At 44.9% G+C, this 72,089-nt stretch overlaps 3 non-coding genes across 3 annotated transcripts; 2 read left to right on the top strand and 1 right to left on the bottom strand.

Moving 5' to 3' along the window:
* Window positions 1-16,741: 16,741 nt before the first annotated feature.
* trnap-ugg (transfer RNA proline (anticodon UGG)) lies at window positions 16,742-16,824 on the top strand. The gene has a single exon. It is a non-coding gene; the product is annotated as a tRNA-Pro (tRNA).
* An 8,887-nt stretch (window positions 16,825-25,711) lies between these two features.
* trnas-uga (transfer RNA serine (anticodon UGA)) lies at window positions 25,712-25,793 on the bottom strand. The gene has a single exon. It is a non-coding gene; the product is annotated as a tRNA-Ser (tRNA).
* A 2,316-nt stretch (window positions 25,794-28,109) lies between these two features.
* Window positions 28,110-28,204, top strand: trnar-ucu (transfer RNA arginine (anticodon UCU)). The gene is made up of 2 exons: window positions 28,110-28,146; window positions 28,169-28,204. It is a non-coding gene; the product is annotated as a tRNA-Arg (tRNA).
* Window positions 28,205-72,089: the final 43,885 nt, after the last annotated feature.

Below are 72,089 nucleotides of genomic sequence, written 5' to 3' on the forward strand. Positions count from 1 at the left end.
TTTTATTTTCTAACGGGGCTGAAAATAAACTTACCTTGCTTTAAAGTATTTAAAAATAATAAACCTGTGGAAAAAATGTTTTAATTTTAATTAAATCACCACTTATCTTGTAAAAAGCAGGCCGTACGACTGCTTTATACATGTCTGACTTCTGGAGACTTACCCTCCCGGGAAAACCTGTAAAAAAAAACGAAGTTCGATGCACACACGCAGCCTCTGTGCACGTGTTCGACCTCTGAACCCCGTCGTTCAGGGGATCAGAAGAGCTGGTTTCCCGCGCATGCACAGCGCATGCAGAAGCCGGCACTTCCATTGGGCTTACGGGTGCGTATACACCCATGGAGACCCGAATTTCTGGGCCATTGTTTATGTTGCTGGTCCAGTTAAGTTTCTGGTCAATGGTAACCCCCAGGATGTTGATTGTGGGGGATTTAGCGATTGTAATACCGTTGAATGTCAAGGGGTGGTGGTTAGAGTCAGGTTTGTTGGATATAGTCATTGCCTGGTACTTCTGTGGCGTGAATATTATCTGTCACTTATCAGCCCAAGCCTGAATGATGTCCAGGTCTTGTTACTTGCGGTAATGGACTGCTTCATTATCTGAGTTGTTGTGAATGGCGCTGAACACTGTGCAGTCATCAGCAAACTTCCCTATTTCTGACCTTATGTTGGAGGGAACTTCATTGATGAAGCAGCTGAAGATGGTTGGGCCTCCATCCTGGTGTTCCACTGGGCTCAGTACTAGGTCACTTGCTTTTTGTGATATTTATGAATGATCTAGACATGAATATAACGGGTATGATTAGGAAGTTTGCTGACGATCCTAAAATCGGCTGTGTGGTTGATACTGATAAAGGAAGCTGTAGACTGCAGGAAGATATCAATAAATTGGTCAGGTGGGCAGAAGAGAGGCAAATGGAATTCAATCCGGATAAATGTGAGGCAATGCATTTGCGGGGGGCTAACAAGGAAAGTGAATACACAGTAACTAATAGGGCACTAAATAGTGCAGAGAAACAAAGTGACCTGGGAGTGCGTGTCCACAGATCCCTGAAGTTAGCAGGCCAGGTAGATAAGCTATTTAAGAAGGCAAACGGAATGCTTGACTTTATTAGTCGTGCCATAGAAAACAAGAGCAAGGGGGTTATGTTTCAATGGTATAAAACACTGGTTGGGCCTCAGCTAGTGTACTGCTTGCAGTTCTGGTCACCACATTACAGGAAAGATGTGATTGCACTAGAGAGGTTACAGAGGAGATTTACAAGGGTGTTGCTGATAGTAGAGAATCTTAGCTATGAGGAAAGATTGGGTTTGCTGTCCTTGGAGCAGAGGAGGCTGAGGGGAGATCATATTGACGTGTATAAAATTAAGGGCAGCCTACATAAATTGGATAGAACGGACCTATTTCCTTTAGCTGAGGGGTCAGCAACCAAAGGACACAGATTTAAAGTAATCAGTGGAAGCATTAGGGAGGATTAGAGGGGAAAGTTCTTCTCCCAGAGGGTTGTGTGGGTCTGGAACTCACCGCCTGAAGCGGTGATAGAGGAAGAAACCCTAGCCACATTTAAAAAGTTCTTGGATGTGCACTTGGGATGCTGTAACCTGCAGGATTACAGAGCAAGAGCTGGGACGTGGGATTAGACTGGATGGTCCTTTGTTGGCCGGCACTGACATGATGGGCCAAAATGGCCTCCTTCCGTGCTGTAACTTTCTATGATTCTATGACATTGCCCTGAGGTACTCCTGCAGCGATGTCTTGGGGCTGTGAGGAGTGCCCTTCAACCACCACAACCATCTTCCATTATGCTAGGTTACGACTCCAGCCAGTGATGCGTTTTCACCCCGATTCCCATTGATTTCAGTTTAACTAGTGCTCCTTGATGCCACACTCGGTCAAATGTTGCCTTGATTTCAAGGGCAGTAACTCTCACGTCATCTCTGGAATTTCCCTCCTTTGCCCATGTTTGGACCAAGACTGTTATGAGGTCAGGAGCTGAGTGGTCTTTGCGGAACCCAAACTGTGCATCAGTGAGCAGGTTATTGGTAAGTAAGTACCGCTTGATAGCACTGTCGATGACACCTTGAATCACTTTGCTGATGATTGAGAGTAGACTGATGTTGTGGAAATTGAATGGGTTGGATTGGTCCTGTAAATCGAATTGGCTGAAGACTGGCTTCTGTTTTGTTGGGGACCTCAGGAGCAGGCCTATACGGATCAACCACTGAGCACTTCTGGCTGAAAATGCTTGCAAATGCTTCAGCCTTGCCTTTTGCACTCACGCGCTGGGCTCACCATCATTGAGGATGGGGATATTCATGGAGCCTCCTCCTCTCATTAGTTGTTTAAAGGTCCACCACCATTCACGACTAGATGTGGCAGGACTGCAGAGCTTTGAGCTGATCCGTTGATTGTGCGATTGATTCGCCGTCTATAGAATGCTGATTCCGCTTTTTAGCATGCATGTAATCCTGTGTTGCAGCTTCCCCAGGTTGGCACCTCATTTTTAGTTTTGCCTGATGCTGCTCTCCGCATGCTCTTCCACACTCTCCACTTGCCTGGATGTGTGCTGCTCCAACAACACTCCATAAGCTAGACTCCATGCAAGACAAAGCATTTGATTGGCACCCCATCCACCACATTAAACATTAAGTTCCTCCACCACCAGCGTACCGTTGCTGCAGAGTGTACCATCTACAAGAATCACTGCAGCAACTCGCCAAGGCTTCTTCGGCAGCATCTCCCAAACCAGTGACCTCTTCCACCTAGAAGTGCAAGGGCAGCAGGCGCCTGGGAACCCTACCACCTCCAAGTTCCCCTCCAAGTAACACTCCATCCTGACTTGGAAGTATATCACCGATCCTTCATCGTTGCTGGGTCAAAATCCTGGAACTCCCTTCTTAACAGCACTGTGGGGGTACCTTCACCACTAGGACTGGTGTGGTTCCATAAGGTGGCTCACCACCACCTTCTCAAGGGCAATTAGGGATAAGCAATAATAATATTCGAATCCCATATACGAATAAAAAATCTCTCCTAATTGAAAAAGCATTGGTCCCCTTGCTTGATGGTAATGGTAGAGTGAGGGATATGCCGTGCCATGAGGTTACAGATTGTGGTGGAATACAATTCTTCTGCTGCTGATGGCCCACAGCGCCTCATGAATACCCAGTATTGAGTTGTTAGATCTGTTCTGAATCTATCTCATTTAGTTATAGTCCAACAGCTTTATTTGAAATCACAAGCTTTCGGAGCGCTGCTCCTTCTTCAGGTGAAGTGGAGAAATGCATAAAGACACAGCTTATATAGTCAGAGAATCATGTCAGATGTTTACAGGTAACCTATCCAACTGCCATTTATCACACCTCGGCAGAGAGATAATCACAGCAGTCAAAGGTGTGAATGGTGTCCAAACAGGTCAGTCAAGGAAACATTACATCAAAGAACAATGAGGTGGGGTCACAAGGGGTCAAATATTGCAGATGCTGGGGTCTGTATGAAAAACAAAAAAACAGAAAAAAAACATTTTTTTTGGCTGGAAATCACAGCAGGTCCGGCCGCATCTGTGCAGAAACCACCCACCAGATACATGGTACATAGTCATGTGACTCGGCCAACGTTGTGTACCTCATACGTTGCAGGAAAGGATGCCTCGGAGCATGGTACATCGGCGAGACCATGCAGACACTGCGACAACGGATGAACGGACACCGCGCAACAATCACCAGGCAGGAGTGTTCCCTCCCAGTCGGGGAACACTTCAGCAGTCAAGGACTTTCAGCCTCCGATCTTCGGGTAAGCATTCTCCAAGGTGGCCTTCGAGACACACGACAACGCAAAATCGTCGAGCAGAAACTGATAGCCAAGTTCCGCACCCATGAGGACAGCCTCAACCGAGATCTTGGGTTCATGTCACGCTACATGTAACCCCACCTGATGCAGGGTCATCCAGGCTCGAGTCGACATTGGCTTGTTCTCTCTACACAGATGCGGCCGGACCTGCTGTGATTTCCAGCCAAAAAAAATGTTTTTTGTCTCTTTTTATGTTTTTTTGTTTTTCATACAGACCCCAGCATCTGCAATATTTGACCCCTTGTGACCCCACCTCATTGTTCTTTGATGTAATGTTTCCCTAACTGCCCTGTTTGGACACCATTCACACCTTTGACTGCTGTGATTATCTCTCTGCCGAGGTGTGATAAATGGCAGTTGGAAAGGTTACCTGTAAACATCTGACATGATTCTCTGACTATAAAAGCTGTGCCTTTATGCATTTCTCCACTTCACCTGAAGAAGGAGCAGCGCTCCGAAAGCTTGTGATTTCAAATAAAGCTGTTGGACTATAACCTGGTGTTGTGTGACTTCTTACATTTGTCCACCCCAGTCCAACTCCGGCATCTCCACACCATATCTCATTTAGCACAGTGTTAGTGCCACACAACACGATGGATAGTGTCGTCAGTGTGAGGACGGGGCTTCGCCTCCACAATACCTGTGCGGTGGTCACTGCTACCAAAACTGTCATGGAGAGATCCATCTGGAACAGCTAGATTGCTGAGGACAAGGAGCAGTGCGTTTTTCGCTCCTGTTGGTTCTCGCGCCACCTGTTTCAGGCCCAGACTGGCAGCTATGTCCTTAAGGATTCGACCAGCTCGGTCAGTAGTGGTGCTACCGAACCACTCTTGGTGATGGACATTGAAGTCCCCCACCCAGAGTTTATTCTGTGCACTTGCCACTCACAGTGCTTCTTCCAATTGTGTTCAACATGGAGGAGTATTGATTCATCAGCTGAGGAAGGGCGGTAGGTAGTAATCAGCAGGAGGTTTCCTTGCCCATGCTTGATCTGAAGCCCTGAGACCTCATGGGGTCCGAAGTCAATGTTGCAGACACCTAGGGCCTCTCCTAACCTAGAGTACACCATTCTGCCACCAACCCCGGTGGGTCTGCCCTGCTAGTGGGATAGGACATACCCAGCGATGGTGATGGAGGAGTTTGGGACACTGGCTGAAAGCTGAAAAGTATGATTCTATGAGTATGACTATGTCAGGCTGATGCTTGACTATTCTGTGGGACAGCTCTATCAATTTTGGCAAAAATCCCCAGATTCTTGTGAAGATGAATTTGCAGAGTCGACTGGGCTGTGTGTGACGAGGTTGATGCCGGATGGTCTGTCCGGTTTTATCCTTATTGTTTTCATAGCAGTTTCTTACAACTTGTTAGGCCATTTCATAGGGCAATTAAGAGTGAACCACATTGCTGTGGAGACCATCGTTTGGTCCCCCAATGTAGAGGAGACACATTCTGAGCGGCGAATACAGGATATTAAATTTAAAAAGGTACATGTTATTCACTAAGGAACTGCTGACATGCACGGTGCATATTATAATACCAGGGGCCGCATACAAGCCATCAATCATACTGCTGAGCCTCTAACCGGCAACGTGTACATTAAAACACCAGGGGGCATTCATTCACACTTACTTATACTGCAAAACTGCTAACCTCCTTGTTGGGACAGTAAGCTGTGAGGAGAAGACAAAGAGCCTGCAAAGTGATATAGATAGACTAAGTGAGTGGGCAGGTAAGGTGGCAGATGGAGTAATGTAGGGAAATGAGAGTTTATTCACTTTGGTAAGAAGAATAGAGAAAGAGAATACTTTTAAATGGTGAGGAACTTTCAAATGTTGTTGTTCAGAGAGATTTGGGACTCCTCCTGAAAGGAGCACTGAAAGCTAGCATGCAGGTACAGCAAGCAAAAAGGAAGGCAAATGGCATGCTGGCTTTTATTGCAAGGGGGTTGGAGTATAAGTGTATGGACGTCTTGTTACAATTGTGCAGGGCCTTGGCGAGACCACACCTGGAGTATTGTGCACAGTTTCGGTCTACATATCTAGGGAAGGATATACTTGCCTTGGAGGCTTTGCAACGAAGGTTCACTAGATTGATTCCTGGGATGAGAGAGCTGTCCTATGATGAGAGAATGTGTAGAACGGGCCTATACTCTCTGGGGTTTAGAAGAATGAATGTTGTTCTCATTGAAACATACAAGGTTCTGAAGGGGAATGACAGCTTAGAGGCTGAGATTTCGTTTCCCCTGGGCTGGAGTGTCCATAACTAGTTGACATGGTCTCAGGATAAGGGGTCGTCCATTAAGACTGAGATTAGGAGGAATTTCATCAATCTGAGGGTTTTGAATCTTTGGAATTCTCTGCCCCTGAGGCCTGTGGATGCTGAGTCATTGAATATAATCAAGGCTGAGATTGATAGATTTCTGGACTCTAGGGGAATCAAGGAGTATGGAAATCGGGTGGGAAAGTGGCATTGAGATCGATGATCAGCCATGATCTTATGGACTGGGGCGAAGGGTCGTATATCCAGTCCTGCTCTTATTTCTTATGTTCTTATAATCTGTTACATCTCTAACTTTATCCCATTTTGATGAAAGCACATCGACCTGAAACGTTAACGTTTTTTCTCTCGCCACAGATGTTGCCTGACCTGCTGTGTATTTCCAGCATTTCTGTTCTTATTTCAGATTTCCAGCATCCACAATATTTTGCTTTCGTATTAGAACAAATTATCAGCAATTGCTAGTGTGCATGTTGCATGTGCATGGTGCATGTTCGCAGGTCAGCAATACAAGTAACAGCAGGTGTGTGCAGCCGCTGCAGGTCAAAGGTGCGCGGTGCAGGTTAACAGTACTGCATCATTAGTAATGGCAAGAGTGCACCCCCAGCTGGTCTATTGCGCACAGTGTACATTAGCTGGTCTGCAGTATAAGTATCGGCAGCGTGTGCCTACTGCTGGTAGAACGTGCATGGTGCATGTTAGCAGGACTGCAGTAAAAGTAACGGCGAGTGTGCGCCCGCTGCTGTTCTAAGGTGCATGGTGCATGTTAGCAGGTCTGCAGTATAGGTAACGGCAAGAGTGCGCCTCCTGCTGATCTAAGGAACACAGTGAATGTTAGCAGGTCTGCAGTATAGGTAATGGAGAGTGCGCGCCCCCTGCTGGTCTAATGCACACGGTGCACGTCAGCAGGTCTGCAGTGTAAGTAACGGCGAGTGTTCGCCCCCTGCTGATCTAAGGTACATGGTGCACGTTAGCTGTTCTTCAGTAAAAGTAACGGCAAGTGTGCGCCTCTGCTGGTCTAAGGTGCACAGTGCATGTTAGCCGGTCTGCAGTATAAGTGCGAATGCAAGAGCGTCCTCTGGTGATTTAATATAGACAGTGCGATGCCTTCAACAGTTAACGTGCTTGTTTTTGATAGTTATTTATATATTTTTAAACAATTGTTTATGAAGACATTAAGTTCCTGACACTGAAATAATTCAACACAGAGGGAAAAAATGAGCAATTCTTACAGCAGATAATTTATTCTATGGGTGGAAGGAATGTCTAAGGGGGTTACCGAGTGATGGTGAAAACATTATTAACTTTTCTGCCATTCAGCAGAATTGTGATGAACTTTGAGGTTTTTCTCAATTTGTAGACTGTATTTTAAAGTGTTTGGTAAAAATGCTCAGTGTTTATGACACTGGAGTTCAGTGTGAGGAGCTGGTGAGTTTAACAGGGTCAGCACCGAATGCTGGAAGTTCTCTGACAGTCTCTGTCTCTCTGAATGCTGCAGGTGGTGTGGGCGGGTCAGGGTTGATTGACGGCTGAAGGCTGTTTCTGGTTCAGTAAATGTAGAATGTTCCTTCCAAATGTGTTCTGATTGACAGCTGCAAACGACTTATTTGTCTCAGGTCACATTAAGTTAATCATTCTTTGATCATTCCGTGTCTGCTTTAAAGGGGTTTGCTGTTAGTCAGGGAACATTCTGAATCTGTTTGACACGGGTTTACTGTCATTCTCGCATTCTCTGTCTTCTTAAAATGGGTTAGCTCTCAGTCCCGGATCACCCCATGCCTGTTGACTATTGGTGTGCTGTGAGTCACGGAACACAACCATATAATAAATAGGAGCAGGAGTAGACGATACTCTCCTTGCAGCCTGCACCGCCATTCAATAAGTTTATGGCTGAACTTATACATCAATGCCACTTTCCCGCCCTATCCCCTGTCCCATGTTTCCCTTAGTGCCCTAAGATCTATCGATGTCAGTCTTGAATATACTCATTGACTGAACATCTTCTGCCCTCTGGGTTAGAGAATTCTAACGATTCAAATCCCTCTGGGTCAAAAAATTTCTCTCTATCTCAGTGCCAAATGGCCGACCCCTTATCCTGAGACTCTGCCCCCTAGTTCTTGACTCTCCAATCAGGGCAAGCAGCCGCTCAGCATCTACGCTGTCAAGCCCTTTAAGAATTATACACATTTCAATGCGATCATCTCTCATTCTTCTAAACTCCAGTAAAAATTGGCCCATTCTACTCAATTTCTCCTCATCTGGCAGCCCTCCCTTCCCAGAAATCAATCTAGTGAATATTCATTCCACCCCCTCCAAGGCAACTATATCCTTCCTTCGGTAAGGTTAACAAAAAGTGTACATAGTGCTCCAGATGTGTTCTCAGCAAAGCCCTAAATAATTGCAGCAAGGCATCCTTACTCTCGTACTGCAAAGCCCTTGTTCTAAAGGCCAAAATCCCCTTTACGTTCCTAATTGCTTGCTGTAGCTGAATGTTACCGTCCTATGATTCGTGTAGAAGGACATCCAAATGCCTCTGAATCTGAAAACTCACTACTTTCTCACCATTAAAAAAAATCTTCTGTAATTCCATACTTCCTAGCAAAGTGGATAATATCACATTTCCCCACATTATACTTCACCTGACAACTTCTTGCCCATTCACTGAACCAGTCTATATTCATTTGCAGCCTATTTCCTTTCTCCTCATAGCATCCTTGCCCACTTAACTTGGTACCATCAGCAAACTTGAATATATTACACTCGGCCCCTCATCGATGTCATTGATATAGATTGTAAATGGCTGAGGGTCAAGCACAGATCTTTCAGCACTCCACCAGTTACAACCTGCCATTGCGAAAGTCACCCATTTACTCCTGCTCTCCGCTTTCTGTCCATTAACCAATCATCAATCCACGCTACTATAATACCCCCCCAATCCAATGAGCACAAGTAACAACCTGTTGAGTGGCACACTATTGAACGCCTTTTGAAAATCCAAATACATTACATCCACTGGTTCCCCCTTGTCTACCCTAAAAGTTACACCCTCAAAAAATTCTGATTGCTGTGTGAAACACGATTTCTCTTTTATAAAACAGTGTTGGCTCCGCCTAATTTTTTCCGATTTTCCAAGTGTCCTCCTACCACGCCCTTAATAATGGATTCCAGCATTTTCCCTGCAAATGATGTCAGACTAACTGGCCTAATGTTCTCTTTTTTATCTCTCCCTCCTTTCTTGAACAGCGGGGTAACATTTGATACCTTCCAGTCCACGAGGACCCTTCTAGATTCTAGGGGATTCTGGAAGATCAAAGCCAATGCACGCACTCTCTCTGCAGCCACCTGTTTTAAAAACGAAGGATGTAGGCCATCAAGTCCTGGGCATTTGTTGGCTTCTTGTCCCTTTCATTTCTCCAGGTCTTTTACTTTACTAATATTAAATACTTTCAGTTCCTCGATCTAATTAGACTCTTGGTTCCACATAACTTCAGCTATGTTCTTTGTGTCTTCTACTGCAATGACAGATACAATATGTTTGATCCACGTCATGCAATTTCCTTATTCCACGTTATAATTTCTCTTGTCTCTGCCTCTAAGGGACCCGCCTTTAATTTCACTAATCTCTTCCTTTTTACACAATTAAAGCTCTTACAATCTGTTTTTAAATGTCTTGCTAATTTACTCTAATTCTATTTTCTCCCTCTTTATCAATCACTTGGTCAGCTTTTGCTGATTTTCAAAACATTCCGAATCCTCAGGCTTCCGACTATTTTTGTAACATTGTAAACCTCTTTTTTTAATCTAATACAATCACGAACTTCTCCAGTTAGCCATGCTTGTACCACTTTTCCAGTGTCGTTTTTATTCCTCAAGGGAATGTATATTCGTTGAGAATTCTGAATTATTTCTTTAAATGATTGCCATTGCTTATATACAGTTATATATTTTATCTAATTCCACAATCTACCTTAGCCAACTCGCCCCATATAACTCCGTAACTCACTTTGTTTAAATTTAAGCCCCTAGTTTCTGACTTAATGGCATCATTCTCAAATGTAATATGAAATTCTATCATATTATGAGCAATCTTCTCCAGAGGATCCTTTATGATAAGGTTACTAATGAACTCTGTCTTATTGCACAATACAAGATCTAAATTAACCTGTTCCCTAGTTCGTTCCTCGAAATATTGTTGTAGAAAACTGTCTCGAATGAAATGAATTTGTCCGCTATACTACTTCTGTCAATTTTCTTTGTCCAGTCTACATGAACAGTAATGCCTCCTATGATTATTGCCTTACCCTTGTTACATGCTCCTCTAATTTCCTGATGTAAAATCTGTCCAACATCATGATTACTGTTACGGTGGCTTTAAACTGATCCCACAACTGCTTTCTACCATTTGTTATTCCTGAGTACCACACATACTGATTCTACATACTGATTATCTGGGGTTTTCTCACTACTGGCTTTATCTCACCCTTTATTAGCTGGCTACCCGCCTCCTTTTCCATTTTGCCTATCGTTTCAAAAAGTCAAGTACCCTGGAATATTTTGCTCCCAACCTTGGTTACCCTAAAACCACGTCTCAGTAATGGCTACTGGATAAAAGCCAATTATTTCTATTTGAGCCATTAATTCCTCTGTTGTGGAATGACAATTTTGTGCGACATTAGTGATAACTTTTTATTATTTTACCCTAATGTGGTCTTCGGCAGTACTGCCCTACTACAGCATTTAAACTTTCTCTCCCTTCCTGACAGCATCTGCTTGATTTTACCCCAATCGCTAATCTGTTCTACAGCCTGGACTTTTCCCTTTGGATTATAAACTTGCCCTTACCTGAGCCCACCTTCCCCTTATTAGGGATTGTTCTTCTTAGAGCAGAGAAGATTAAGAGGTGTTCAAAATCATGATGGATTTGATAGAGTAAATGAGGAGAAACTGTTTGCAGTGGTAGAAGTGTTGGTAACCAGAGGACACAGATTTAAGGTGATTGGCCAAAGAACCAGAGGCGCCATGCGGGAATAAATTTTTAAGAAGCGAGTCGTTATGATCTGGAATGGGTGGTGAAAGCAGATTCAATAGTTACTTTCAAAAGGGAATTGGATAAATACTTGACGGGAAAATGTACATGGCTATGGGGATAGAGCAGGGGAGTATTACTAATTGGATAACTCCACCAACAAGCCGTCACATGCAAGATGAGCCGAATGGCCTTCCTCTGCACTGTCCCACACTGTGATAGTAGGATTGAACTTGACATGTAAATTAATCCCATCAATCCCAAATCATGTGGATTTGTGGCACCATTTCTCCAGCGAACCGTGACCAAAATGACGACCCTCTCTCACTCTCTCTCACTCTCTCTCTCTCTGTCTGACTCTCTCTGTCTTTCTCTTTCTGTCTCTCTCTGTCTCTCTCTTACTCTCTATCTGTCTCTCTCTGCCTCGCTCTCTCTCTGTCTCTCTCTCTCTCTCTCTCGCTCTCTCTCTCTCACTGTCTCTCTCGCTCTCTGTCTGTCTCTCTCTCTCTGTCTCTCTCTCTCTTGCTCTCTCCCTCTTTCACTCTCTCTCTCTCTGTCTCTCGCTCTCTCCCTCTTTCACTCTCTCTCTCTCTCTCTCTCCCTCTTTTTATCTCTCCCTCTGTCTCTCTCACTCTCTGTCTCTCTCTCTGTCTGTCTGTCTCTCTCTCTCTCTCTCTCTCTCTCTCTGTCTCTCTCTCTGTCTGTCTGTCTCTCTCTCTCTGTCTCTCTCTCTCTTGCTCTCTCCCTCTTTCACTCTCTCTCTCTCTGTCTCTCGCTCTCTCCCTCTTTCACTCTCTCTCTCTCCCTCTTTTTAACTCTCCCTCTGTCTCTCTCACTCTCTGTCTCTCTCTCTCTGTCTGTCTGTCTGACTGTCTCTCTCTCTCTCTCTGTCTCTCTCTCTCTCTCTCGCTCGTTCCCTCTTTCACTCTCTATCTCACTCGCTCTCTCTCTCTCTCTCGCTCTCTCTCACTCTCTCCGTCTTTCTCTCTCTCTCGCTCTCTCTGTCTCTCTGTCCTAAATTCCGGCAGCAAACAGCACACAGCACGGGTAAACTTGTCCATTCATAAGCAGAGAGGTTATGTTACATTTATATAGAACCATGGTTAGATGGCACTTAGAATACTGTGCACAATTCTGGTCTCCATTTTACAAAAAAATAGAGAACTGGCGAAGGTGCAAAGAAGATTGAGAGGGATGATACCAGAACTGAGAGGGAATAAATAACTGGAAAGTCTGAACAGGCTGGCGTTCTTTTTTATGGAAACAGAAGGCTGAGAGGTGACCTTTTAAATTCTTTAAATTATGAAGGGGTTTAATATTTCAAATTAATGAACAGATCTGCTTTGTTCAGGGTTCAAACCATCACGCCTAAATCACATTGAACATTGAGAACAATGCCGCAATCAATCAGATATCGCAGCTGAAAATACATCTCTTTGAAACAGACACAGATAAAGAATGATCATAGAATCATAGAATGGTTACAGCACAGAAGGAGGCCATTCGGTCCATCAAGCCCGTGCTGGCTCTCTGCACGAGCACTTCAGCTAGTCCCACCCGCACACCTGCCCGTTCCCCATAGCTCTGCATTTTCTGCTCATTCAGGTCCTTATCCAAGTCCGTTTTGAAGGCCACGACTGAATCTGCCTCAGTCACCCTTTCCAGTTACAAACCGCTCGTTGCCTAAAAATGTGTTTCCACATGTCGCGTTTGGACCTTTCGCATGTCACATTAAATCTGTGCTCTCCGGCTCTCGACCCTTCTGGCAATCAGAACAGATTCTATCTATCTGCTCAACATAACATAAGAATATAAGAAATACGAGCAGGACTAGGTCATTTGGACCTTCGAGCCTTTATCTGCTCTGACTAGACCGCTCATGATTTTGAAATGGCCCGGGGCTGACATGATCTGTACGAAGAGTACATCCCATTTAAACAGACACAGAATGACCCGGGACTGACAGCACATCCCTTTTAAACAGACACAGAATGACCCAGGACTGACAGCACATCCCTTTTTAACAGACACAGAATGATCCGGGACTGACAGCATGTCCCTCTTAAACAGACACAGAATGACCCGGGACTGACAGCACATCCCTTTTAAACAGACACAGAATGATCTGGGACTGACAGCACATCCCTTTTAAACAGAAAAAGAATGATCCGGGACTGACAGCACATCCCTTTTAAGCAGACACAGAATGATCCGGGACTGGCAGCATGTCCCTTTCAAACAGACACAGAATGACCCGGGACTGACAGCACATCCCTTTTAAAAAGACACAGAATGACCCGGGACTGACAGCACAACCCTCTTAAACAGACACAGAATGATCCGGGACTGACAGCACATCCCTTTTAAACAGACACAGAACGATCCGGGACTGACAGCACATCACTTTTAAACAGACACAGAATGATCCGTGACTGACAGCATGTCTCTTTTAAACAGACACAGAATGACCCGGGACTGACAGCAGATCTCTTTTAAACAGACACAGAATGATCCGGGACTGACAGCACATCCCTTTTAAACAGACACAGAATGATCCGGGACTGACAGCACATCCCTCTTAAACAGACACAGAATGACCCGGGACTGACAGCACATCCCTTTTAAACAGACACAGAGTGATCTGGGACTGACAGTACATCCCTTTTAAACAGACACAGAATGACCCGGGACTGACAGCACATCCCTTTTAAACAGACACAGAATGATCCGGGACTGACGGTACATCCCTTTTAAACACACACAGAATTAATCACTTTCGTACTGGGACAAGCAAGTCGTTTGCATCATTCAGTCCAAAAAAGCTGTTGGTTAGGAAATTCCTGAATTGATGAACCACAGGCAGCCTTCAGTTTTTTGTAAAGAAACAAACTTTCTAACATGCACCATGCAAATTCACCCACCAGGGCGCACACTCGCCTTTACTTACACTGCAGACATGCTTACATGCATCGTGCCTGTTAACCCACCAGGTGGGGCACATTCGCCATCATTTTTAAAGTATACTTATATTAATAGCAATTTTTGTTAAACATGTCTATTATTTTCCCCTAATACCCTGGTCTAGCAAAAGTCTATCGATCTCAGTTGTACAATCATTAAATGATCCAGCAACAACTACCTTTTGTGGGAGGGAGTTCCACACTTCGACCTTTCTTTGTATGAAGAAATGTTTCCTAATTTCTCTCTTGAACGGCCTGGTTCCTATTTTAAGGTAAGGTCCCCTTGACCTAGACTCTACCACCCCCCACCGCACCCCATCCCTCACCCCAGTGGAAAACGTTTCCTTCTGTCTACTCTATCAATTACCTTCAATATCCTAAATATCAGAATCTGCCCACATGGCAGACTGATAAGACAGGTAAACGCCCAAAGGATCCAAGCAAAGTGGCAAGTTGGAAGCAAAGGGTAGTGGTCGATGGGAGTTGTGTTACTGGAAGGCTGTTAAGTGGGATTCGGGAGGGTTCATTACGAGGTCCCTTGCTTTTTGTGTTACATATCACTGATTTAGACTTCAATGTAGGATTAAGAATTTTGCAGATGTTATATAAACATTGTCCATGTGGTTGTTAGTGAGGAGGAAAGCTCCAGACTGCAGGACGTTATCAATGAATTGGTCAGCTGGGCAGAAAAGTGTCAAATGGAATTCAATTCATAGAAGTGAGAGGTAATGCATTAGGAGAGGGCTAACAGGACAAAGGAATACACAATAAATGGTAGGATATTGAGGAGCGTAGAAGAACAGAGGGACATTGGAGTGCATGTCCACAGGTCCATGAAGGTCGCAGTGCTGGTAGATAAGGTGTTTAAGGAGGCAATAGCAAAAGACAGCGGATGCTAGAATCTGAAATAAAAAAAAAAATATTGGAAATATTCAGCAGGTCATTATTTCAGATTGCCTGCTGAATATTTCCAGCATTTTCTGTTTTTATTTCAGATGAGATGCTGAATATTTCCAGCAGTTTCTGTTTTTATTATTGGTTAAAAAGCCCTAGGGAATATTTTCCTTTATTAGGCGGCAGGCGGTTAAGAAGGCAAACGGTATGTTGGCCTTCATAGCAAGAGGGTTTGAGTACAGGAACAAGGATGTATTGCTGCAGTTGTACAGGGCATTGGTGAGACCACATCTTGAGCATTATGTGCAGTTTTGGTCGCCTTATCTGAGGAAGGATGTTCTTGCCATGGAAGGAGTTCTGCAAAGATTCACCAGGCAGATAGCAGGGATGGCAGGAATGATGTATGACGAGAGATTGGGTGGATTGGGCTTATACTCACTGGAGTTTAGAAGAATGAGAGGGGATCTCATTGAAACGTATAAAATTCGGACAGAACTGGACAGACTAGATGCTGGAACGATGTTCCCGATGGTCGGTGAATCCAGAGCCAGGGGTCACAGACTAAGGATAAGGGGTAAGCCATTTAGGACAGAGATGAGGAGGAATTTCTTCATCCAGCGAGTGGTGAACCTGTGGAATTCTATACCACGGAAGGCAGTAGAGGCCAATTCATTAAACATATTCAAGAAGGAGTTGGATATATTTCTTAAGGCTAAAGGGATCAAGGTTATGGGGAGAAAGCAGGGACGGGGTACTGATTTTGAATGATCAGCCATGATCGCATTTAATGGCAGAGCAGGCTCGAGGGGCCGAACGGCCTACTCCTGCTACTATCTTCAATGTTTCTATGTTTCTATTCGCCAAGGCATAGAATTCAAGAACAGGATTGTTATGCTTGAACAGTATAAAACACTAGTTAGGCCGCAGCTAGAGTACTGCAGACAGTTTTGGTCACCACAGTACAGGAAAGATGTTATTGCACTAGAGAGGGTACCGAGGAGATTTACTAGGATGTTGCCAGGACTGGAAAATTTTTGCTATAATAAAGATTGGATAGGGTTGGGTTGTTATCTTTGGAGCAGAGTAGGTGGGGGGAAGACATAATTGAGGTGCATAAAATTCTGAGGGGCCAAGATACAGTGGATAGGAAGGACCTATTTCCCTTAGCAGAAATGTCAATGATCAGGGGCGTAGATTTAAAGTAACTGGTAAAATGATTAAAGAGGAGTTGACAAGAACCATTTTCACACAGAGAGTGGAGCGGATCTGGAAGTCACTACCGATCACATTAATAGAAAGCACTATGGATATGTACTTGAAGTGCTGTAACCTACAGGGCTACGCACCCAGAGCTGGAATGTGGGATTAGGCAAAATATCTTTTTCGTCCGGCAAAGACACGATGGGCCGAATGGCCTCCTTCTCTGGCGTAAATTTCTGTATTTCTATGATCTCTGCCCTTAATCTTCAATATTCCAGGGAACACAAGCCTAGTTTATGTGATCTCTGCTCATAGCCTAACCCTTGGAGCCCTGGTAACACACTCGTGAATCTGCACCGCACTCCCTCCAAGGTCAATATATCCTTTCTAAGGTGCAGTGCGCAGAACTGTACACAGTGGCCTAACCAGGCCTCTGTGCAGCTGTCAGACAACTTCCTTCCATTTATATTGTGCAGGGCAGTTGTCTAATAGTTTGCACAGGTCATTTCACTGTTGAAAGGTTGAGTTTGTACAGCTGTGATGGCCGAGTGGTTAAGGCGTTGGACTTGGAATCTAATGGGGGTTTCCCCACGCAGGTTCAAATCCTGCTCGCAGCGATTCTATAGCAAATTCTTTATTTTATTTAATTGGTTCACTGTGGAGATCACTGGCCCCGAAACTGATCAGAATTCCCTCCACTGCACGTTATTACACTGTATAACCCAAAGCTGTTGTTCCAATTGGAAACACTAATTTATCATCAATTAGAAATTGTGGATTTGTTTGAAGCTATTTGCAAAGATCAGTGAGAAATTTGCACATAAGACAACACGTAAAAATTCCATTTAATAAAGAACCCTGCAATGTTTGGAAGGAAAAGAGTGGAAAAGCGGTTTGGTTTTCTAAAGTTGAACATGAATTAAAAAGTGTGTAAAATGACCGCAGTAGGACTCGAACCTGCAATCTTCTGATGACATCAGAATTTACACCAAAGTCAGACACCTTTTCAATTAAGCCACGCAGCCACACAAATATGCCCTAAACAAATCCTAATAATGAGTGATTAAACTCCGTCATTGTGTTCATTTCAATAACAACAGAGAATGCTGGAAACACTCAGCAGGTCAGGCAGCATCGAGTGAGGGCGAAACAGAGTTAAACTTTCAGGTCGAACCCTTCGTCAGAACTGGAAAAGGTTAGGGAAGAGGGATTTTTAAGCAGGGGTGGGTGGAGGCGAGGTAAGAACAAAGGAAATGTCTGTGATAGAATGGAAGGCAGGAGAGATTGACTTACAAAAGGGATGATGGTGTTTGGCAATAGGAGAGGTAATAGGACAAGTTAACGAATAACAGATGGCTCAAGATGAGGTGTGAATGATTATGGCAGAAACATTAACAACTGTCATGTGAGGAAACATGAGAATCAATTAAGAAAATAAAAGAAATACAGGGGCCAATTTATAGTCTGAAATTGTTGAACTCGGTGTTAAGTCCAGAAGGCTGTAAAGTGCCTAACAGAAAGATGAGGTACTGTTCCTCGAGCTTACATAGAGCTTCATTGGAACAGTGTAACAGGCCAAGGAAGGAGAGATCAGAGAGGGAGTGGAGCAGATAATTATAGTGACAGTTGACCAGAAGCTCTGGGTCACACTTGCCGACTGTTCTGCAAAGCGGTCACCCAATCTCCATTTGGTGTCACAATGTAGATTCAGCGAATACAGTATACTAAATTGTAAGAAGTACATGTAATCGCTGATTCACCTGGAAGGAGTGTTTGGTGCCCTGGGCGATGGGAAGGAAGGAGGTAAAAAGGGCAGGTGTTGAATCTGCTGCACTTGCATGGGATGGTGCGGGGCAAAGGAGAAGGGGTGTTGGGGTGATAGAGGAGTGGACCAGGCTGTCATGGAGGGAGCGGTCCCTTCGAAATGCTGAAAGGGAGGAGGGGAAGATGTGTTTGGTGGTGGGATCATGCTGGAGGTGGTGGAAATGGCGCAGGATGATTCGTTGAATGTGGAGGCGGGTGGGGTGAAAGGTGAGGACAAGGGGGGAGCCCTATTATGTTTCTGGGAGTGAGCGGAAGGGGTGAGAGCTGCCGTGCGGGAAATGGAACAGACGCGGTCGAGTGTCATGTCAACCATGTTAGAGGGGGTCCCTCAGTTGAGGAAAATGTAAGACATACCGGAAGGACTGGTATGGAAGGTGGCCTCATCAGAACAGATGCAACAGAAACAGAGAAACTGGGAGAATGGAATAGAATGGAATGGATAAATCCCCAGGGACTGATAATCTACATCCTAGTGTACTTAAGGAAGTGGCCTAGAAATAGTAGATGCATTGCTGGTCATCTTCCAAAATTCGATAGACTCTGGAACAGTTCCCATGGATTGGAGGGTAGCTAATGTTACCCCACTATTCAAAAAAGGTGGAAGAGAGAAAACGGGGAATTATAGACCGGTACGACTGACATCGGTAGTGGGGGAAATGCTATGTGGATGTGGTGTATTTGGACATTCAGAAGGCTTTTGAGAAGGTCCCACACAAGAGATTAGCGTGTAAAGTTAAGGCACATGGGATTGGGGGCAAGGTACTGACTTGGATAGATAACTGGTTGGCAGACAGGAAGCAAAGAGTTGGAAAAAACGGGTCTTTTTCCGAGTGGCAGGCAGTGACTAGTGGGGTACCACAGGGATCGGTGGTAGGACCCCAGTTATTCACAATATATATTAATGATCTAGACGAGGGAACTAGATGTAATATCTCCAAGTTTGCAGATGACACAAAGCTGGGTGGGCATGTGTGCTGTGAGGAGGATGCCGAGAAACTCCAGTATGATTTGGACAGGTTGGGTGATTGGGAAGAAGCATGTCCGATGCAGTATAATGTGGATAAATGCGAGGTTGTCCACTTTGGTGGCATAAACAGGAAGGCAGATTATTATCTGAACGTCAATAGATTGGGAGAAGGGGAAGTGCAACTAGACCTGGGTGTCCTTGTGCACCAGTCGCTGAAGGTAAGCATGCAGGTGCAGCAGGCGGTTAAGAAGGCAAATGGTATGTTGGCCGTCGTAGCGAGAGGGGTCGAGTACAGGAACAAGGATGTCTTGCTGCATTTGTACAGGGCCTTGGTGAGACCACATCTTGAGCATTGTGTGCAGTTTTGGTCACCTTATCTGAGGAAGGATGTTCTTGCCATGGAGTGAGAGCAGTGAAGATTCACCAGACTGATACCTGGGATGGCAGGAATGACATATGAGGAGAGATTGGGTCGATTGGTCTTATACTCGCTGGAGTTTAGAAGAATGAGAGGTGATCTCATTGATACTTATAAAATACTAACAGGACTAGACAGACTAGATGCAGTAAGGATGTTCCCAATGGCCGGGGATTCCAGAACCAGGGGTCACAGCCTAAGGATAAGGGGTAAGCCATTTAGGACAGAGATGAGGAGGAATTACTTCATCCAGAGAGTGGTGAACCTGTGGAATTCTCTACCACAGGAGTCAGTGGAGGCCAATTCATTAAATATATTCAAGAAGGAGTTAGATATATTTCTTAAGGCTAAAGGGATCAAGGGATATGGGGAGAAGGCAGGGACAGGGTACTGAATTTGGATGATCTGCCATGATCTCATTGAATGGTGGAGCAGGCTCGAGGGGCTGAATGGCCTACTCCTGCTCCTATCTTCTCTGTCTCTATGTTTCTATGAGCCCTTACAGCAAGCGTGGTGGGAGGAAGTGTGGTCCAGGTAGCTGTGGGAGTCAGTGGGCTTATAGTGGATGTTGGTCGATAGCCTATCCCCAGAAATGGAGACAGAGAAGTCGAGGAAGGGAAGGGAAGAGTCGGAGTGGGACCATGTGAAGGTGAGGGAAGGGTGGAAATTGGAGGCAAAGTGAAAGAAATTATCTAGTTCAGGGCGAGAGCAGGAAATGGCACCAATACAATCAACGATGTACCGGAAAAAGAGGTGAGGAAGGGGACCTGAGTGGGACTTGAACAAAGAAATTTCCACATATCCCACAAAAAGGCAGGCATAGCTAGGGCCCATGCAGGTACCTATAGCAACACCATTAATTTGGAGGAAGTGAGTGGAATCAAAGGAGAAGGTGTACAATGAGAGAACAAGTGCAGCCAGGCGGACAAAGGCGGTGGTGGATGGGGACTGGTGGGGTGTCTGTTCAAGGAAGAAGTGGAGCCGCTTAAGGCCGTCCTGGTGGTGGATGGAGGTGCAGAGGGAATGGACATCCAGAGTGGAAAGGAGACGTTTGGGGCCAGGAAACTGGAAACTGTTAAAATACGGAGGGTATTGGAAGAGTCGCGCATGTAGGTGGGAAGGGACTGGACAAGTCGAGAAAAAATAGAGTGAAGATAGGAAGAAATCAGTTCTGTGGAGCAAGAACAGGCTGCAACAATTGGTCAACCAGGGCAGTCCTGTTTGTGGATCTTGGGAAGGATGTAGAAGTGGGCAATGCAGTGTTGAGGATCTGAGAGATTGGCGGCCATGGGGGGAAGATCTCCAGAGGAGATGAGGTCAGTGACAGTCTTGGAAACAATTGCTTGATGTTCAGTAGTGGGGTCATGGTCCAGGGGGATGTAGGAGGAGCTGGCAGAGAGTTGCCGTTCAGCCTCCGGATGGTAGAGGTCGGTTCTCCAAACAACAACAGCACCATCTTTGTCAGCAGGTTTAATAACAATGTTAGGGTTGGATCGGAGAGAACGGAGCGCTGCAAGTTCAGAGGGAGATAGGTTGGAGTGGGTGAGGGGAGCAGGGAACTGGAGATGGCCGATGTCATTTCAGTCTCATTCTTTGCACTCCAAACCAACAGAAAGAGTAGACAATGGTAATGCAGTAGGTGTAATTTATCTGGATTTTCAGAAGGCCTTCGATAATGTACGCCATAATAGACTGATGAACAAGGTCATAGAATCCGGAGTCAGGCGAGAAGTAGTGGAATGGATTGCTGGCTGGCTTAAGGAGAGAAGGCAGATAGTCCGACTGCCGGGTAGTTTATTCACAGTGGCAGAAGGTGGGTAGTGGTGTTCCACAAGTATCTGAGCTGGAGCCACTGCTGTTCCCAATTTATATTAACGATTTAGACTTAGTGATCAGAAACACAATTTATAAATTTGCAGATGACACCAAATTGGAGGGGAGAGTCAATACTGAGGAGGACTGCAGCAAGTTACAGGAGGACATTAATGAACTTGCAGAATGGGCATAGAATTGGCAAATGAATTTGAACACAGATAAGTGTGACGTTTTTCATTATGTTAGGAGAATAGGGAGGTCACTTATTTCTTGGCGGGTGCAAGTCTAGGTGGGGTAGAGGAACAAAGGGATCTCGGAGTACAAATGCACAAATCACTGAAAGTTGTTACACAGGTTAACAAGGCCATATATAAAGCAAACCAAGCACTACGGTTTATTTCTGGATGGATAGAATTGAAAAGTAGGGGAATTATGCTAAACCAGTACCAAACCTTGGTTAGACCAAGGGTACAGTGAAGATTTACAAGGAAGATACCAGAAATGTGAGGGTTTACATTTCAGGAAAGGATTAACAGGCTGGGTCCCTTTTCATTTGAAAAAAGAAGGCTGAGAAGTGAGCTAATAGAGATCTTTAAAATTATGAAAGGTTTTTACAGAGTGAATATAGAGAGAATGTTTCCACTTGTGGAGAAGAGCATAACTAGAGGCCATCAATATAAGATAGTCAGCAAGAAATCCAATCGGGAATTCAGCAGAAACGTCTTTACCCAGAGAGTGGTGAGAATGTGGAGCTCGCTACCACAGGGAGTGGTTGAAGCGAATAGTTTAGATGCATTTAAGGGGAGGCTAGGTTAGAACATGAGGGAAAAGTGAACAGAGGGTGATGCTGATAGATTTAGATGAGGAAAGACGGGAGGAGGATCGAGTGGAACATAAACGGTGGCATGGACTGGTTGGACCGAACGGTCTGTTTCTGGCGGTATGATAAAAATGAGTGATTAAACCCCGGGATTGTATTTATTTCATATCTATTCTTTGCATTCCAAACCAATCAGCGGCTGTGAACCGTTCACTGATTGAAATACGAGAAGTCCTGATGGATCTGGAATTGTTCATTTAATGTTGGAAACCTCCGCAGGTCATAACTCAGGATTTCCAGCTTTCCTTCAAAGTATTGCAGGTCCCGTGTGAATTTCCATCCAAACTTTTCAACAAATAACAAAATCAAGAAACTACCCTCTCTACCAAAAATCAAATGGCCTGTACGGGAATCAAACCCACGACCTTGGCACCACGCTCTAACCAACTAAGCTAACCAGCTATCGGGTTTTGTTTATGTGTATAAGCTTATATTTTCGAGACTCTAGCTGACGATTTCCTGCATTAATCTTTCAGCATACAACCTGCAGTTGTCAATCATACACTATCCTATCGGCAAACACTGTACATATGTCACTCTGTGCCACACATGACAACAGCCAACACAAGTGCCAGGCAATGGCCAGCTCCAACAAGCAAAAGTCTAACCACCGCCCCTTCACATTCAACAGCATGACCATCACCGAATCCGCCACCACCATCATCAACAACAACTTGCATTTATATAGCACCTTTAACGTAGTAAAACGTCCCAAGGCGCTGCACAGGCGTATTTTCAGACAAAACATTTGACACCAATCCACATAAGGAGAAATTAGGGCAGGTGACCAAAAGCTTGGTCAAAGAGATAGGTTATAAGGAGCATCTTAAAGGAGGAAAGAGAGGTGGACAGGTTTAGGCAGGGAATTCCAAAGCTGAGGGCAACAGGAAGGTTGAGCGATTATAATCAGGGATGCTCAGGAGAGCAGGATTAGAGGAGCGCAGATATTTCAGGGAGTTGTGGGGCTAAAGGACATTACAGAGATAGGGAGGGGCGAGGCCGTGGAGGGAATAGAAAAGCAAAATATTATTAAAATGGAGAGAGACTACAGAATGCTGCGGTTAAGAGGGATCTGGGTGTCCTCGTACATGAAACACAAACAGTTAGCATGCAGTAATTAAGTAGGCAAATGGAAGGTTGGCCTTTATTGCAAGGGGCTTGGAGTATAAAAGTAGGGAAGTCTTGCTACAACTGTACAGGTGAGGCCACGCCTAGAGTACTGCATACATTTTTGTTCTCCTTATTTAAGGAGGGATATACTTGCATTGGAGACAGTTCAGAGAAGGTTCTCTAGGTTGATTCCTGGGATGAAGGGATTGTCTTAGAGGAAAGGTTGAGCAGGTTGGGCCTATACTCATTGGAGGTTAGAAGAATGAGAGGTGATCATATGGAAACATATAAGATTCTGAGGGGGCTTGACAGGGTAGATGCTGAGAGGCTGTTTTCCCTCATGGGGGAATCTAGAATCAGGTGGCATAGTTTCAGAATAAGGATTTGTCCATTTAAGACGCAGATGAGGAGGAATTTCTTCTCTCAGAGGGTTGTGAATCTTTGGAATTATCTACCCGAGAGAGCTGTGGATCCTGAATCATTGATGATATTCAAGGCTGAGATAGACAGATTGTTGAACTGTCGGACAGTCAAGGGTTAAGGGGGAACAGGCAAAAAAGTGGAGTTGAGGCCAAGATCAGATCAGCCATGACCTTATTGAATGGTGGAGCAGGCTCGAGGGGCCAAATGGCCAACTCCTGCTCCTATTTCTTATGTTCTTATGTTCTTATAAGGGCAGCAGGTGCATGGGAACACCATCAACTCCAAGTTCCCCTCCAAGTTACACACCATCCCGACATGAAAATATATCACCATAACTTCATCGTCACTAGGTCAAAATCCTAGAATTCCCTCCCCAACAGTACTATTGGAGTACCTTCACCGCATTGACTGCAGTGGGTCAAGAGCGGTTCTCACGACCACCTTCTCAAGGGCAATTAGGGATGGACAATTAATGCTGGCCTTGCCAGCGATGCCCAAGTCCTAGGAACAAATTACATTAAATTAAAATAGTCACGACTGGATGTGGCAGGATTGCAGAGCTTTGATCAGATCCGTTGGTTGTTGGATCGCTTCGCTCTGTCTACACATGCTGTTTCCATAGCTTAGCATGTGTGTAGTCCTGTGTTGTAGCTGCATCAGGTTGGCACTTCATTTTAGGTATGCCTGGTGCTGCTCCTGAAATGCTCTTCTGCACTCCTCATTGAACCAGGGTTGGTCCCCTGTCTTGATGCTAATGGTAGGGTGAGGGATATGCCAGTTAATAAGGATACAGATTGTGGTGGAATACAATTCCAAAACTGAGGCCCCCTCTGCTCTCTCGGGTGGACATAAAAAATCCAATGGCACTATTGGAAGAAGAGCAGGGGGTGGTGAGGTTTACCCCGGTGTCCTGCAGCCAATATTTATCCGCAAATCACCATCACTAAAACAGGTTATCATCGATTATCACATTGTGGGAGCTTGCTGTGCACAAATTGGCTGCTGCTGTTTTTCCTACATTACAACAGCGACTACAACTTCATTGCCTGTAAAGCGCTTTGAGACGTCCTCAGGTGAAAGGCGCTGTAGAAATCAGAGTCTTTCTTTTACAGCCTTCGAAGTCACAGAATCACAGAAACCCCACAGTGCAGATAGAGGCAATTTCGGCCCATCGAGCCTGCACCGACACATATCCCACCCGATCCCCGTAACCCCTACACCAACACATATCCCACCCTATCCCCGTAACCCCACGTATTTAATCCCCCGAACACAAAGGTTCAATTTATCATTGCCAATCAACCTAACCCGCACATCTTTGGACTGTGGGAGGAAACCGGAGCACTGACAACTGACAAAAACCAAAAATCAACATAAATTGAATTTAACAGCAAAAAGATTTAAGGCAGACCTGTTAGCTCAGTAGGTTAGAGCGTGGTGCTAATAACGCCAAGGTCGCGGGTTTGATACCCGGATGGGCCATTTTCTTTTTGATGGTGTGGGTAGTTTCTTAATATTACTATTTGCTGAAAAGATTGGAGCTGTAATACTTTGAAGCAAAGCTACAAAACCTTAGTTCTGCCGAGAGCTCAAGGAACTGGAAGGTTGACCCTGTGTCTATCTGTCCACAGATTGCGCTGATCTACAAATTGTTCCTACTGGTCGCGTGGCCTAATGGATAAGGCGTCTGACTTTGATATTAATTCTGAGGTTATCAGAAAGTTACAGGTTCGTGGCCTGCCACGGTCTTTTTACACACTTTTTAATTCGTGTTCAGCTTTATAAAACCAAACCGTGTTCCCACTTAGTAGCTGAAGGTGATTCCCTACCAAACACTCCAGGGCTCTTTATTAATTCGTATTTTTGATGCTGCTTTGTGTTTGTATTGCTTACTAGTTCCCAACAAATCCACAATATCTAATTGATGCCGATAAATTATTAGTGTTTCAATTGGAACTTTGGGTTACTCAGTGTAATAAAGTGCAGTGGAGGGAATTCTGATCAATTTCGGGGCCAGTGATCGCCACAGGGATCCGATGAAATAAAATAAAGAATTTGCATCAAAGTCGCTGCGAGCAGGGTTCGAATCTGCGCGGGGAAACCCCGTTGGATTTCAAGTCCAACGCCTTAACCACTCGGCCATCGCAACTGCACATTAACAGTGAGAAAATACTTCCTACTGTGAGTGAGTCAGGAACTAGCTCAGAGAAGACTGGTCACAAATACTCACCGATAAATCCATCAGGGAATTCAGGATTAACATCTTTGGCCAAAGAGTGCTGAGAATGCAGTAGTTGAGGCGAATACTACAGATGCATTTAAGAGGAAGGGAGAAAGGAATAGAAGGATATGCTGATAGGATTTTTTAAATTCGTTTATGGGATGTGGGTGCGCTGGCACGGCCAGCATTAAATGCCCATCCCTAATTGCCCCTTGAGAAGGTGGTGGTGAGCCGCCTTCTTGAACCGCTGCAGTCCGTGTGGTGAAGGTACTCCCACAGTGCTGTTAGGGAGGGAGTTCCAGGATTTTGACCTAGCGACGATGAAGGATCGGCAATATACTTCTAAGTCAGAATGGTGTGTGACTTGGAGGGGAACTTGGAGGTCGGGGTGTTCCCATGCGCCTGCTGCGCTTGTCCTTCTAGGTGGAAGAGGTTGCGTGTTTGGCAGGTGCTGCTGAAGAAGCCTTGGTGAGTTGCTGCAGTGCATCTTGTAGATGGTACGCACTGCAGCCACGGTGCGCCGGTGGTGGAGGGAGTGAATGTTTAAGGTGGTGGATGGGGTGCCAATCAAGCGGGCTGCATTGTCCTGGATGGTGTCGAACTTCTTGAGTGTTGTTGGAGCTGCACTCATCCAGGCAAGTGGAGAGTATTCCATCACACTCCTTACTTGTGCCTTGTAGATGGTAGAAAGGCTTTGGGGAGTCAGGAGGTGAGACACCCGACGCAGAATGCCTAGCCTCTGACCTTCTCTTGTTGTCACAGTATTTATGTTCAATGGTAACCCCCAGGATGTTGGTGGTCAGCTCCTTTGCTCATGTTGGACCAAGGTTTTAATGAATCGGGAGCCGAGTGCTCTTCGCAGAACCCAAACCGGGCATCAATGAGCAGGTTATTGGTCAGTAAGTGACACTTTACAGCACTGTGGATGACACCTTCCATCACTTTGCTGATGATTGAGAGTAGAGAGTAGACTGATGGGGCGGTAATTGGCTGGATTGGATTTGTCCTGCTTTTTGTGGACAGGACATACCTGGGCAGTCGTCCACATTGCTGGATAGATGCCAGTGTTGTAGCTGTACTAGAACAGCTTGGCTGGAGCACAAGTCTTCAGAATGATAGCCGGGGTGTTGTCAGGGCCCAGAGCCATTGCTGTATCCAGTATGTCAGCCTTTTCTTGATATCACGTGGAGTGAATCGAATTGGCTGAAGGCTGGCTTCTGTGATGGTGGGGACCTCAGGAGGAGGCTGATATGGATCAGGCCAGGTTGTCCGTATAGTTTCATTTTTATTATTTTGTTTCGTAGCGGATTGTTACAACTAAGTGGCTTACTAGGCAATTTCAGAGGGCAGTTAAGAGTCAACCACATTGCTATGGGACTGGAGTCACACAAAGGCCAGACCAGGTAAGGACGGCAGATTTCTTTCCCTGAAAGACATTAGTGAACCAGATGGGTTTTTACGACAATCCGATAGTTTCATGGTTAGCATTACTGATTCTAGTTTATTTGGGGGGTGAGGAGAAATAGAGAAGGAGGAGCCTCGTGTGGAGACCAGTTCGTGCAAATGGACTGTTTCTGTGGGGCAGACTCTATAATATTATGTAACACCCGTTTTAATCAGACACAGAATGATCCGGGACTGACAGCACATCCCTTTTAAACAGACACAGCATGACCAGGGACTGACAGCACATCCCTTTTAAACAGACACAGAATGATCCGGGACTGACAGCACATCCCTTTTAAACAGACACAGAATGATCCGGGACTGACAGCACATCCCTTTTAAACAGACACAGAATGACCCGGGACTGACAGCACATCCCTTTTAAACAGACACAGAGTGATCCTGGACTGACAGTACATCCCTTTTAAAAAGACACAGAATAATCCGGGACTAACAGCACATCCCTTTTAAACAGACACAGAATAATCCGGGACTTAACGCATGTCCCTTTTAAACAGACACAGAATGATCCGGGACTGACAGCACATCCCTTTTAAACAGACACAGAATAATCCGGGACTGACAGCATGTCCCTTTTAAACAGACACAGAATAAACCGGGACTGACAGCATGTCCCTTTAAACAGACACAGAATGATCCGGGACTGAAAGTAGACCCCTTTTAAACAGTCATGGAATGCTGCCTGACCTGCAGAGTGTTTCCAGCATTTCATCTGTTTATATTTCAGATTTCCAGCATCAGCACTATTTTGCTTTTGTAACAGAGCATTACATAATTGGCTCTGTGGCGCAATGGATAGCGCATTAGACTTCTAATTTGTGTAGACAGATTAAGGTATTCAAAGGTTGTGGGTTCGAGTCCCACCAGAGTCGGATTTTGGGTCAGGGTTCGGTGGTTCCTACACTAACGGTACATTTTGCAGTAAATCGGTAATTCAGAGAAGGGAAACTACCGCCCGACACTTTCCCTCTGAGTACTCTGAACCCCTGAGTCAGTTACACAGAAGCAGGAGGAGGCCATTCAGTCCCATGGCCGTTTTACATAGGAACAGGAGGAGACCATTCAGTCCCATGACCCTTTTACACAGTAACAGGAGGAGGCCATTCAGCCCCTTTAGCCTGTTATACAGGAACAGTAGGAGGCCGTTCAGCCCCTCGAGCATGTTACACAGGGACAAGAGGAGGCCTTTAACGCCTCGAGCCTGTTGCATTGGACAGGAGGAAGCCGTTCAGCGATACAAGATCTGTACAAGAACAGTAGAACTCCATTCAGCCCCTCGAACCTGTTACATAGGATGAAGAGGAGGCAATTCAGACCCACGAGTCTGTTTCACAGGAACAGCAGGAGGCCATTCAACCCCTCAAACCTGCCACACATGAACAGGAGGAGGACATTCAGTCCCTCAAGCCTGCTACACTGGAACAGGAGGAGGCAATTCAGACACACGAGTCTGTTATACGGGAACAGGAGGAGGCCATTCAGCCCCTCAAGCCTGTTATACATGAACAGGAGGAGGCCATTCAGCCCCTCGAGCCTGTTATACATGCACAGGAGGATGCCATTCAGCCCCTCGAGCCTGTTACACAGTAACAGGAGGAGGCCGTTCAGCCCCTCAAGCCTGTTACATAGGAACAAGAGGAGGCAATTCAGACACACGAGCCTGTTATACAGGAACAGGGGGAGGCTATTCAGCCTGTCGAGCATGTTATACAGGAAAAGGAGGAAGCCATTCAGCCCCTCAAGCCTGTTAGACAGGAACAGGAGGAGGCCATTCAGCCCCTCGAGCCGGTTACACAGGAATAGGAGGAGGCCATTCCGCCCTTCAAGCCCGTTATACATGAACAGGAGGAGGCCATTCAGCCCCTCGAGCCTGTTATACATGCACAGGAGGATGCCATTCAGCCCCTTGAGCCTGTTACACAGGAACAGGAGCAGGCCATTCAGCCCCTTTAGTCTGTTATACAGGAACAGGAGGAGGCCATTCAGCCCTTCGAGTCTGTTATAAAGGAACAGGAGGAGGCCAATCATCTCCTCGGGTATGTTACACATAAACAGGAAGAGGCCATTCAGCCCATCGAACATATCATACAGGAACAGGAGGAGGCCATTCAGCCCCTCGAGCCTGTTATGCAGGAACAGGAGGAGGCTATTCAGCCTTTTATGCAGGAAAAGGAGGAAGCCAATCAGCCCCTCAAGCCTGTTACACAGGAACATCATGGGCAAGGAAACCTCCTGCTGATTACCACCTACCACCCTCCCTCAGCTGATGAATCAGTGCTCCTCCATGTTGAACACCACTTGGAAGAAGCACTGAATGCAGCTAGGGCACAGAATGTACTCTGGGTGGGGACCTCAATGCCCATCACCAAGAGTGGCTCGGTAGCAGCACTACTGACCAATTTGTTCGAGTCCTGAAGGACATAGCTGCCAGTCTGGGCCTGCGGCAGGTGGTAAGGGAACCAACACGAGGGAAAAACCTATTTGACCTCCCCCTGACCAATCTACCTGTCACAGATGCAAAACAGTTCAAAAAGTATTCATTGGCTGTAAAGCACTTTGGGATGTCCTGAGGTCGTGAAAGGCCTGCAGAAATGCAAGTCTTTCTTTTACAGCCTTCAAAGACAGTGACTTAGCGGGCAAAGACCAGAAACAGGGATGGTACTATAGATAAACTTCACAGATGGGCTGGCTAGCTCAGTTGGTTACAGCGTGGTGCTAACAACGCCAAAGTTGCGGGTTTGATCCCCGTGCGGGTCATTTATTTTTCGAGGGAAGGTTAGTTTCTTAATTTTGTAATTTGTGAGCAGTTTAAAAGTTTAAAAAGTTTGGAAGGAAAGTCACACGGGACCTACAAAGCTGCAAAATCTTAGTTCTACCGAGAGTTCATGGACCTGAAAGGTTAACCCTGTGTTTTTCTGTCCACAGGTGTTCCATGACATGTGGAGCGTTTCCAACATTTAATGAACAATTTCAGATCCAGCATCTGCTGCATTTCGCTTTATATTTTACCGCAGTGTCCTCGCTTCCATTAACAAAAGTCAAAATTAAATAGTAGCTAACGGAAAATGGGCTTTGCTGTCCCTGTGAGCATTGGCGGTTCAGGGGTAGAATTCTCACCTTCCATGCGGGCGATCTGGGGTTTGATTCCCGGCCAATGTATGTTAACATTTTTAACAATTTATTTCAGAGCAAACACATCACATGAAACATTAATAATAAATTAGCTGTTCCTGTGTAACTGGATCAAGGGAATTAATGGCCTCCACCTGTACTGTGTAACAGGCTTGAGGGGCTGAATGTCCTCCTGTTCCATTGTAACAGGCTCGAAGGGCTGAATGGCCTCCTGTTCCAATGTAACGGGCTCGAGGGACTGAATGGCCTCCTCCTGTTCCTGTTTGACAGGCTCAAGGGGCTGAATGGCCTCCTCCTGTTCCTGTTTGACAGGCTCGAGAGGCTGAATGGCCTCCTCTTGTTCCTGTTCGACAGGCTCGAGGGGCTGAATGGCCTCCTCCTGTTCCGGTTTGACAGGCTCGAGGGGCTGAATGGCCTACTCCAGTTCCGGTTTAACAGGCTCGAGCGGCTGAATGGCCTCCTCCTGTTCCTGTTTGACAGGCTCGAGGGGCTGAATGGACTCCTCCTGTTCCGGTTTGACAGGCTCGAGCGGCTGAATGGCCTCCTCCTGTTCCTGTTTGACAGGCTCAAGGGGCTGAATGGCCTCCTGTTCCAGTGTAACAGGCTTGAGGGGCTGAATGGCCTCCTCCTGGTCCTGTGCAACATGCTCGAGGGGCTGAATGGCCTCCTCCTGTTCCTGTGTAACAGGCTCGAGGGGCTGAATGGCCTCCTCCTGTGTAACAGGCGCGAGGGGCTGAATGGCCTCCTGTTCCAGTGTAACGGGCTCAAGGGGCTGAATGGCCTCCTCCTGTTCTTGTTTGACAGGCTCGAGGGGCTGAATGGCCTCCTCCTGTTCCTGTTTGACGGGCTCGAGGGGCTGAATGGCCTTCTCCTGTTCTTGTTCGACAGGCTCGAGGGGCTGAATGGCCTCCTCCTGTTCCAGTTTGACAGGCTCGAGGGGCTGAATGGCCTCCTCCTGTTCCGGTTTGACAGGCTCAAGGGGCTGAATGGCCTCCTCCTGTTCCTGTTTGACAGGCTCAAGGGGCTGAATGGCCTCCTCCTGTTCCTGTGTAACAGGCTCGAGAGACTGAATGGCCTCCTCCTGTTCCTGTTCGACAGGCTCAAGGGGCTGAATCGTCTCCTCCTGTCCCGGTTTGACAGGCTCGAGGGGCTGAATGGCCTCCTCCTGTTCCTGTGTAACAGGCTCGAGGGACTGAATGCCCTCCTCCTGTTCCTGTTCGACAGGTTCAAGGGGCTGAACGGTCTCCTCCTGTCCCGGTTTGACAGGCACGAGGGACTGAATGGCCTCCTCCTGTTCCGGTTTGACAGGCTCAAGAGGCTGAATGGACTCCTCCTGTTCTGGTTTGACAGGCTCGAGGGGCTGAATGGGCTCCGCCAGTTCTGGTTTGACAGGCTCGAGGGGCTGAATGGCCTCCTCCTGTTCCTATTGAACCATGTTTCAGGAACTGATGTGGCTGATGTTCCGATTGTGCCCTCTGCTGTCCCGGCGCAGAAAGAAACACAGTACCAGTGTATATAAGCCCAAGTCCTTGTACTTTCTTTCTTTCTTTGAATCTTTCTTTCATTTCTTGCTTTTCTGTGCCATATGCTCCTTAATCTATTGTTGCTTAGTGATAGATGTGTTCATATTTGCCGGTTTCAACGTGTTCATTGCTTCTGCTGATTTGAATTGTGTCGAAAAAGTGAACTGAATTTCTCCACCTGTATGAAGCATCCTTGGGTTCGAAGCTGTTTTGGTTTCAATCAAACAAACGCACAGATTTCTCGAACTCGCTGAGCCTTTCCTGGCCAGTATTTGTTTCTTGCTTCCTTGCATTTGGAAAGGCCCAGGCTTCATCCCCGGCCTGTGCTGAGGGAGCTGACCTGAGCCTGGGCAGCGTTTACAATTGGTGTCTGTGGCCCTGTGTCAGGGAGACGGCGAATGAGCCTGGCTTCTTGTCCACTCGCCCTGCTGGCTGTGGGCAATGGCTGAGCAGAGGACCAGTTGTGATGGGTGTCAGCAGGAGGGGAGAGGTGGAGAAGGGAAGTTGTAAAGATAAAGAAAGGGGCTCCCAGCTGTGACAGCTGCTGCTGCCCACAGTAGGCAGTTTGGACAGTGGGTTACCACAGCCCATGACACACACGAGCCAATCCAGCCTCCTCGTGGACTGCCTTCACTTACACTTCTCCTTTTTAAGATGAAACTGTCATTTCATTCATGTGACGTCTAAACCACATCCCCTCTGATTGTCATTTCAAAACCATTGCACTTACAGTCTCAGCTCATCATCGGCAAACCCCAGCTGCAAGTAGGTGAGATTTACAATCTCTTAATGATCAATGATCTTTCACAGGAACGTGTCAAATCAGTGCTCTGTTGTTAAAGTCAACACAGGATGTCAAGGTCTTAGAGAGGGTGCAGAGGAGATTTACCAGAATGGTACCAGGGATGAGGGAATTCAATTATGTGGAGAGACTGGAGAAGCTGGGATTGTTCTCCTTAGAGCAGAGAGGGTTAAGAGGAGATTTGATAGAGATTTTCAAACTTATGAATAGTTTTGATAGCGTAAATAAGAAGAAAGTGTTTCCACTGGCAGAAGGTTCGGTAACCAGAGCACACAGATTTATGGTGATTGGCAAAAGAATCGGAGGTGACATGAGGAAACATTTTTTTTAAGCAGCAAGTTGTTGTGATCTGGAATGCGCTGCCTGAAAGGGCGGTGGAAGCAGATTCAATAGTGACTTTCAAAAGGCAGTTGAATAAATACTTGAAGGAAAAACATTACAGGGCTATGGGGAAAGGGCAGGTGAATGAAATTAATTGCAGAGCTCTTTCAAAGTGCTGGCGCAGGGCTATGGGGAGAGAGTGGGGCACTGTGATTTTTTGGGATTGCTACATGTCTATGGGGTGTGAGTGGGGCAGTGGGATTAGTTTGTGATTGATACAGGGCTATGGGGTGTGAGCGGGGCAGTGGGATTAGTTTGGGATTGATTCAGTGCTATGGGGTGAGAGCGGACCAGTGGGATTAGTTTGTGATTGATACAGGTCTATGGGGTGTGAGCGGGGCAGTGGGATTTGTTTGGGATTGATTCAGGGCTATGGGGTGAGAGCGGGGCAGTGGGATTGGTTTTTGATTGATACAGGTCTATAGGGAGATATCGGATCAGTGGGATTAGTTTGGGATTGTTACAGGTCTTTGGGGAGAGAGCGGGGCAGTGGGATTAGTTTGGGATTGATACAGGCCTGTGGGGTGTGAGCGGGGCAGTGGGATTAGTTTGGGGATTGATACAGGGCTATGGGGAGATAGCGGGTCAGTGGGATTAGTTTGGGATTGTTACAGGGCTTTGGGGAGAGAGCGGGGCAGTGGGATTAGTTTGCGATTGATACAGGTCTATGGGGAGATAGTGGGTCAGTGGGTTTAGTTTAGTATTGCTGTGGCAAAGACCCAGAATTAACACAGTGGGCCGAATGGTCCCCACTGCTCTGTAAATATCTATTGTTGTAGACTCCTCGGCAGCTTTTAACACAGCATTTGGTGTACATTTCCTCTCCATATTCTTCTCTAAATGTTCACTGACGGTTCCTTGACAGCTACCCAGGCTCCCTGTTTTTCGTGTTAGCAGCAAATGTCGATACTTCTGCCCCCTGTACCCAAGTCCAGATTGTTGAAATAGCAAGAAGGGCAACGGTCGCAGCAGTGATGCAGGGGGGCCAACTCTTTACATCGTCCAGTCAAAAAAACACCCAATAACTACCGCACTCTGCTTCTGTCTTTTAACCAGCTTCCTCGTTTCTAGAACAGTTTCTAGTTGAGTATTAATTTTATCCCATATAAGGACATAGAAATATAGAAACATAGAAGATAGGAGCAGGAGTAGGCCATTCGGCCCCTCGAGCCTGCTCCGCCATTCAATGCGATCATGGATGATCATCCAAATTCAGTACCCGGCCCCTGCTTTCTCCCCATACTCCTTGGTCCCTTTAGCCTGAAGAAATATATCCAACTTCTTCCTGAATATATTTAATGAACTGGCCTCTACTGCCTTCTGTGGGAGAGAATTCCACAGGTTCACCACTCTCTGGGTGAAGAAATTCCTCCTCATCTCAGCCCTAAATGGCTTACCCCTTATCCTTAGACAGTTACCCCTGGTTCTGGACTCCCCGGCCATCGAGAACATCCTTCCTGTATCTAGTCTGTCTAGTCCTTTTTGGAATGTTATAAGTTTCAATGAGATCCCCTCTCATTCTTCTAAACTCCAGCGAGTGTAAGCCCAATCGACCCAATCTCTCCTCATACGTCATTCCTGCCATCCCAGGTATCAGCCTGGTGAATCTTCGCTGAACTCCTTCCATGGCAAGAACATCCTTCCTCAGATAAGGCGACCAAAACTGCACACAGTACTCACGATGTGGTCTCACCAAGGCCCTGTACAACTGCAGCAAGACATCCTTGTTCCTGTACTCAAACCCTCTCGCTAAGAAGGCCAACATACCATTTGCCTTCTTAACTGCCTGCTGCACCTGCATGCTTACCTTCAGCGACTGCTGTACAAGGACACCCAGGTCTCGTTGCACTTCCCCTTCTCCCAATCTATTGCTATTCAGATAATAATCTGCCTTCCTGTTTTTGACACCAAAGTGGATAACCTCGCATTTATCCACGTTATATTGCATCTGCCATGCTTTTGCCCAATCACCCAACCTGCCCAAATCATACTGGAGTTTCTCGGCATCCTCCTCACAGCACACACGCCCACCCAGCTTTGTGTCATCTGCAAACTTGGAGATATTACATCTAGTTCCCTTGTCGAGATCATTATTATATATTGTGATAGCTTGGGTCCAAGGACCAATCCCTGCGGTGCCCCACTAGTTACTGCCTGCCGCTCGGAAAAAGACCCATTTATTCCAACTCTTTGTCAACTGTCTGCAAACCAGTTCTCTATCCAAGTCAATACCTTGCCCCCAATCCCATGTGCCTTAAATTTACACGCTAATCTCTTATGCAGGACCTTATCGAAAGCCTTTTGAAATCCAAATACACCACATCCACTGGTTCTCCATTGTCTATTTTACCAGTTACATCCTCAAAAAATTGCAGTAGATTAGTCAAGCACGATTTACCTTTTGTAAATCCATGTTGACTTTGTCTGATCCTGCCACTGTTTTCCAAGTGCTCTGCTATTGCATCTTTTATAATGGACTCTAGCATTTTCCCCACTTCCGATGTCAGATTTGCTGGTCTGTAATTCCCATTTTTCTCTCTACCACCTGTTTTGAATAGTGGGGTAACATTAGCTACCCTCCAATTTTTTGGGTACTGTTCCAGATTCCATCGAATGTAGGAAGATGATCAGCAATGCATCTACTATTTCTAGGGCCACTTCCTTAAGTTCCCTAGGATGTAGATTATCAGCCCCTGGGGATTTATCGGCCTTCAATCCCGTCAATTTCCATAACACCATTTCCCTACAAATACTGATTTCTTTCAGTTCCTCCCTTTCATCAGACCCTATAAGATCATAAGAACATAAGAAATAGGAGCAGGAGTAGGCCAATCGGCCCCTCGAGCCTGCTCCGCCATTCAATAAGATCATGGCTGATCTGATCCTAGCCGCCAATCCACTCTCACAGAACCATCTCCTGAATCTAACAGAATTAGACACACGAAGTAGGAGCAGGATCAGGCTACACAGCCCCTGGGCTCGCTCCGCTACCCATAGGGCCATGTCCGATCCGAACCTAGACTCATTTCCAAATTCCTGCCCGCTCCCCGTAACCCTTAATTCCCTTTACTTCTAGGAAACTGTCTATTTCTGTTTTAAATTTATGTAATGATGTAGCTTCTACAGCTTTTTGGGGCAGCATATTCCAAGGACCTACCACCCTCTGAGTGAAGTAGTTCCTCCTCATCTCAGTTTTGAAAGAGCAGCCCCTTATTCTAAGACTATGCCACCTAGTTCTAGTTTCACCCATCATCGGGAACATCCTCCCCGCATCCACCCGATCAAACACCTTCACAATCTTATATGTTTCAATAAGATCGCCTCTCATTCTTCTGAACTTCAATGAGTAGTGTCCCAATCTACTCATCCTCTCCTCATATATCCATCCCCTCATCCCCGGGATTAACCGAGTGAACCTTCTTTGTACTGACTCGAGAGCAAGTATGTCTTTTCTTAAGTATGGACACCAAAACTGTATGCAGTATTCCAGGTGCGGTCTCACCAATGCCTTGTACAACTGAAGCAATACATCCCTATTTTCATATTCTATCACCCTAGCAATGAAAGCCAACATTCCATTGACCTTCTTAATCACTTGCTGCACCTGCATACTAACCTTTTGAGTTTCTTGCACCAGGGCCCCCAGGTCCCTTTGTACTTCAGTACTTTCCAGTTTCTTGCCATTAAGATAATAACTTGCTCTACGATTTTTCCTGCCAAAGTGCATAACCTCACACTTTCCAGTATTGTATCCCATCTGCCAAATCTCTGCCCACTTACTTAACCTGTCTATGTCCCCTTGCAGGTTTTTTATGTCCTCCTCACTCACTACTTTCCCTCCCATCATAGTATCATCTGCAAACTTTGATATGTTACACTCGGTCCCCTCCTCCAAATCGATAATATTGATTGTAAAGAGTTGGGGACCCAGCACTGACCCCTGCGGAACACCACTAGTTACTGATTGCCAGTCTGAGAATGAACCATTTATCCCAACTCTCTGCCTTCTGTTAGATAGCCAACCCTCCAACCATGCCACAATATTACCCCCAATCCCGTGATTTTTTATCTTAAGCAATAATCTTTTGTGTGGCACCTTGCAAAATGCCTTTTGGAAGTCTAAATACACTACGTCCACTGGTTCCCCTTTATCCACCCTATATGTTACTTCCTCAAAGAACTCCAGCAAATTTGTCAAACATGACTTCCCCTTCATAAAACCATGCTGACTTTGTCCTATTAAATTATGATTATCCAAATGTCCTGTTACTGTCTCCTTAATAATGGACTCCAAAATTTTACCAACCACAAACTTTAGGCTAACCGGTCTATAGTTTCCAGCCTTCTGTCTACTGCTCTTTTTAAATAAGGGTGTTACATTAGCAGTTTTCCAGTCTGCCGGGACCTTTGCTGAGTCCAGGGAGTTTTGGAAAATTATTACCAATGCATCCACAATCCCTACCGCCACTTCCCTCAAGACCCTAGGGTGTAAGCCATCAGGTCCAGGTGATTTATCCGCCTTGAGTCCCATTATTTTACCGAGTACCACTTCCTCAGTGATTTTGATCGTGTTTAGCTCCTCCCCACCTATAGCCCCCGGTTTGTCCAGTGTTGGGATATTCTTAGTGTCCTCTACTGTAAAGACTGCTACAAAATATTCATTCAGTGTTTTTGCCATCTACATATTTCCCACCATTAATTTCCCGGTCTCATCCTCTAAGGGACCAACATTTACTTTAGCCACCCTTTTTATTTTTATATAACTATAAAAACTCTTACTATCAGTTTTTATATTTTTTGCTAATTAAATTTCATAATCTATCTTCCCTTTCTTAATCAATCTTTTTGTTATTTTTTTCTGTCTTTTAAAGTTTTCCCAATCCTCTAACCTCCCACTAGAGTTGGCTACCTTATATGCCCTTTTTTTTTAGTTGAATACTATTCTTAATTTCTTTACTTAGCTACGGATGGCTGTCTTTTCTTTTACGCCCTTTTCTTCTCAGTGGAATATATCTTTTTTGGAAGTTGTAAAATAACTCCTTAAATGTACACCACTGATCATGTATCGTCTTAGCCTTTAATCTATTTTCCCAATCCACTCTAATCAATACCGCTCTCATACGTTCATTGTCTCCTTTATTCAAGCTTAGCACGCTTGTTTGAGATCCAACCTTCTCACCCTCTAATTGAATATGGAATTCAACCATGTTATGGTCACTCATTCCAAGGGGATCCTTTACTAGGACATTTTTAATTAATCCTGTCTCGTTACAGGGGACCAGATCTAAGGTTGCCTGCCCCCTGGTCGGTTCAGTTACATACTGCTCAAGAAACCCATCCCTAATACACTCAATGAACTCATCCACAAGGCAGCCCTGCCCAATTTGATTTGTCCAATTAATATGATAGTTAAAATCCCCCATAATTATAGATGTTCCCTTATTACAAGCCTCAACTATTTCCTGATTGATACTCCGTCCAACAAAGTTGCAACTGTTCGGAGGCCTATAGACTACGCCCACTAGTATTTTTTCCCCTTATTATTCCTTACCTCCACCCAAACTGTTTCATTATCCTGATCTTTTGACCCAATATCATTTCTCTGTATTACAGTGGTTCCTTCCTTTATTAACATAGCCACCCCACCTCCCCTTCCTTCCTGCCTGTCCTTCCTGAACGTTAAATAACCTGGTATGTTTAATTCCCAGGCATTGTCACCCTGCAGCCATGTTTCTGTAATGGCCACAAGATCATACCCATATGGAGTTATTTGTGCCATTAACTCGTCTATTTTGTTACGAATGCTACGTGCATTCAGATAGAGAATTTTCAATTTTTTTTTTTAATTCATTGATGGGATGTGGGCGTCGCTGGCTAGGCCTGCATTTAGTTCCCATCCCTAATTGCCCTTGAGAAGATGGTGGTGAGCCGCCTTCTTGAACCGCTGCAGTCTATATGGTGTAGGTACACCCACAATGCTGTTAGGAAGGGATTTCCAGGATTATGGCCCAGCGACAGTGAAGGAGCGGCGATACAGGTCCAAGTCAGGATGGTGTGTGGCTTGGAGGGGAACTTGTAGGTGGTGATGTTCCCATGCGTCTGCTACCCTTGTCCTTCTAAGTGGTAGAGGTCGCGGGTTTGGAAGGTGCTGTTGAAGGAGCTTTGGCGAGTTGCTGCAGTGCATCTTGTAGATGGTACACACTGCAGCCACAGTGCACCGGTGGTGGAGGGAGTGAATGTTGAAAATGGTGGATGGAGTTCCAATCAAGCGGGCTGCTTTATCCTGAATGGTGTCGAGCTTCTTGAGTGTTGTTGGAGCTGCACTTATCCAGGCAAGTGGAGAGTATTCCATCACACTCCTGACTTGTGCCTTGTAGATGGTGGAAAGGCTTTGGGGAGTCAGGAGGTGAGACACTCGCCACAGAATTCCCAGCCTCTGGCCTGCTCTTGTAGCCACAGTATTTTTATGGCTGGTCCAGTTCAGTTACTGATCAATGGTAACCCCCAGGATGCTGATAGTGGGGGATTCAGCGATGGTAATGCCATTCAATGTCATGGGGAGATGGTTAGAGTCTCGCTTGTTGGAGATGGTCATTGCCTGGCACTTGTTTGCTGCGAATGTTGCTTGCCACTTGTCAGCCCAAGTCTGAATGTTGTCCAGGTCTTGCTGCATAGGGAAACGGACTGCGTCAGTATCTGACAATTCTCGAATGGTGCTGAACAGTGTGCAATCATCAGCGAACATCGCCACTTCTGACCTTATGATGGAGGGAAGGTCATTGATGAAACAGCTGAAGATGGTTGGGCCTAGGACACTGCCCTGAGGAACTCCTGCAGTGATGTCGTGTGATTGAGATGAATGACCTCCAACAACCACCTTCCTTTGTGCTAGGTATGATTCCAACCAATGGAGAGTTTTCCCCTTGATTCCCATTGACTTCAGTTTTGCTAGGGCTCCTTGATGCCACACTCGATCAAATGCTGCCTTGATGTCAAGGGCAGTCACTCTCACCTCACCTCTTGAGTTCAGCTCTTTTGTCCATGTTTGGACCAAGGCTGTAATGAGGTCAGGAGCTGAGTGGCCCTGGCGGAACCCAAACTGGGCGTCAGTTAGCAGGTTATTGCTGAGTAAGTGCCGCTTGATAGCACTGTCGAAGACACCTTCCATCACTTTGCAGATGATTGAGAGTAGACTGATGGGACGGTAATTGGCCGGGTCGGATTTGTCCTGCTTTTTGTAGACAGGACATACTTCGGCAATTTTCCACATTGCCAGGTAGATGCCAGTGTTGTAGCTGTACTGGAACAGCTTGGCTAGGGGCGCAGCTGGTTCTGGAGCAAAAGTCTTCAGTACTATTGCCGGAATGTTGTCAGGGCCCGTAGCCTTTGCAGTGTCCAGTGTCTTCAGCCGTTTCTTGACATCACGTGGAGTGAATTGAATGGGCTGAAAACTGGCATCTGTGAAGCTGGGGACCTAAGGAGGAGGCCGAGATGGATCATCCACGCGGCACTTCTGGCTGAAGAGGTTGCAAATGCTTCAGCCTTGCCTTTTGCACTCAGGTGCTGGGCTCCACCATCATTGAGGATGGGGATATTTTTGGAGCCTCCTCCTCCTGTTAACTGTTTAAGTGTCCACCACCACTCACGACCGGATGTGGCAGGACTGCAGAACTTTGATTTGATCCGATGGTTGTGAGATCGCTTAGCTCTGTCTATCGCATGTTGCTTCTGTTGTTTGGTATGCAAGTAGTCCAGTGTTGTAGCCTCACCAGGTTGACACCTCGTTTGTCGGTATGCCTGGTGCTCTCCTGCACTCTTCGTTAAACCAGGGTTGATCTCCCAGCTTGATGGTAATGGTAGAGTGAGGGATATGCCGGGCCCTGAGGTTGCAGATTGTGGTTGAATACAATTCTGCTGCTGTTGATGGCCCACAGCGCCTCATGGATGCCCAGTTTTGAGTTGCCAGATCTGTTCGAAATCTGTCCCATTTAGCACGGTGGTAGTGCCACACAACACGGTGGAGGGTATCCTTAGCATGAAGACGGGACTTCTTCTCCACAAGGACTGTTCGGTGGTCACTTCCACCAATGCTGTCATGGACAGATGCATCTGCAACAGGTACATTGGTGAGGACGAGATCAAGTAGGTTTTTCCCTCACCACCTGTCGCAGACGCAGTCTGGCAGCTATGTCCTTTAGGACTCGGCCAGTTGTGGTGCTACCGAGCCACTCTTAATGGTGGACATTGAATTCCCCCACCCAGAGGATATATTGTGCCCTCGCTACTCTCAGTGCTTCTTCCAATTGGTGTTCAACATGAAGGAGTACTGATTCATCAGCTGAGGGAGGGCGGTAAGTGGTAATTAGCAGGAGGTTTCCTTGCCCATGTTTGACTTGATGCCATGAGACCTCATGGGGTCCTGAGTCAATGTTGAGGACTCTCAGGGCTACTCCCTCCCGACTGTACACCATGGTGCCACCACCTCTGGTGGGTCTGTCCTGCCGGTGGGACAGGACATACCCAGGGATGGTGATGTTGATATCTGGGACATTGGTTGTAAGGTATGATTCGGTAAGTATGACTATATCAGGCTGTTGCTTGACTAGTCTGTGGGACAGCTTTCCCAATTTTGTCACAAGCCCGCAGATGTTGGTAAGAAGGATTTTGCAGGGTCGACAGGGCTGGGTTTGCTATTGTCGTTGTCGTTTCCGGTGCTGAGGTTGATCCGTCCGGTCTTATTCTTATTTGTAGCATTTGTTAACAACTGAGTGGTTTGCTAGGCCATTTCAGAGGGGAATTAAGAGTCAACCACATTGCTGTGGGTCTGGAGACAAATGTAGGCCAGACCAGGTAAGGGAAGGACGGCAGATTTCCTTCCCAAAAGGACATTAGTGAACCAGATGCGTTTTTACAACAATCGACAATGGCATCATGGTTGCCATTACTGAGACTAACATTTAATTCCAGAATTCAATTGAATTGAATTTAAATTCCACCAGCTTTGCGTGGTGGGATTTGAACCCATATTCTCAAAGCATTTTTGACCTAGTTTTTGGCTTACATAGTCTAGTGACATAACCACTAAACCACCGCCTCACCATGTGACAGTTAGCTCCTGCTTTTGCCCTTTTTATTACTTTACCTTTTACTCCATACCTTCTGCCCCTTCCTGACACGCTCTGGTTTTTAATTTCCCCACTGCTACCTAAGTCTATGACCTTCTCTGTTGTCGTTTTTATTATTTGCTCTCTAGAAACCTCCCCCCCACTAGTTACTTTAAAGCCCTCTCTACAACCCTAGTTATGTGGTCCGCCAGGACTCTAGTCCCAGCACTGGCAAAGTGAAGCACGTCCCAACGGAACAGCTCCCTCCTGCCCCAGTACTGGTGCCAGTGTCCCAGGAAGCAAAACACATTTCTCCCACACCATTCCTTGTGCCACACATTTAACTCTCTAATTTTATTTGTCCTAGCCAAATTCGCTCGTGGCTCAAGTAATAATCCAGAGATTATTACCCTTGAGGTTCTGGTTTTAATTTGACCCCTAGCTGCTCATACTCCTTTAACAGAACCGGCTTCCTAGTCCTATCTACGTCGTTTGTACCAACATGGACCACGACAACTGGATCCACCCCCTCCCACTGCAAGTTTCTTTCCAGCCCAGAGGGGATGTCCTTAACCCCGGCACCGGGTAGGCAACACAGCCTTCGGGTCTCTCGCTCTCGGCTGCAGAGAACTCTATCTATCCCCCTAATTATACTATCCCCTACCACTACAACATTTCTATTTACTCCCCCCTCTTGAATGGCCCCCCGTTCCACGGTGCTGTAGCCAGGTTGCTCATCCTCCCTGCAGTCCCTGCTCCTGTCCCCACAGGGCGTAAGAACCTCGAACCTGTTGGACAAGAGCAAGGGCTGCGGCTCCTCCAGCTCTACCTCCTGGATCCCCGTACCTGCCTCACTCGTAGTCACACCGTCCTGTCCGTGACCATGGGCTACATCTGAATTAATTAACTTCATAGGTGTGACCACCTCCTGATACACAGAGTCCAGGTACTTCTCCCCCTCCCTGATGTGTCGCTGTGTCTGAAGCTCAGACGCCAGCTTATCAACACAGAGCTGGAGTTCCTGTAGCAGCAGACAATTGTCACAGTCGTAATCACCGTGAGCCTCAATGGGGTTCACCAGCTCCCACATCTCGCAACAGTAACACATCACCTGCTCCATTCTATGTAATTAATTTAATTTTTTATTGCTAGTTATGGGCACCCTCTGCCCGATTATAGATGCTAGAATCCCCTTTAATTAATTGGATTTAAATTAAATCAATCCCTCTAGTTACACCAGTTAAATGGTTTACCAACAGTCACGCTGCACCAGAAAGGCCTTATTAACTGCAACCCACAGAGTTAAAGTCTGAAAAGAGCACCTAACACCCCACTTACCCTAACTCACACTTACCCAAACTCACAGCACGCTTTGATGACTCGCACTCAGTGCTTGCTCGCACTAGGACTGGTCTTTATATAATGTTTGTTTGTTTACAGCCAAATGAGTCACCCCTACTGAATGGTTAGAAAACTGATTTCCACTGCCTGCTGTGCCAATTTACTCCTTATGCAGTGTAACCTTTTTTCACTCTTCTTAAACCAACAGAATCCGAAATATTTAACTTTTAAATTTCCCCTTTACTTAAACTGCTTAAACAATCTTATCGAGAATGATTTAAAGAGAGATAACAATTTAAGAACTCTCACACTTACCCAAACTCACAGCACGCTTTGATGACTCGCACTCAGTGCTTGCTCGCACTAGCTGTCCTGTCCTGCTGCATTCAGGGATCTATGTACATGTACACGAAGGTTCGTTTGATCCTTTGTCCTTCCTAGGGTCCTACCATTCATTGTGCATTCCCTTGCGTTGTTAGTCCACCCAAAATGCAAGACCTCATATTTTTAACGGTTAATTTTATTTTGCCACTGTTCTGCCCATCTGACCAACCCGCTAAAGCATCGTTTAGCCTGAGGCTTCCCACCTCGCTATTTAGCACTCCACCAATTTTTGTGTCATCTGCGAACTAACTGAACATAGCTCCTACATTCATATCTAAATCATTAATGTACACTACAAGCAGCAACGTAACCAGCACCAATCCCTGCAGTACATCACTGGACAAAGGCTTCCAGTCACAAAAACAACAGGATGTGTTGTCAGTCCCAGATCATTCTGTGTCTGTTTAAAAGGAATGTGCTGTCAGTGCTGGATCATTCTGTGTCTGTGTCTATTAAAAGGGATGTGCTGTTAGTCCAGGATCATTCTGCGTTTGTTTGAAAGGGGTGTGCTGTCAGTTCCGGATCATTCTGTGCCTGTTTAAAGGGGATGTGCTGTCAGTCCCGGATCATTCTGTGTCTCTTTACAGTGGTGTGCTGTCAGTCCCGGATCATTCTGTGTCTGTGTCTATTAAAAAGGGATGTGCTGTTAGTCCTGGATCAAGCTGTGTCTGTTTGAAGGTGCTGTGCTGCCAGTCCCGGCTCGTTCTGTGTCTGTTTAAAAGGGATGTGCTGTCAGTCCTGGATCATTCTGTGTCTGTTTGAAAGGGAAGTGCTGTGAGTACCGGATCATTCTGTGGCTGCTTAAAGCGGGTGTTACATAATATTCTAGAGTCTGCACCACAGAAACAGAACATTTTCCCTAACTGGACTCCACACGTGGCTCCTTCGACTCTACTTCACCTCACCAAAAAGAAAGCTAGCATCAGGAATTGTAACCATGAAACTGTCCGATTGTTGTACAAACTCTTCTGGTTCAATAATGTCCATTAGGGAAGGAAATCTGTTGTCCCTACCTGGCCTGGCCTATATCTGACTTCAGCCCCATAGCAAAATAGTTGACTATTAGCTGCCCTCCGAAATAGCCTAGCAAGACACTCAGTTGTAACAAACCGCTACGAAATAAAATAATAAAAATGAAACTGGACGGACCACCCGGCCTGATCGATATCAGCCTCCTCCTGACGTCGCCACCATCCCGCAAGCCAGTCTTCAGCCAAATCGATTCAGTCCATGTGATATCAAGAAACAGCTGAGCGCACTGGATACAGCAAAAGCTATTGTCCCTGACAACACCCCGGCTACCATGCTGAAGACTTGCGCTCCAGAACTAGCCATGCATCTAACCCACCTGTTCAATACACCTACATTGCTGGCATCTATCCAAAAATGTGGAAAACAGCAAGATATGTCCTGTCCACAAAAAGCAGGACCAATCCAATCTGGCCAATTACCGCCGCATCAGTCTACTCTCCATCATCAGCAATGTGATGGTAGGTGTCATCGACAGTGCTGTAAGGCTGCACTTACTCACCAGTAACTGCTCACTGATGCCCAGTTAGGGTTCTGCCAAGACCACTCGGCTCCCAACTTCATTACAGCCTTGGTCCAAACATGGACAAAAGAGCTGAAATCCAGAGGAGAAGTGAAAGTGATTGCCCTTGAAATCCAGGCAGTATTTGACCGAGTGTGGCATCAAGGAGCCCCAGTAAAACTGAATTCATTGGGAATCGTGGGGAAAACTCCCCAATGATTGGAGTCATACCAAGCACAAAGGAAGATGGTTGTGGTGATTGAAGGGCAATCATCACAGCCCCAGGACATCACTGCAGGTGTTCCTCAGGGCAGTGTACTAGGCCCAACGATATTCAGCTGCTTCATCAATGGTCTTCACTCCAACATAAGGTCAGAACTGGGGATGTTCGCTGATGACTGTACAGTGTTCAGTGCCATTCACAACTCCTCAGATGATGAAGCAGTCCATGCCCACATAAAACAAGACCCGGACGATGTTCAGGCTTGGGCTGATACGTTGCAGGTAACATTCACGCCACAGTGTCGGGAGAAGCCGGTGAGTATTTAAACTCACTTTTGCAGGTTTTTTACAGAGGCCCAGTGTCGGGAGAAGCCGGTGAGTATTTAAACTCACGTTCATGGGCTTTTTTCAGAGGCTGACCAATCTCACAGTCCAGCAATGGTGTTCTAGAGCCACGTCACGATTGAAAAAGTGACGTGGGAAAGAGGAAGCAGCTGATTGGGTGCATACAGCCAGGTGACTATTTATACTACTCTATAGTTTGATAGTTAAGGTTAATAGTTTATAAAGTTTGAAGTTTTAATTTTTGTCATTATAGTTTGTAAGGTCTCTGTTGTGTAGCGGGAGTGCTTGTAAACAAGGGCCCTTAAGTATATCATTTAATTGTAGTGTAATTGGTGGTATTGATTTGATTTTATTTTAATTAATTAAAAGGCAAGTCATGACAGCACAGTTCGGCCCCGTTGCATGATCCTCCTGCACTATGTGGGAAACAGGGACAATTCCTGTGTCCCTGACGACCATGTGTGCGTGAAGTGTATCCAGCTGCAGTTACTGGCAGTCTGCATTGCGGCGCTGGAGCTGCGAATGAATACATATTGGAGTATTAGCGATGCTGAGGACATCGTGGATAGCACGTTTAATGAGTTGGTCACACCGCACGTAAAGGCTGCACAGGCAGGAAGGGAATGGGTGACCACCAGGCAGAGTAGAAGGTGCAGGCAAGTAGTGCAGGGGTCCCTGTGGCCATCCCCCTCTCTAACAGATTCACAACTTTGGATATGGTTGACGGAGTTGGATAATCGGGGGAAGGCAGCAGCAGCCAACTTCCTGGCACCATGGGTGGTTCTGCTGCGCAGGACTGGAGGAAAAAGAGCGGGAGAGTTCTAGTGATAGGGGATTCTATTGTAAGGAGAATAGATAGGCGCTTCTCCAACTCCCCCTAGAGAGGACAGTGGACATGGTGAACCTGCGCATTAAGTCGATTGATGATCATAGGATCATAGCTTCCTCCAGCACAGAATGAGGCCATTCGGCCCAACTTGCCTGTGCTGGCTCTTTGAAAAGCACGTCACTAACTATGAGCCCGTGTGTAAAATGTAAGTGTGTAAGAGACCTCAGGGGGATATAGACATTTTGACCAAGTAATTCATCTCGGGCGGTGGAGGAAACCATCGCTGTCGGATCAGCCACCCTTTGTGCGCAGCGCCTGATATTCAGTTCATTTGTAAGGATGAAAGCATGGCTTTGTCAAGGGTAACTCATGTCTGACCAATCTGACTGAATTTTTCGAGGGGGTGACTAGGTGTGTGGATGAGGGAAATGCTGTGGATGTGGTATACATGGACTTCAGTAAGGCTTTTGACAAAGTCCCGCAAAGGAGACTGGTCAAGAAGGTAAGAGCCCATGGGATCCAGGGTGCCTTGGCACATTGGATCCTAAACTGGCTGAGTGGCAGGAGGCAGAGGGTGATGGTCGAAGGTTGCTTTTGTGACTGGAAGCCTGTGTCCAGTGGGGTACCTCAGGGATCGGTGCTGGGTCCCTTGCTGTTTGTGATCTACATAAATGATATGGATGAGAATGTAAAAGGTATGATCAGTAAGTTCGCAGATGACACGAAAATTGGTGGGGTGGTAAATTGAGAGGAGGAAATCCTCAGGCTACAGGACGATATTAGCGGGTTGGTCAGATGGGCAGAAAAGTGGCAAATGGAATTTAACCCTGAAAAGTGCGAGGTGATGCATTTTGGATGGACAAATAAGGCAAGGGAATACACAATGAGTGGTAGGACCCTAGGAAGTACAGAGGGTCTGAGGGACCTTGCTGTACATGTACATAGATCCCTGAAGGCAGCGGAACAGGTAGATAAGGTGGCTAAAAAGGCATATGGGATACTTGCCTTCATTAGCCGAGGCATAGAATATAAGAGCAGGGAGGCTATGATGAAGCTGTACAAAACGCTGGTAAGGCCACAGCTGGAGTCTTGTGTGCAGTTCTGGTCGCCTCACTATTAGAAGGATGTGATTGCTTTGGAGAGGGTGCAGAGAAGATTCATCAGGATGTTACCTGGGATGGAGCGCCTCAGCTATGAAGATAGACTAAACAGGCTGGGGTTGTTTTCCTTGGAGCAAAGAAGGCTGAGGGGGGACCTGATTGAGGTGTACAAAATGATGAGGGGCATAGATAGGGTAGATAAAAAGGAACTTTTCCCCAAATAGGGATGTCAATAACAAGGGGGCATAGATTCAAGGTAAAGGGCAGCAGGTTTAGAGGGGATTTGAGGAGGAACTGTTTCACCCAGAGGGTGATTGGAGTCTGGAACTCACTGCCTGAAAGGGTGGTAGAGGCCGGAACCCTCATAACATTCAAGAAGCATTTGGTTGAGCACTTGAAATGCCATTGCATACAAGGCTATGGACCAAATGCTGGAAAATGGGATTACATTGGACAGGGATTGATGGGCGGTGCAGACACGATGGGCTGAAGGGCCTCTTTCTGTGCTGTATAACTCTATGACTCTATGACTCCTGTGAATGCACATGATTTGTGCCACTACCTGAGACAAATTTCTTGGCCTTCACGAGGATACATTCATTTTAGTAGATCAGGCAGAGAGAAAAGAGAAAAAATGGATTGCAGCACAAAATGAAAGGAATGGAGCAACTGAAAGACTTGAAGGTTTATATCTGTATATATGTAAATATATATCTGTAAATATATATATGCGTGTATATAAAGAGGGAGAAAGAAAAGTAAGATATAAAGAAAGAAAGAAGGAAAGAGTGAAAGAAAGAGAGCAATAAATTAGGAAGAAAAATAAAGTAAGAGAGAATAAAAGATTGTGAGAACGGAAAAATGAAAGAAAGAGAGACAGAATGTAAGAAAGAAAGAGAGAATGGAAGAATGGAAGTTAGAGAGAGTGGAAGTGAGAAAGAAGGAAAGAAAGAAAGACAGAAGGAAAGAGGGAAAGAATGAAAGAGAGAAAGAAACAGAGAAGGAACGAAAGAGATAAGGAAAGAAGGAAAGAAGGAGAGAAAGAAAGAGAGAAAGGAAGAAAGAAAGGAAGAGAAAAAGAAAGAATGAAAGAAGGAAAAATAGAAAGAAAAAGAGTAAGTTAGAAAGAAGGAAATAAAGAAAGAGAGAAAGCAGGAAAGAAAGAAAGAGAGAAAGAAAGAATGAGAGAAGGAAATATAGAAAGAAAAAGTGAAAGTAAGAATGAAGGAAAGAAAGAGAGAGAGAAAGAAATTGAGAAAGAAACAAAACCTTCCATTCCTCCAGCGCGCTTCACTTCTTCCGAAGCTGCCAGAACTCTTCACAGACAATGAAATGATTTTGAATTGCAGTCATCTTGTTTTTGGAGGGTAATCTGAAAAACAATCCGCCCACAACAAGGTCCCACAAACAGCACTGAGATAAATGACCAGTTAAACTGATGTGTTAATCCGGCCTAATTGTTGACCAAGTTAAGATGACGCAAAGGGTGAGAGTCTTTAGTTATGAACGCAGACTGGAGCAAACTTTGGATGAAATAATTGGAGAAAAGTCTTTCCACATGTTGACGAACTGCAAACGCGAGTCCAGACATTTAATCTGACCGTCAAAAGAGTGAAAACGTGGTGAAACATCCCCCAAACACTCTTATGCAACATTTTATCCAAAACATGATGTTATTTAACACAAACATTAGCCACATATATTCTTGGGTAAATTCCACAACATTCAGAGCTGAACTTAATTTCCTTCAGGATTCCACGTGGTAATTCCCACATTACAACAGTGACTACACTTCAAAAGGTATTTCATTGGCAGTAAAGCGCTTTGGGACGTCCTGAGTTGTAAAAGCCGCTCTAGAAATGCAAGTTTTTCTTTCCTATAATATTTCGTTCTTTCTACCATAGACATCGATAGAAGTTAAAACACAGAACCAGGGCATTTGACCCAATCAATCGATGCTGTCGTTCATGACCACAGGAGCAAATGGTTCTGATCACATTTACTCACACTGTTTCGCTATCCCGTCAACCACCTGTCCGTCATCCACCTGTCAGTTTACTCTTGATCGTTGACATGGTTTCGGCCTCAAGCACTAACCAGGAGGTGAATTTCACAGCCCCAGAACTATCTGTGTAATGAAGTTTCTGCAGCTCTCTGTTCAGATTCCCTGGAATTATATTATTACATCCGTAACTTCCCGCTCCTGTCCCCTCAACTACTGAACCAGTCTGCTTCTATCTATCCGACCCTTCATTTAATACTTTAAAATCTTCAGATCAGATCGGCCCTTAATATGTTGTTTTATTGAAAAGAGAACAATGTTATCCGTGCCTTCTGGTGTTCAAGAGAAAGAAGCAGTGCTGGTGATCCACTTCCATCTTAAAGGGCCGAGGGCAGACAAACTAATCTTTAGAACTTGAACTTGCTTCTCCCCAGGAGCCAGTTAAAGAAGAGTTAGTGAAAAAGTTACTCCTCACTGTGACATGCGCCTTTCCATCAGACAAACCAATGTGGAAGTTGGGTAGAAAAGTATTGCACTGTACATCGAACCATCTGATTAAATGGTCATCGGTTCATTTTTAGGCCTAGAATTTTGTCTCGGACGCTGGAAGTAAACGGGCAGTATCGGATCGGTCTTTATACGCAGCCCAGCCTATCCAATTTTTCCTCATAGCTAAACTTCTCCAGACCTGCCAACAAATCGTAAATCTCATAGCAGTGTAATTTTCCCCTTATATTATTTATCGAATTCCCTTTCGAAATTTGCTATTGAATCTGCTTCCACCGCCCTTTCAGTCAATGCATTCCAGATCTCAACAACTCGCTGTTTAAAAAACAAGTTTCCTTATCTCCCGTTCTGGTTCTTTTGTGAATTATCTTACATCTCTGTCCTTTGGTTACTGACAATTCTTGAAAGAGTTTCTCCATATTTCCTTCATGAACTTGAGCACCTCTAATCAATCTTTCCTTAACCCTCTCTGCTTTAAGGAGAACAACCCCAGCTTCTCCAGTCTCTCCACATAACTGAAGTCCCCAAAACCTGGTACCATTCTAGTACATCTCCTCTGCACCGTCTCCAAGGTCTTGGCCTCCTTCCATAAGTGTGATGCCCAGAATTGGACACAATACGCCTGCTGGAGCCTAACCAATGGTTTTTAAAGGTAAGGCATAAGTTCCTCAATTTTGTACTCTATGCCTCTGTTGATAACGCCGAGGATACCGCATGGTTTTATCAACTCGTCCTGTCAGCTTCAAAGACATGTATTGGGGAACACCAGGTCTCTCTGCTCCTTCAGGCCCTCGTAAGTTGCACCGTTACGTTAACTTGTAGGCGGGGAATTACAGAGCTTAGGTTGTAGGCAGCTGAAGGCACAGCGGCCAATGGAGGGGTGATGGAAATCAGGAATGTGCGAAACGTCAGTATCAAAGTAGTGCAGAGAACATGGAAAGTAGAAGAGCTAGAGAAGGTTATAGCGATAGGGAGGGGCAAGGCCATGGCGGCCTTTGAATATGTGGATGATAATATTAAACAACAGGGGTTACGGACCGTGAACCAGTGTAGGCCAGTGAGCACAGGGGATGATGGATGAACATAAGAACATAATAAGTGTAGTAGTGGGCCATTTACCCACTCGAGACTGCTCCGCCATTCAAAAAGATCGTGGCTAACATTCTACCTCAATTCCACTTTCCTGCACTATCCCCATATCCATTGCTTCGCTTAATTTCCACAAATCTATCGATATAGGTCTTGAATATACTCAACGACTGAGCATCCACAGACCTCTGGGGAGTGAATTCAAAAGATTCATCACCCTCTGGGTGAAGAAATGTCTCCTCATCTGAGCCCTATTTGGCACACACCTTATTCTGATACTCTGACACCTGATTCTAGACTCGCCAGCCCAGGGAAACATCCTACCTGTATCTACGCTTTAAAGCCCTGTATGAAATTTGTACATTTCAATTAGATCACCTCTCATTCTTCTAAACAGTACGAAATATAGACCGAATCAACTCAATCTCTCCTCATAGGACAATCCCCTCATCCCAGGAATCAGTCTGGTGAACATTCGTTGCACTCCCTCTATGGCAAGTATGTCCTTCCTTAGGTAAGGAGATCAACATTTTACACAATACTCCAGGTGTGATCTCAACAGGGCCCTATATATTTGCTAAAAGACGTCTTTACTCTTATACTCAAATCCTCTTGTAATAAAGGCCAGCATACCATTTGTTTTCCTAATTGATTGCTGTACCTGCATGTTAACTTTCAGTGATTCGTGTTCAAGGACAACCAGGTCCCACTGTACAACAACATTTCGCAATCTCTCACCATTTAAAAAATATTCTGCTTTCCTATTTTTCCTACCAAAGTGGATAACATCACATTTCTCCACATTATATTCCATTTTCCTGCACATTCAATTAGTCTGTCTTGAATCCACTTGAATCCACTTTTCAGGATCACTCTCCCCGAATAATCAGTGACATGCTCGGGGTTTCCTGCTTCTTTCTCTTTCCTTTTCAGATTTACAACATTTGACTTGTGTCTTTTGTAATTAGGACAGTAAAGTACCCGCCTTAAATCTCACCTCAGGGATTCAGTTTGCTGTTTTGTACAATGAACAACACGTACCTTTGCATAATGTGTCGATCCAGACAGGAATCGAAAGTCCAGGTAAATGAGTATGAAGAGAAGCTGACGGAATCAGCGAAGCTCGACACGTGGATTATAGCGGGAATGTCTGAGAGGGACCCATGGGATCAGGGAGCGCAGCTGGTGGAGTGACATCGGGCAAACACGGTATTCCACTCCGAAAAGCACAGTCTGCAAAGGCCTGAGTATCTCCCACACTGAGAATATTTGAGGAAAACAGCGAGAGCGGCGTAGAGAGCAATGAAATATCCCATTCAAGGGCTGGAAATTGGGCAGAAACGACAGCTGTGGAATCAGCACCGGGCTGAATGGGAGGGGATACAGCAATTGCACGGGGCATGTTCGCACTTCTGATTTATCAGTAATGGCAAATAAGCGCCGCCAGGTTGTAAACGTGCATGGTGCATGTCAACCGCTCTTATTTTTATTTATTCCTTCCCGGAATTTGGGCGTTGCTGGCAAGGCCAGCATTTGTTGCCAATTCTTACTTACCTTTGTTCATCTTATAGATGGTAGACACTGCAGGCACACCACGCCGGGTGTGGGGGGAGTGAAGGAGTAATGTGGTAGATGGGTTGCCGATGAAACATTTTAGCAGGTCTGCAATATATGTAATTGTGCATGAGCTCCGCCTGGTGGTTTACACTACACGGTGCTTGTTACCGGTTCTGCAGTATAAGTGATGGTTAGTATGCACTCCCTGGTGCTATAATGTGTACGGTGCATGTCAGCAGTATTTTAATGATTAACTTGTACTTCTTTCAATCTAGCATCCAGTATTCGCTGCTCAGGATGTGGTCTCCTCAACATTGGGGGACCAAACGCTGATTGGGTAATCGCTTTGCCGAGCACCTCTGTTCCATTTTCAAGCCTGATCCTCAGATTTCAGTCGCCTGTCATTTTATTTCACTCAGCCACTCCCACACTGACCTCTCTGTCCTTGGCCAGCTACACTGTTCTAATGAAGCTCAGCGGAAGCTCGAGGAACAGCACTTCATCTTTCGATTAGGCACAATACAGCCTTCGAGGTTCAACGTTGAGTTCAACAATTACTGATAATGAACACTGCTCCAATTTATTAGACTGCAGCTGCTGTTAATTATTCTACTATTGCCATTTACACATCCTCTAGACCCTTTCGTTGTATCCTTCCATTTCCCTGGCCCTGTACTTGCTTAAAGCATGATACATCTCTCACTTTTTCCCATTTTGATGTAAGGCCATCTAGCTGAAAAGTTAAATTTGTTTATCTCGCGACATTCCAGCATGTTCAGATTTATTTCAGATTTCCAACATCCGAAAAATGTTGCATTCTTATTTGCAGAAGTATCAGAAATGGCAAGTGTGCGACCCAGGAGTTTGCATGAGCATGGTGCATTTAACAGTTCTGCAATGTATGTACTGATGAGTGTGCGACCCCTACTGGTCTAATGTGCCTGGTGCACCTTAGCGGGTCTGCAGTTTTATTTCCGCAAGTTTGTACCATCTTCTGGTTTAATGTGGGTGGTGCAATTAACAGGTCTGCAGTGTATGCCATGGTGCGCCCCCTGCTGATTTAATGAACACGATGCATGTTAGTAGGTCTGCAGTATAAGTAATATGAGTTTGCGCACCCTGCTGGTGTATGTTAGCTTACAATGCATTTGCTCTCAGTTCCCGATCATTCAGTCCCGGAACATAAGTTCAGAAGGATTATGAGTAGGTAATGCGGCCCATCGAAACTGTTCCACCATTCAATGAGATCATGGCTGAACTGCGACATCAAATTCATTCCCCACGCCCATCCCCATAGCCCTTGATTCTCTTATTGCCCTAAAATCTATCGACTGAGCATCCACAGTGCTCTGGGGTTGTGAATTCAAATGATATACAACCCTCTGAGTGAAGAAATATCTCCTGATCCCAGTCCTCAATGGCCATTCACCTGGGACTAGAGACTCGTAGTTCTACACTCTGCAGCCAGGGGATGCAGCCACTCACCATCTACCCAGTCACGCTCTCGATAAATGTTAGACCTTTCCAAGAGATCACTTCTAAACGTTCTGAACTACAGAGTGTATAGGTCCATTCTACACAATCTATCCTCATAGGACAGCCTTTTCAACTCTGGAATCAATCTAACGAAGCTTCTTTGCTCCCCCTCCAAGGCAATTATGTCGTTTCTTGGTAAGCAAACTAACATTGTACACAGCACTCCATGTGTGGCCTCACCAAAGACCTAATATATTTGCAGCAATACCTCCTTACTCTTATACTCCAAACCCCATGCAATAAAGAATAAAATACAATTTCTGTTCCTAATTGCTTGCTGATCCAGCATGTTAACTTTCTGTGATTTGTGTACAATGACACGCAAATCCGTCTGAAAAACAACACTCACTGTCTCTCATCTTATAAAAAAATCATCTTTTCCATTCACCCTCCCAAAGTGGATAATTTCACACTTCCCTCATTATACTCCATCTGTCAACTTCTTTCCCAATCACTTAATTCGTCCATATCTTTCTGTAGCTTCTTTACGTTCGCCTTACACTTTATTTTCCCACCGATCTTTGTATCATCAGCAAACTTGGATATATTACACTCGGCCCCTCATCTAAGTAATTCATATAGAATGTAAATAGCTGAGGGTCAAGATTCTTCTTCTTCTTCTTAGGCAGCCCCTCGGAACCGAGGATGACTTGCCTCCACATTAAAAATGAGTTCTCAGGTGACTGATGAGTCCAATGCGGGAACTACATTCTCTGTCACAGGTGGGGCAGACGGAGGTTAAAGGCGCGGGTGGGGTGCTTGGGTTGATGGGCGCTCCTTGTGCTGCCTGTGCTAGTCTTCTGCTTGCTCCCACTGAAGAGACTCGTGGTGTTCGGCGACTTCCTGGGATCTTCTCCTCCAATTTGTGCGGTCTTGGGCCAGAGATTCCCAGATGACGGTGGGGATGTTAAATATTTTCAAGGAGGCTTTCGGGGTGTCCGTGAAGTGTTTCCTCTGCCCACCTGGGGCTCTCTTGCCATAACGGAGCACCGAGTAGAGCGTTTGTTTTGGGAGTCTCGTATCGGGCGTGCGAACAATGTGACCTGTCTATCGAAGCTGATCGAATGTGGTCAAAGCTTCGATGCTGGGGATGTTGGCCTGAGCAATTGTGAGAATGTAACTGGTAAAAAAGATAAGGAAAACGAGTGGATGAAGTGTATTTGGACTTTCAAAAGGCTTTTGATAAGGTCCAGCATAAGAGATTAGCGTGTAAAGTTTAAGGCACATGGGATTGGGGGCAAGGTATTGACTTGGATAGAAAACTGGTTGGCAGACAGAAAGCAAAGCAATGAAATAAACGGGTCTTTTTCCGAGTGGCAGGCAGTGACAAGTGGGGTACCGCAGGGATCGGTCCTTGGACCTCAGCTATTCACAATATATATTAATGATCTAGATAAGGGAACTTGATGTAATATCTCAAGTTTGCAGACGACATAAAGCTGGGTGGGTGTGTGTGCTGTGAGGAGGATGCCGAGAAACTCCAGGTTGATTTGGACAGTTTGGGTGATTTGGCAGAAGCATGGCAGATGCAATATAACTTGGATAAATGCGAGGATACTACTGTCGTGTCAAAAACAGGAAGGTAGATTATTATCTGAATGGCAATAGATTAGGAGAAGGGGAAGTGCAACGAGACATGGGTGTCATTGTGCACCAGTCGCTGAACGTAAGCATGCAGGTGCAGCAGGCGGTTAAGCAGGTTAAGAAGGCAAATGGTATGTTGGCCTTCGTAGCGAGAGGGTTTGAGCACAGGAAGAAGGATGTCTTGCTGCAGTTGTACAGGTCCTTGGTGGTATGTTCATTAATAACTAGACATTCTTATTATGAACACAGCTAGCTTTTGCTAGTTACCTTTATTGAGCACATGTGGACTTGTACAGCATCTTGTAGAGGCTTCCATCTTGACTGCTGCCTTGTGGGTAGCCTAGCCTCCTGGGTAATGTAATCTTAAACGTACAGCTATATACAGCTCTACTGCTCCACCTAGTGTCCACCACAGAATGACATGTTATTGATCACTACATCCTCCTTTCTTTGATGTTGAACAAAAAAATATCAATCAACTTTCAAGAAAACAATAAAGATAATATTAGTAACACTTTTGTTAGTGCTCTATAAACATAAACATTTTCAAAACAGTCAACACATTTTCAAAGCTTTACATTGTACTCAAAGATTAAGTCTATCAGGCTTTTTTACTTCACGTGTGGATCTTCTCAACACGGGTAAGTCTGATGTGTCTTCATGAGATTGTTCTGGTGGTGAATGACAAGATGCAGTTGCGGCATTGTCATCAATCTGCTCTTGTATAGATCGAGGTCTCCTTGCGATCTTTGCTTGGAGAGGGTTTCAGTGTTTCCTTCACTCTTCATGCCATAACTCTCAATGTAATCAATGCACTCTCGAAAAACTGCTGGCAGCTGGATCCCATCATACAGCATAGTCCTCTCAGCAGCCTCGGCTAATGGAACACCAAAGATTGGCCTGAGGGAAGAAGGAGTATCCACCGGAACTGCTTCCTGCTCTGGTGCAGGCTTCTTCTTTTTCTTTTTCTCTTTCCACTGCTTACCAACATCTGCTGCGGTTATATCTTTGGAATTTTTCTCCTTGTGTTTTTCCTCTTTGTGCTTTACTTCCTTTGGCTTCTCTTTGACCTTGAAGTCTTTTTCTTTCTTCTTGGAGAAACTAGGCTTTTTGAAGACATGGATACCTTTTGGCCTTTTCATCCTTGATGGGCTCTCTGCTTCATCACCTGAGTCATCTGGTCTGCTTATGGCACAGTTTATACGGTAGACTCTCTTGACCAGTTCTAAGTCTTCACAAGCTTTGTCACCTAGTATCGAATCAAGTTTTTCAGCCACAACAGAAAACATGAGATGATGCACTTTGTCTTTGACTGTCACTTTAAACCTGCATACACCTAAGCTATCTATTTTCTGTCCATTATAGTCCTTCAGTAGTGCTGACTTTTTCTGTATATTGGGCTTTTCTTTCATATTGTTAATGTCACTCATACTGATTAAGTTTCCTTTTGCCCCAGTGTCCAGTTTCAATGTAACTAATGCTCCATTCATCTGCAGTGGGATCATCCATTTGTCCTCTTTTACTGCATTAACTTTATGTTCAGCATTGTCTATTTCTGAGTGCTGCACATTTCCTGTATCTTTTTTGATATCGTCACATGACACCATTCCTACAAAAAATGTCTCACTTAAATCAGTGTCCTCAATCACATTAACTCGTTGCCCTTTCGTCGTTTTTACTTTTGAAAGGCATTGTTTGGCAAAGTGATACTTTCCATTACACTTTGTGCACATTTTTCCAAACGCTGGGCATTGTCTTAACTGCTGTTTGTAACCACAGCGTTTAGAATTAAAAATTTCATTCTCCGATTGCTTTTCATTTCTGTTCTGCCCACGTTTCTTCCCCTTGTAGGACACAGCACCGACAGCAGCATTATCACTCATTGCATTCGCATCATTATTGATTTCACTGAAAGTCTTCGCGTGATTTTGAGCCAGCTCGCTGGCTTGGCATATTTTCACCGCATTTTCCAAATTTAGTTCGGTTTCTCTCAACAGACGTTCCCTGACTTTTTTATCATGAATACCAGACACAATCTGGTCATGAATCATGGATGCTTTGAGCTCAGAGAAATTACATTTCTGCGCTTTCAGTTTCAGATCAGTTATAAAGCTATCAAAAGTCTAATTTTACTGCTGTGTCCGAGAACAGAAGATGTATCTTTCATAGGTCTCATTCTTTTTGGGAGAGCAATGTGCATCATAATTTTTTAGCACATCTTCTAATTTTTCTCTGTTCTCCACTGGATTAAATACAAATGTATTAAATACCTCTATCGCGTGTGGGCCAGCAACCGTAAGCAGCAACGCTATCTTCTTGCATCGGGCTTCGTACCGATTCCGATGGCTGCAATGTAGAGTTGGAATTGCTGTTTAAATGTCTGCCAATTGTAGTCGATTTTTTCTGTGAGATTCAAACGCTCTGGTGGCTTCAAATTCTCCATGTCGCTTTTCACAATTTTCAGCAGATCTTCACCACCCTGGTACCATGTTATGTTCATTAATAACTAAACATTCTTATTATGAACACAGCTAGCTTTTGCTAGTTACTTTTATTGAGCACATGTGGACTTGTACAGCATCTTGTAGAGGCATCCATCTTCACTGCTGCCTTGTGGGAAGCCTAGACTCCTGGGTAATGTAGTCTTAATATAATATATAGCTGGGTAGTGTAGTCTTATACATACAGCTATATACAGCTCTACTGCTCCACCTAGTGTCCACCACAGAATGACATGTTATTAATCACTGCACTTGGTGAGACCACATCTGGAGTTTTGTGTGCAGTTTTGGCCAACTTATCCGAGGAAGGATATTCTTGCCATGGAGGGAGTTCAGCGAAGATTCACCAAGCTGATACCTGGGATGGCAGGAATGACGTATGAGGAGCGAATGGGTCGATTGGGCTTATACTCGCTAGAGTTTCGAAGAATGAGAGGGGTTCTCATTGAAACTTATAAAATTCTGACAGGACTGGACAGACTAGATGCAGCAAGGATGTTCCTGATGGTCGGGGAGTCCAGAAACAGGGGTCACAGTCTACGGATAAGGGGTAAGCCATTTCGGACAGAAATGGGGAGGAATTTATTCAACCAGAGAGTCGTGAACCTGTGGAATTCTCTACCACAGAAGGCAGCAGAGGCCAATTCATTAAATATATTCACGAAGTTGTTGGATATATTTATTAATGCTAAGGGGATCAAGGGATATGGGGAGAAAGCAGGGGCAGGGTAGTGAATTTGGATGATCAGCCATGAACACATTGAATGACGGTGCAGGCTCAAGGGGCCGAATGGCCTACCCCTGCTCCTATCTTCTATGTGTCTATGTTTTTAAGAACACTGTCGTTGGTGCAACTATCCTGCCAATGGATTGGCAGGATCTTGCGGAAGCAGCGTTTGTGGTACCTCTCCAGTGATGTGGGGTGCCTGTTCTACATGGTCCTTGTCTTTGAGGCATACAGCAGGGCCGGTATCACTGCTGCTCTGTAGACAATGATCTTAGTGCCGGGTTTGAGGTCGTGGTCTTCAGATGGGGCAAGCACTGATCTTTCAGCACACCACTCGTTACAACCTGCCATTTCAAAGCTGACCCGTTTATTCCTGCCCGCTGCTTTCTGTCCTTTAGCCTCTCCTCAATACATAACAGATATATTGCACACAAGGACATGCGCTCTAATCTTATATAACAACCTCTTGTATGGCACCTTATCGAATGCTGTATGAAAATCAATATATACTACATCCACTGGTTCCCCCTTATCTACCCTGCTAGCTGAACGCTGAGAACACTGTAACAGATTTGTCAAACACGACGTCCCATTTCATAATACCGTGTTGACTCTGCCTAATGATATTCTGATTTTCCAACTGCCTTGCAAACACGTCCTTAGTAACAGTTTCTAGCATTTTCCCGATGCCTCCAGTCACCATAGCTGGCCTCTCGTTCCCTGTTTTCTCTGTCAATCCTTTCTTGAACAGCGGAGTAACATTTCCTGCCTTCTAATGCAGGGGCACCTTTCGAGAATCTGGGGAATTCTGGAAGATGCAAACCATTCTCTGCTGACAGTTGCTTCGTCAGTCAGCTGTGACTCCTTTGGTATCACCCTCGCATCTGAGTCAGAAAGTTGTCAGATCATAGTCCAGTGACTTGAGGACAAAAATCTAGGCTGACCCTCCAGTGCAATACTGTGGGAGTGCTGCATCTCGGAAGTACGGTCTTTCAAATGAGATGTTAATCTTTTGGCCCCGTCTCTTTCTCTCAGTTGGATGTAAAATCACATCCCACTTTTTCGAAGAAGGGGATCTATCCACAGTGCCCTCACCCATCATCACTACAACAGATGATCTAGTCATTATCACATGGCAGTTTGTGGAAGCTTGCTGTGCGCAACTTGGCTGTTGCATTTCCTACACTACAAGTGATTACACATCAAAAAGTACTTCATAGGCTGTAAAGTGCTTCTGCACTATATCTGCAGCCACTCGCTTGAAAACCAAAGGTTGCAGGACATCACGTCATGGGAATTTGTCTGCTTCTGGTCCCATTAATTTCTTCATTACTTTTTCTTTAATAATATTATTTCCTTTAAGTTCCTCATGCTCATTAGACCTTTGGTTCCCCACAGTTTCTGGTGTGTTATTTGAGCCTTCTACTGCGAAGACAGATGCAAAATATTTGTTTAACGTCTGTGCAATCTCCTTGTCCCCCATTATAACTTCTGCTCTCTCTGCCTCTGCGGGACCCACGTTTACTTGTGCTAATCGTTTAATTTTTACATACTTTAAAAGCTTGCAATTTGTTTTTATATTTCTTTCAAGTTGAATATCATATTCTACTTTCTCCCTCTTTATCACTCTCTTGATCATTCTTTGTTGAATTTGAAAAACCTCCTAATCCATAGGATTAGTAATCTTTTTGGTAACATTGTAAGACTTTTCTCTTAATCTAATACTAACGTTAACTTCTCTAGTTGGGCATGGTTGGACAACTTTTCCAGTGGCGTGTTTTTATTCCTCTAGGGATTTTACATTCCTTGAGTATTATGAATTCTTCATTTGAATGTTTGCCATTGATTTTACCATCATATCTTTTTATTCTATTTCTCAATCTACCTTAGGCAAGTAACACCTCATATCACTCCAATTGAATTTGTTTAAATTTATGTCCTAGTTTCTGACTTAACCGAATCATTCTCAAACATAATATGAATTGTTTTCATATTATGATCTCTCTTCCCAAGATGACCCTTTACTATAATATTACTAATTAACTCTGTTTCATTACACAATACTGAATCAAAAATAGCTTGTTCCCCAGTTGGCTCGAAATATTGTTCGAGACAACTGTCTCGAAGCATTCCAGGAACTCGTCCTCCAAAAGCTTCTGCCAACTTTTTTGGCAGTCTGTATGAAGATTAAAGTCCCCATGTTTATTGCATTATCCTAGATATATGCTACACTAATTTCCTGATGTATACACTGTACAAAACAATGATTACATTTAGCGTACATATAAACTAGTGTGATCTGCCCTTTGTTATGTCTTAGCTCTACCCATACTGGTTCTACATTCTGATTTTCTGGTCTAAGATCTTAATTCAAAACTGCCTTTATCTCATCCATTTTAATTAGGGCTACCCACCTCCTTTTCCATTATGCCGATCGTTTCTAAACGTCAAGCACTCGGGAATATTTTGTTCCCAACTTTGGTCACCCTGAAACCAAGCCTCAGTAATGTCTACTTGGTTAAACGTATTTACCTTTATTTGTGCCATTAATGTATCACTCTTATTATGAAAGTTTGGTGCATTCAGATATAACGCCTTTAATATTAACTGCTCCACAACATTGACTTTTCTCTTTGGATTATAATTTTTTTCTTACCTGAACCCACCCTCCCCAGTATTAGGGATTGCTCACCTTAGAGCAGCGCATGTTAAGACGTGTTCAAAAGCATGAATATTTTGATAGAATAAAGGAGGAGAAATTGTTTCCAGTGACAGAAGGTTTGGGAAACATAGGACACAGATTTAAAATGATTGGTAAAAGAACCTGAGGCGACATGTAGAAATATGTTTTTAAGCAGCGAGTTGTTATGATGTGGAATTTGCAGAGAAGCAGATTCAATAGTAACTTTCATAACAGAATTGGACAAAGAATTGAAAGGAAAATGTAGATGGCTATGGGGAAAGAGCAGGGGATCAGTGCTAACTGGATAGCTCCACCAAATATCCGTCACAGGCACTTTATCTCTCTCTCTGGTTCTCTCTTTATCTCTCGCTCTCTCTCGTTCTCTTTCTCTCTCTCCCTCGTTCTATCTTTCTCTCTCTTTCTCTGTCTCTTTCGCGCTCTTTCTGTGTCTCTGTCTCTCTCGTTCTCACTTTCTCTCTTTTTCGCTCTCTCTCTCTTTCTCTCACTATCTCTGTCTTTTTCTCACTCTCTTTCTCTCTCTCTCTCCATCTCTCTCTTTCTCTCTCTCTCTCTGAATCAAACAATGCTTGGGGACCCCGAATGTCTGCAGCGAATGAACTGAAGTTTAATCAAGTAAGGTCCTGCAGAAACCAGTGCACCGCACAGGGAAAACTGGCCATTCCTGCTCAGGACATCTCATTCCTGACCATTCGGGACTAAACTTGCAAGGTTACTGGGAGAGCGGTGGGAAACAGCTGGCAGCTGTATCTCCGGTCACTGAGATATACCTCCCTGGAAAATCAGAGTCTAATAGGGTAGAGGCGGAAAGGTATCGAGGGCCACAGACTCACAAATCATTGAAAGTAGCAGCGCAGGTTAACAAGACCATAAAAGCTGCAAACCAAGCACTGGGGTTCATCTCTCTCAAGGAATTGAATTCAAAAGCATCGAAGTTATGTTAAATTTATATAGAACCACTTAGAAGACTGCGCAAAGTTCTGGTATCTACATTACAAAAAATATAGAGAGAAGAACTGGGGAAGGAGCAAAGAATGCTGGTGGACCATTAAACAACTAACGGGAGGAGGAGGCTCCATGGATATCACCATCCTCAATGAAGATGGAGCCCAGCACGTGAGTGCAAAAGACAAGAATGAAGCGTTTGTTACAATATTCAGCCAGAAGTGCCGTGTGGATGGTTCTTATCGGTCTACACCTGAGGTACCCACCATCAAAGAAGCCTGTCTTCAGCCAATTCGATTCACTTCACGTGATATCATGAAACGGCTGCATGCACTGGATACAGCAAAGGCTATGGATCCTGATAACATCCCGGCTGTCGTGCTGAAGACTTGTGCTCCAGAACTGTCAGCATCCCTAGCCAAGTGCTGCAGTAGAGCTACAAGAGTGGCATCTATCCGGCACCATTCAAAACTCATCAGATAATGAAGTAGTCCATGCCCGCAGGCAACAAGACCTGGATGACGTTCAGGCTTGGGCTGATGTATGGCAGGTAACATTCGTGCCACAGAAGTGCCCGGCAAGGACTATCTCCAACAAGCGGGAGTCAAACCACCTCCCCTTGACATTCAATGGTATTACCATCGCTGAAACAACTACCATCAAGATCCTGGGGGGCGCAATTGACGAGAAAATTAGCTGTACCAGCCACATAAATATTGTGTCAAAAAGGACAGATCACAGGCTAGGTATTCTGTGGCGAGTGTCTCACCTCCGGACAGCACAAAATCTTTCTACCATCTACAAGTAAGGAGTGTGATGGGATACTCTCCACTTGCCTGGATGAGTGCATCTCCAACAACAGTCAAGAAGCTTTACACCATCCAGGACAAATCAGCCCGCTTGATTGGCACCCCATCAACCACCTTAAACATTCACTCCCTCCACCATCGGCATACAGCGGATGCAGTGTTTACCATCCACATGATGCACTGCAGCAACTCACCAAGGCTTGTTCCGCAGCACCTCCCAAACATGCGACCTCTTCCACCTAGAAGGACAAGGGCAGCAGGCATACGGGAACACGACCACCTCCATGTCACACACCATCCTGACTTAGAAATATTTCGCTGATCCTTCATCATTGCTGGGTCAAAACCCTAGAACTCCCTACCTAACAACACTGTGAGACTACCTTCACCACAGGGACTGCAACGGTTCAAGAAGGCACTCGCCACAACCGTCTCAAGGGCATTGAGTGATGGGCAATAAATGCTGGGCTTGCCAGGGACGCCCACCTCATAGAAACGAAATAAAATAATGAAGATTAAGATGGATGAAACCAGCACTGAAGGGGTATACTTTTCAGGAAAGAAAGAACAGGCTGGCTTTCTTTTCTATGTAAAACTGGAGGCTGAGGGATAACCGGATAGAGATCTTCAAATTATGAAGGGGTTTGATATTTCAAAATAATTAGTTGATCCACGTCGAGCACGGTTCAAACCATCGCACCGAAATCCCATTAAACTTCGAGGCCAATGCCGCAGCCAATCAGATATCGCAGCTGAAAATATATCTCTTTTACAACAGACACAGATACAGAATGAACATCAAATCATAGAAGCATTGACTGGTTAGAGCACAGAAGGAGGCCATTCGGCCCATCGAGCCCATGCTGGCTCTCTGCAAGAGCACTTCAGCTAGTCCCACTCTCCTGTCCTTTCCCCGTAGCCTGGCAATTTCTGTTCCTTCAGTTACTTATCCAAATCCATTTTGAAAGTAACGATTGAATCTGCCTCCACCACCTTTCAGGCAGTGCTTTCCAGATCCTAAATACTCGCTGCATAATAAAGTTTTTCCTCATGTCGCCTTTGTTTCATCTGCCTTAAGTAACCTTAAATCTCTGTCCTCTGGAATTTGAAACTTCCGCCAATGTGAACAGTTTCTCTCGATGTACGCTGTGCAGACCACTATCGATTTTGAAATGGCCCAGGACTGACATGATCTGTATGAACAGCACACCCCTTTTAAACAGACACAGAATGATCCGGGACTGATAGCACACCCCTTTTAAACAGACACGGAATTATCCGGGACTGACAGCACACCCCTTTTCAACAGACACAGAATTATCCGGGACTGACAGCACATCCCTTTTAAACAGACATTGAATGTTCCGGGACTGACAGCACACCGCTTTTAAACAGACAAAGAATGATTCACTTTATCACTGTGGCAAGCAAGTCCTTTGCATTTTTCAATCCAAAAAACCTTTTAGCTGGGATCTTCCTGCATTTGATGAATCACAAACAGCCGTCAGTTGTCAATCAAGAGACAGACCTGCTAACATGCACTGTGCACATTAACCCACCAGGGCGCACACTCGCCATCACTAACACTGCACACCTGCTACCATGCAGCGTTCACATTCAAGCTCCAGGTGGGGCACATTCACCTTCACTTTTAAAGTATAATTATATTTTTGGCGATTTTGTTAAACAATGTTATTATATTCCCCTAAGACCCTTGTCTATCAAAAGTCTATCGATCTCAGAAAAACAATTATTAATTGTTCTAACGTCTGCTGCCTTTTCTGCGAGTGAGTTTCACACTTCGACCTCCCTTTGTCTTAAGAAATGTTTCCTAATTTCTCTCTTGAACGGCCTGGATCCGATTTTAAGGTTTTGTCCCCTTGTCCTGTGTGCAGTTCTGGTCGCCATATTATAGGAAGGATGTGATTGTATTACAGAGAGTGCAGAGGAGATTCACCAGGATCTTAAGTGGCTGGATCGTTTCAGATATGAATGGAGACTGGATAGGCCGAGGCTGTTTTCCTTAGAGCAGAGGCGTCTGAGGGAGGACCTGATTGCGGTGTACAAAATTATGAGAGGCATAGATGTGTAGATAGAAAGGAACTTTTCCCCTTAGTAGCGGGGTCAATAAACAAGGGGCATAACTTCAAGGTAAGGGGCAGGAGGTTTAGAGGGGATTTGTGGAAAGATTTTTTCACCCAGAGGCTGGAGGAATCTGGCAGGATCCCTCAGAACATTCAAGAAACATTTAGATGTGCACTTGAAACGCCATAGCATACAAGGCTACGGACCAAGATTTGGAAAATGGGATTAGAGTAGATAGGGCTTGATGGACAGCGCAGACACGATCTGCTGAAGGGACTCTTTCTGTGCTGTATAGCTCTGTGACTGTATGACTGCGAAACATCACTACCAGTGGAAAATGTTTATCTCTATCTACTATAGCAATTCCTTTCCAACTGCTAAAAATCAGAATCTGCCCACACGGTAGACTGGTAAGACAGGTCCATGGGATCCAACAGAAAGTGCCAAGTAGAATCCAAAATTGGTTCAATGGCACGAAGCAAAGGGTAATGGTCGGTGGGTGTTTTTTGAATGGAAGGCTGTTCCTGTGGGGTTCTAAGGGCTCAGTACTCGCCGCTTTGCTTTTTGTGGTATACATCGGTGATTTAGACTTCAGTGTAGGTGGCATGATTAAGACATTTGCAGATGTTATGAAAAATGGCCTTGTGGTTGACAGTGAGGAACAAATTTGTAGACTGCAGCATGGTATCAATGAACTGGTCACATGGGCAGAAAAGTGGCAAATGGAATTCAATCCGTAGAAGTGTGTGGTAATGCATTTGGAGAGGGGGAACAGGCAAAGGAATACACAATAAATGGTAAGATATTGAGAAGTGAAGAAGAACAGAGGGACATTGGAGTGCATGGCCACTGATCCATGAAGGTAGCAGAACAGGTGGATAAGGTGGTTAAGATGGCAATAGCAAAGGACTGCGGATGCTGGAATCTGAAATAAAAACGGAAGATGCTGATAATATTCAGCAGGTCATTTTTTCAGATTGTCTGATAAATATTACCAGAATTTATATTTTTATTATTGGTTAAGAAGTCCTAGGGGATACATTACTTTATTAGCGAGGCATAGAATACACGAACAGGGAGGTAATGCTTGAACTGTACAAAACACGAGTTAGGCTACTGCGAGAGTACTGCGGGCAGTTTTGGTCGCCACATTACAGGAAAGATGTGATTACACAAGAGGGTACAGTGGAGGGTTATGAGGATGTTGCCAGGACAGGAGAATTTTAGCTTTGAGGAAAGATTGGATAGAGTGGGGTTGTTATCTTTGGAACAGAGGAGGCTGAGGGGAGACATAATTGAGGCGTATAAATTTATGAGGGGCCAATCTGGAGTGGATAGAAAGGATCTATTTTCCTTCGCAGAAATGTCAATGATCAGTGGGATTAGATTTAAAGTAACTGGCCGAAGGATTAGAAATGTGTTGAGGAGAATCTTATTTACAAAAAGAATGCAGGTGGTTTAGAACTCACTACCAAACACAATTGAAGAAAGTACTTGGTTATGTTTTCAAGTGCTGTAACCTATAGGGTTACGGACCCAGAGCTGGCAAGTGGGATAAGGCAAAATAGCTCTTTTTCGTCCGGCAAAGATACGATGGGTCGATTGGCCTCCATCTGTGCCATAAATTTCCGTAATTCTATTATTCTCTGAACTCACCTCTTACCCTTCAATAACCCAGGGAATACAAGCCTAGTTTATGTTAACTCTCCTCATATTCTAACCCTTGGAGCCCTCGTAACACACTGATGAATCTGCACTGCAATCCACGTTCAAAATATCCTTTCTAGGGAGCAGTGCGCAGAACTGTACACACTTGCCTAACCAGGCCTCTGTTTTGCTGTCACAAAACTTCCTCCCAAATATATTGTGCAAGCAATTGTCTGATATTTTGCACCGGCCATTCCACTATTGAAGCATTGCTATTGCGCCGCTGCGACGGCCGACTGCTTAAGGCAGTGGTCTTACAAACCCTGCGAAGATTGGAACCATGCTCCCAGCGATTCTGCTTCAATTTCTTTATTTTATTTCATCGGCTCCCTGTAAAGATCATTGGCCCCGAAACTGATCAGAATTCCCCCCACTGCACTTTATTACACTGATTAATGCAAAGCTGCAGTTCCAATGGGAAGCACTCATAATTTATCGGCATTAATTAGATATTGTGGATTTGTTGGAAAACATTTGCAAAGCCCAGTGAGGAACATACACACAGAACAGCACGAATAATAATACATTTAAAGAAGAGCCCTGCAATGTTTGGAAGGAAATGATTGGAAACGCGGTTTGGTTTTATATGCTGAACAAGAATTAAAAAGTGTATAAAACGACCGCAGCAGGACTCCTTCCTGCAATCTTCTGATAACATCAGGATTTGAACTCCTTGTCGATTAGGCCACGCGGATGCAAGACAAGCTAATCGTAATAATGAGTGATTAAACACCGTGACTGTGTTCATTTCAGTAACAACAGAAAATACTGGACATACTCTGCAGGGCAGGCAGCATCGAGCAGAGTGAAGCAGATTCAACATTTCGGGTCGAACCCTTCGTCAGAAATGGAACCAATTAGGGAAAGAGTTATTTTTAAGCAGGGGTGGAAGGAGGGGAGGAAAGAAGAAAGGGAAGGTCTATGATAGGATGGAAGGCAGGAGAGATTGACTGACACAAGGATGATGGTGAAAGTCAAAAGGAGAGGTAATGGGACAAGTTAACAAATAAGAGATGGCTCCAGATGAGGTGTGAATGATGATGGCAGCAGGAGGAACAGTTACCATGTGAGGAAACATGAGAACAAATTAAAAAATATAAAGAAATACAGGGGCCAATTTACAGCCTGAAATTGTTCAACTGGATGTTAATCCAGAAGGCTGTAAAGTGCCTAAAAGAAAGATGTGGTGCTGTTCCTCGAAATTATTTTGAGCTTCCTTCGAACAGTGTAACAGGCGAGGTCAGAGTGGGAGGGGAGCAGAGATTATAGTGACAGGCGATCCGAAGCTCGTGGTCATGCTTGCGCACTGAACGGAGGTTCAGAAAGGGAATACACATTGGGGCAGAAATTCGGATCGGGGGCTTGCCGCGCGTGCAAGCCCCCGATCTGCACTTACCCGACGCGCCTGCCGTTCACCTCCAGGGACGCCTGGAATTCCTTTTTGAAAGAGAAGAATCCCGGGCAGCGTATGACGTCACGCCGCCCAGGAGTGCAGCCAGCGTGAAGCCTGTAGCGCGCTGTGCAACTGAGACACGCCCCTTAAGGTCTCATTGTAATAGGACACGCCCCCAATCTTTCCGAGCAGCTGCAGAGGACTTTGTCGTTACTCAGCTGCAGGGAAAGTAGGTTATCTGCTATTTTATGAATGTTTTGTGAACTTTTATAAAATTTTAAAAACGTTTAAATGATTTTGATGACTCTTAGATAGTTTTAAAGAGAATTGAAGCTATTTAAGCCTTTATTAAAGCCTTGAAAACATTCTATTAATTCTTTTCAGTTAATTAGCAAAGTGAAATGGCTGGAATGAGCACATTTCACGTGATTAAAAGAACTCAGAACTTCACTGATGATGACCTCAGCAATCTCCTCAACGTCACAGTGCAGAGCCACTTTGGTCCCAGGAGCCAGCAGCTGCGCCAGTCATGATGCAGGGCAGCGTAGAAATGCCTCAGCAACAATCCTTTCCTCAAGCCGCTGCTGAAGAGCAGGAACAATCTGATAGGGCCCTTGCAAATAGATCTGGAGGGCTCCAGTCACGGGCAGTGAAAAGGCGCAGGAAACGTTAGAGTATCACCTTCAGCTCACTCCGCCACCTTCAACCCTCAGTCGCACAGGCCAGTTGGCAAATCGTTAAATAGTTATATTTTTCACTTTATTTAAATGTTAAATGTTTCTTACATATTTAAATTCAAGTGTTTATTTATGAAGGAAAGGATAGGTAACCATATCGTTTCAGCAGTACACCCAGTTATCAATGTTGAAAGAATTTAAACATTTATTTAACTTCAAAATCTTTTACAACAAATGTTACAAAATTATAAAATAGCTAGTTTGCACTTTGATAGCCTGTATTGCAGTAAGAAAGTAAAAGTTACTGTAAAATGTTTACACTTTCTTTTCTAACAGTCACCATTTTGCACATGTTTGAAAACGGTAAAAGAGATAGTTAGCATCTTAATTTTTGTAATTTCACTAAGAATCAAACGCAAATGAGTTAAACCTGTTTACAAAGTGATTTCAAAATTGTTAACGTTAACATTTTTAAATTGCATAAAATAGGTCATTAACATTCTTGAACGAAGAAAGAAAGACAAGTAAAAGTGAACTCTTTCCAATAACACTTCCTCACAGTTCCTGTCCATAAATGTTTTTAAAGTTCATAACTGTTACTTAAAATTTACAAGTTATTCACTTTATACATTGAAACTGAATCTGTAAAGTTTTTGATTATGCAATAAAAGGTCACAGTTTCACTTCAATATGTGTCTGCTTCTGTCTTTGCCTTGCGGGGGGAGGGGTAGTTACAGGGCGTAACTACTGCCTGAAGGTGTTGGCTACCAGCAGTTCGCGAGCAGCCTTAGATTCGGCGGCACTGGGCTCCTCCCCATGAGGCCTGGCAGCATACACATTGACATCGCCTTCATCCTCCATTTCAACAGGCAGCTGTTCCTCATTGTTAAGGGTCAGTCCTTCCTGCAGGGCAAGGTTGTGCAAAGCACAACAGGCCAGCACAATCCTTGCCACTTTCTGATGAGAGTACTGCAAGGTCCCCCCTGACCTATCCAGACACCGAAAGCGTTATTTCAGAACTCCTATTGTCCTCTCCACCACTTGATGTGTAGACGCATGTGCATGGTTGTATCACAGGACTACTCCTCACACAGATGTAGCTGTTCGGAGTAAATGGAAACAGTTGTTACAGTTATTTTAATAAACTGAGTGCCTATAACATCAACTCGGCCTATGCCAGGAAGCATGCTTTAACGGCTTGCAAACACATCCTTCCCGCCTGATGAATATCACAGGCCTAGATCCTTTTCTAATAAATTACATTTGCAGAAATTCATCATTACATAAAGACATTCATCCACGTACTGAGTGGAATACATACATAAATGCACATCCTTAATGGAATATATACATACATACATACAATCATACATACATACTTACGAAATATTACTGATGACAATTTCATTTTTTTAGCATTTTATTATTTTTAAAACAGTAAATTTCACATTTTATAAAAATAAATTCAATGAGGCCTTGTCCACAACAGCCACAATTGCTCCTTCTACCTACATTACTGAAGAACCGTTTAAAACAAAATATCTTTTTAAACTTACCTCAGCCATTCTTAAAATAACTTTCCTCCCTTTCCCAAACAGGAATAGAATGACTTTCAGAAGCTCCACGATGACAGACTTCTTCCTCCGCAGCTTCTCGGTAGCTTTACTCCTGCTTTTTCATTTCCAAGTTGTCAGGACTTACCCTCACTGAATCCATGAATGAAATCGACGAAGTTCACTGCGCACGCACTGCCTGTGCAGTCGCACGTGCTGTGCCTCTGAACCCCTTCATTCAGAGGACAGGAAATGCCGTTTTTCCCCGCATGCACTGTGCATGCTGAAAACCGGCGTTTCCTCCGGCCAGACGCGTGAGTACCCCGACCGTACTCACGCGTTTGGAACGGAATTACTGGGCCATTAAATGGTAGGACACTGAGTTGTGTAGAAGAAAAAAGTGACCTTGGAGAGCAGGTCAACTGATCCCTGAAGGTAGCAGGCCAGGTAGAGAAGGTGGTTAAGAAGACATACGGAATGCTTGAATTTATTGTCTGTGGCACAGAATATAAGACCAGGGGGTTTGTGCTTCGAAAGAAAAATAAAACACTAGTTAAGCTTCAGCTAGAGTACTGCGTGCAGTTCTGGTCACCACATTACAGGAAAGATGTGACTGCACTAGAGAGGATACACAGGAGATTTATAAGGATGTTGCCGGGAGTAGAGAATCTTAGTTATGATGAAAGACTG

This window comes from Somniosus microcephalus, unplaced genomic scaffold, assembly GCF_052327205.1.
Source record: "Somniosus microcephalus isolate GS21.2 unplaced genomic scaffold, FLI_Smic_1.0 unresolved_chr8, whole genome shotgun sequence".
Classification (NCBI taxonomy): Eukaryota; Metazoa; Chordata; class Chondrichthyes; order Squaliformes; family Somniosidae; genus Somniosus; species Somniosus microcephalus.